This window comes from Amphiura filiformis, chromosome 7 (genome assembly GCF_039555335.1).
Source record: "Amphiura filiformis chromosome 7, Afil_fr2py, whole genome shotgun sequence".
Classification (NCBI taxonomy): domain Eukaryota; kingdom Metazoa; phylum Echinodermata; class Ophiuroidea; order Amphilepidida; family Amphiuridae; genus Amphiura; species Amphiura filiformis.
The window spans coordinates 33300249-33372337 of NC_092634.1; the positions used below are offsets into that span (position 1 = coordinate 33300249).

The 72089-nt window shown below is 36.4% G+C and overlaps 3 protein-coding genes across 3 annotated transcripts; all 3 read right to left on the reverse strand.

The window, feature by feature from the left end:
• Positions 1-14888: 14888 nt before the first annotated feature.
• LOC140157811 (neuromedin U receptor homolog nmur-2-like) lies at positions 14889-16022 on the reverse strand. Its single transcript, XM_072181057.1, has one exon. The coding sequence runs from the start codon at positions 16020-16022 to the stop codon at positions 14889-14891; it is 1134 nt and encodes a 377-aa protein (XP_072037158.1).
• Positions 16023-23769: 7747 nt separating this feature from the next.
• LOC140157812 (neuromedin-U receptor 2-like) lies at positions 23770-24927 on the reverse strand. Its single transcript, XM_072181058.1, has one exon. It carries the CDS (start codon positions 24925-24927, stop codon positions 23770-23772), a length of 1158 nt encoding a protein of 385 aa, XP_072037159.1.
• Positions 24928-53903: 28976 nt separating this feature from the next.
• On the reverse strand, positions 53904-55046 carry LOC140157813 (thyrotropin-releasing hormone receptor-like). The gene has a single exon (XM_072181059.1). It carries the CDS (start codon positions 55044-55046, stop codon positions 53904-53906), a length of 1143 nt encoding a protein of 380 aa, XP_072037160.1.
• Positions 55047-72089: the final 17043 nt, after the last annotated feature.

Consider the following 72089-nt stretch of genomic DNA (forward strand, 5'->3'; position numbering starts at 1 on the left):
CAATTATCATGCCATAGAGAAATTAGGGTTTTAAAACTTATTTCAAAATGTCAATTGTCATGAATACAGAAGAATAGTTTATCTTACAATTGCTATAGTGCCCATGTTCATAATCTTTAAAGATGTCCGGATCTATTTGTGTCTTTATTACAATTAAAAAAAATCAATTATCATGCCATAGATAAATTAGGGTTTTAAAACTTATTTTCGTGTTTCAAAATGTCAATTGTCATGAATACAGAAGAATAGTTTACTGGTTTGAATAAGTCGCACACACACAAAAAAAACAAAAACAAAAAAAGGTGAAACTGTTGGGGCTCGAACCACTAGCATTTCGTTTCACCGTCTGAAGTACTGCCCATTACACCATGCTGTCATGTTGAAATAATTACGGGATTCCGTGATATATGGGTGCGCATTGCATTCTCGTGATTATGAAAATGGTAAATCTCGACAGACGATTTACATTTGCTAATATCAGTAAAATGTAAATAATGTTAGAGCTAACAAAACGTAAAATAGTAAAATTAGATGTAGTTTTTAACAAGCTTTCAAACAAAACACTTTACAAATAAAAGTTGACACCAAATCGGCCTAAATTATGAATTTTGTCAACGGTTTACCATTTCTAAATTTAAAAAACTCCTTGTATTAATATTCAGTATTAGACTATGGTAAACCGTCAAATCACTATGTGATTCAATGGGACGATTTACAATCGCACTTTACCATTTCACGCAAATAAAATGATCAATTTTAAAGATATCTCTGCATGAGTAGGCCTACTTCATAAGCGTACTAATGCGATTTTTTTATTGGTTCGTTTTGTTTTGTTTTTTGCCTTGGGGGAGGGCGTTGGTCTGAAAAAGGTGAAAAAGGTCGTTTTTGACTATATTGCCCTGCACTGCAGCGTTCACGCGATACCTATGCATTGAACTATATCATGCTGATCACTCACATCTGTAAGATTAGTATGTTTGAAAAGAGCGATATTGTATTCAATCTATGATTGTAGACATACACAGGTGATGGGTGCAACCTGCTTGTAGTGCAGGGCGATATAGTCCAAATTGATACAGTTAGTTGTTTTATTTTATACCCACATCATAGCTTATGCACTAACTAATATTCATTGAAAATTTGGAGTGATTCTATCAAGTAGTTTTAAAGTTATAGCCAAAAGATTAAAATCAGATGTTAATTTTCGCGATTGCCTCAGACAATCCCCGAAATATGTCTTGAAACATAAAAGCGTCTTTAGGGGAAAATAAGTCCCCTCACTCCCCCGTGCAATGTTGAAACGTGCAAATGTGTTCAGCGTGTCTCCAAAGTGTCGCAACATTGAATGATGGGGGGTGGGGAAGGAAAAGTGTTAATTGATGGCCCAGCTTTCTTCTAATTCCAAATATTGAACATTTTTATCCACATTAAAAATACACTTTTGATTTCATTCAAGATGCCTAAAGCGTTTGAAGGACATTTTTTCGGGGATTGTGGTTTACTTGAAAAAAATAATAAAAGGTAATTGGGAGTGTCTTTGTGGGTCTATTCTAGTGATCAAAATGGGTTATTTTCATCTTCGAAAGGACATTTCGTCGCCATTATGGGCGATCGATTATGTTCGGTAACTATGTAGGGTTGGGCGGTATGAGAATTTTGAGTCAACAGTACCGCTATACTTTTGTGTGCTAATTGGTATCGGTAGTTTTGAATTATAACTCTTTGTATCGCCCTACACCACTTAAACGAAATGAGACTCCTTAAGTCGAAACTGAGGGCGTTCTAGATAAAAGTAGACATCACGCATAGGCGGCGAACGGCCGTGTGATCGCTGTAAACTGCAACTTTTAAATTCGGGTATTTTTCTGTAAAAGCACTACTGTGTTGTTAATATTGAACGACATTTGACGAATGGGGTATCAAAATGCGTGTAAATAAATCATCCTTCTCGCTATGTTGAAATATTGTGAAAACAATTATTAGTTCTGAATCTATAGGCGTATTTATAACAGCTGAGTTACTCTTTGTGCAGACTTTATGACCACATGGGGGTGACTGCCTCGGTACTAAGACGCACCTTCATAGTTTGTAACGGTGTATGTCTAAAATAGTTATACGCTATACTTTATTTCAGCATGCTTTTGATGTTGACAAAACGGAGCTGAAAATCATTTATATTTCAGGGCTTTCCGAATATTATGGCTGTAACAAAATATATATTGGCAGATAAAGGACTACTACGTCCATATACAGGATGTATATATGAAGTGTTTGGTCAAAAGAATTGAGTTGATATTTTTATCCCATTTTAAACGACGGGGCAAGACAGGACACATTTGGTTTATTGTAGTAAATTTTAATTAATGGCCACATAACAATTTTGGTTCATCTAGTAAGCGTTGTTTAAGTTCTGTGCCAATCTTTGCAGTTTGTTGGCCTTATTTTGTCTCGCAATTTCATTTGTAATGTTTGAAACAGCTCATATCCTTTTATCCTATTATAGAAATACTACACCTTCCAAAATTTGGAACACATTCTAAAATTGCCATGTTATTTACTGCAGCTGTTCCATCTTATCACATCAAAAGGGCAGATGGAGTAAGATGGAAAAGGCCAGTAAAAGAGCCGAGACAACTGGATAAGGCTTGCTTTAATTTATACAAAAAGTTACACTCTATATATTAATATATTTTTACTAGATCTGAATTTCCCCCCTTGATGTCCATATTTTTGGAAGTGTTAAATTTTAACCATACATTGTAATCTGCTTGGTAGCAATTATGAATCTGAAAATGTCATGCCTGCTCTTTTTTCTTTTCACAGAAGTGTAATTCTAGATCATGTGAAGGGTAGGATATTGGAATGATCTTGAGAAAACCTATGGAACAAACCATTATTACGTAGGAGACACAGTGTAATTAGTGATTTAAGTCAAAAACCCATCTGTAGTAGAGGTATCTCGTCCCTTCTTCCCCGCTGTACCTTACTGCCCGACGTGATAGATCTGTTACTACTGGTTACTGGTTATGGTAATTGGGTGACGAAGCACAATCCGCGTGTCCAATAAAATCTTATAGCTGACAATAATAAGGTTTATTAGTGCTACCATACTTACCATATCAACTATATCAATTTCATTTGCTAACAAGGAAAACGTATATACGCAACACCTACATGTATTTGTTCAAGTGATACCGATTATATAACTGTTAGCGGAGACTTGAATTAATTTGCAACAGGGACCATAACTATACACTCTGTCAGGTGCCTTTTCGCCATACATGTTATGAAGATTGCCTGTCAAATATATAACATTAGAATTAATAAAATACGAGCGTCATATTAAAATGCACAATAGCTATTGCTTCATGAATTGATTTCAATTATTAATAGTTTCAGCTAATGCGGTAGTTTGATGCTGCACTCTATGATCATTTCTTCAACATCCGCTTACCGTTGCCTTATTCAGACAAGCGAACATCTTATTCAGATTAAACTTTAGGACTCTGCTATATTTCACACATCTACCTTGACCTTGGAGCAAACCAGAGGATTCCATCATAATGAATACCACCTGTTCGCTAAATATAACCATTGATCTTACAAACACAACGACTTTTCCAATCGAATATCTGTATCTACCTAATGAATGGATTCTATATCAGATCGTCTGGCCATGTTTAATTATATTTGGATGTCTTAGTGACCTATCATTCATCTGGACATATGCAAGAACTCCTTCGTTACAAACTCCAACTTTCCTTTATCTAAACAGTTTGGCTGTTGCGGATTTGGTAACAGTCCTAACGTTTCTATTGCCAGTTAGCATGTACATAAAAACAACGCCTTCACGATATGTCGGTAACGTAGTACTTCAGAACATACTTAGCTTTGTAAGATTTTGTTGCTTCATGTTTTCAATTTTAATTGTTAATTTTGTATCATCAGAGCGTTTCCTTGTTATTTGCCATCCTATCAAACACCGGCTCTTGAAAGGTTCAAGAAAAACGATAAAAATTATTTGTGTTTCGTTTCTAATAAGTGTGCTATTTTCCTGCTCAGCGATACCATTTTATGGCAATTCTAGTTCTGCTAAGGCTTGTTTGTATTGGACTGATGACATTTATGCAGTTGAGAAACCGGACATGTATTTCAAGCAGATAAACATACTTTATTCTCAAATAGTTACCTTGCTCTACTGTTTTTCTTGGCTTTCGTTTTTAGTGGTTAATATCTACATGTATTCTCAAATAATGCGCACATTGAACCAGAGACAACAGAATAGAAATCTACCGATGTCACATGCACTTGAAGAACAGTTTCGTCAAGTTTCCTTAATGCTAATCGCAAATGGATTGGTATTTCTCCTCTGTATTACAGGCAATTTAATCGGGCAAATTTTGCAATCTCTACCTTTATTTGGCCATTCTCCGTTTTCAACATATCAACAAGGTGTAGTGGTTGCTACTCATGATGTTGTTATTGGTTTCAATGCCTCTGTTAATCCAATGGTGTATACATTGACAAACCAGCGTTATCGTAAAGCTTTTCTAGAATCTGTTGGTATATGCAATGTAAGACGGTCTAGGAACTTGCAAGGAAACATACCGACAATTCAAGGAATGGGTACATCAAAACTCTAAGAGTGTCATGCACCATGCAAAAGATGTGTATTGCTACTCATAAAACTGATGCAATTTCTGAAATATCAAAGTATATAGTATGACCATTAAAAGGTTTCGTAGAAATAAACATTAGCTTTAAGCCAATGGTATGGACTGAACTAAACCTGTTGAACATGTTGTAACTGCATATTTTGTTTTTCTGGTGAATGTACGACATAAGTGCCACATTCGATGGTCTGATACTCCCAAAAAGCCCGGCTGTGGAATGTAAGATTGTTGTAAATGCCACTTACGATGGTCTGGCACGCCCATAAAATACAGGACGGTCGTAAGTGCAGACAAGACGTTTGTGAGTGCATTTGTCATAGGTGTACAATGCTGTGTCTTTCTAAGTGGTATGATCAGTACATATAGATGATGGGGAAAGAGGCATTTTTGGTTTGTTTCTGTTAAAAGCTGATAATTCAAGAAAAATAAAGGAATTAAGATAACATAATACTGTATTGATTTCTGATAACTGCGAGATGGTCATGAGTGCCACTTACGATGGCATTGACCATTGTAATCGCCTTCTCTCCTGATCACCTTCTACTTATATTACTCGCCTACAACTGGGCAGCACGTCTTGTATTTGAAGTTGACCAAAAACACTCAACTAAACCATTTTGGAATAGTCCAATGCGCCAAATGATCATTTTAAAATTACTTTTGCTTGTATATAAATGTCTTCACAACCAAGGACCAACATTTTGTTAAATTGTTATCATTGTATTTTCCAAAGCGACTCCGATTAGCTTCGTCGTGACTATCCCACGACTAGAGCGGTGATCGGTGATAGAACTTTCACAGTTTCTGCATCAAAGGAGTGGAATAAGCTATAAATTTGACAATCTTCATCTACAAATATGTTCAAAAAATCTCTTAAAAGTTTTATGTTCCCTTATTCTGTTCTTATTGGTATTGTACTAAGATGCACCTTCAAATATAGTTTTAAGTGGTAGTATTAAGGTGTTTATTTTGTAAGAGCTATGAGCGCAAATGCTCTTTGTATTGTATCGTATTGTATTGTATTGCAATGCAATACTGTCGTAAAATGCCAATTACGATGACCTTGCACTCTCATAAAATTATACTAGGTTAGCTGTGGTGTAATAAAAGACTGTCGTAAGTTCACGCACGAATAGGATTTTAGTATTTGATAAAATTGGAAAATTAATCATTCAAATAACAAAATTGAATACTTTTATGGTCATTGCAAATTATTCTTAAAGTTAAGAGGGAGGAAAGGCAACACAAAAAGCAAATAGGCATGGCACTCACAAGTTCAGAATGAAAGACTTTTATTCTTAAAGTAAGCTTGTAAGCTTTTGTTTTAAAAGTAACCTTAAATATGAGTTATAAAACGAATTTGTGAATCGATCTATAAACTAATAACCTGACACTAATTCATATGCTTTATGAAAACTCCACCTCCACCATCAGTGTTTTACTGGTGTTTTTTGGTGAAGTAAAAACAGGGAAATAGACATAGGGTGTCCAAAAATTACTGATCTTGCACTCGTCATGCATTGTTTTAGAAATTTTATTGCAGAACTATCGCTCCCAAGATTAGCTCCCCGAATAAACCGAGACAATTAGGCATCTAGTTCCTTCAGAGGAATTATAAGTTAGCGCAAATATTTTCACGAGAAAATTTTCTAACTACACCAAGTCTGATACTAACTGAGCTAATTTTCTGATGATTCTGAATTATAAACCACCTAGAGTACCATAAAAATTGCGAATTGATCATTGTTTTCTGACAATTGTATAGACTGTTCCTAAAGCATTTCCAAGTCGTAAAGGTTTGTGAAATTTATACAAAAATCTGTCAAATCCCAGAAACTGCGGCAACAGGAGACGAGAACCAAACAACCAACTTTATCCCGCCTTAAAAAATGGGGATTAAGGGAATTACTACACACCCCTGCCCAATTTTGTGCCTATTTTTTGCATTTTTCTCAAAAATTATAGCGTATTGAGGACAAGTAAGATATGTGTATTATAGGGGCAAGGACTACAATTACTGTACTGGAAATGTTATTGTTACAGTCAAAAATGAGGAAAACCAATATTTGATCAATAAATCAATAACTACTTGCTTTGAGTTGCTGAATTTTCAGTACAGTAGTTGTAGTCCTTGCCCCTATAATATACATATCTCACCTGTCACCAATGTGCTATAATTTGTGAGAAAAATGCAAAAATAGGCACAAAATTGGCCAGGGGTGTAGTACCCCCTTAACAATAATTGGTATGGTATTTCATAGTGAAGAACAGAACAATTGTACAGAACGGACCGATGAGGGTGACATGATCATGTGCAGAAGTCGTTTGCCATTGCCGCTGCTCACTGACGTGAAATTACTGTATGAAAAACATTAATAAAAATATCATTATTGGCAATAAAACGGTTTACTTTTAATGATACCATAGTTACCACATCAACTATATTAATTTCGTTCGCTAAACAAGGAACACGTTTCTGACACAGCGATAGAAACACGTGTTGGTCATTTTGTTCAATGATAGCTTACCGGTTACCCGTTGTTGAGTTAAATCGTCACCAGCGCTAGATATTAAATAATAACTATTCACTCTGCCATTTAGTCTTTTTGCCTATTCCTTTTATGACGGTCTCCTATCAAATAGGAAATATCTAAACGACCAAATGTTCTTCTTACTAAGTGGTATGAATTGTCTCAATTGCCGTACTTGTTTATGATGTATCCTATGATTATTTCTAGAACATCAGTTAACCGTTACCTTATTCATAGCAGGATGAATGTAATCTGAGAATCTTGGATTTGGACCAAATCAGAGGACGTCAATTTTATCCGCTACGAATTTCACCTGTTCGTCAAATATCACCGTTGATCTTACAGATTCAACAGCTTTTCCAGTCGAATATCTGTATCTACCTAATGAATGGATTCTATATCAGATCATCTGGCCATGTTTAATCCTTTTTGGATGTCTTAGTGATCTTTCATTCATCTGGACATTTGCAAGAACTCCTTCGTTACATACTCCAACTTTCATTTATCTGGTTAATTTGGCTGGCGCAGATCTATTAACAATCTTAACGTATCTACTACCAGTTGGTATGTACATTAAAACGACGCCTTTACGATATCACGGCGACGAACTGCGTCAGAGTATACTTACTTTTATTTGATAAGTTTATTAGATACTTTTCCTTCTTCTTCTCAATTTCAATTCTTAACTTTGTAACATCGGAACGTTTCCTCGCTATCTGTTACCCTATCAAACATCGGCACTTGAAAGGTTCAAGGAAAACGATCAAACTTATCTGTATTTTGTTTATAGTAGGTTTGCTAGTTACCTGCACAGCTATACCATTTTATGGCAGTTCTGTCTATACTAAGGCCTGTTTGTATTGGATTAATGATGACATTTTTACAGTTGTGAAATCGGATTATAATATGAAACAGTTAAACATACTTTATTTTCAAATATTTACCTTAAGCTACTATTTTTTGTGGGTATTGTTTTTGGTGGTAAATATCTACATGTATTCGCGAATAATGTACACACTGATCATGCGACAACATAATAAAAACTTACCCATGTCAAATAGACGCGAGGAACAATATCGTCAGGTTACCATAATGCTATCCGCGAATGGGTCGGTCTATCTCCTCTGCATTACAGTGAATTTAATCACCCAAATTTTGCTATCTGAATCTTTATTTGGCTATTCACCGTTGTCAACACATCAACGTGTTTTAGTAGCAGCTATTCAAGATCTTGTTATCGGTTTCAATGCCTCTGTTAATCCATTGGTGTATACATTAACAAACCAGCGGTATCGTACAGCTTTTAGAGAAGCTTTTGGTATATGCAATGTAAGAAGGCCTAGGAACCTGCAAGGAAACATACCGACAATTCAAGGAATGGGTACATCAAAACTCTAAGAGTGTCATGCACCATGCAAAAGATGTATAATGCTGTTCATAAAACCGATGCAATTTCTGAAATATCTAAGTATATAGTATGACCATTAAAAGGTTTCGTAGAAATAAACATTTGCTTTAAGCAAATGGTATGGACTGAACTAAACCTGTTGAACATGTTGTAACTGCAATATTTGATTTTCTGGTTAATGTAAGACATACACGGTTGTTTGATGTATACAGAATTGGCTTCATTATTAACTAAATGCAAACTATAGATGGCGCTATTTATCCTAAATCATATTTCTTTATTTGCAAGAGGTCTGTGATTAATACTGCCATTAAAACAGCTGGAATAGGTGAAGTAAGCAACTATAATTAAAGACACAGATAAAAAGAATTTATCGCGTCTGATGTCACTGTCAATTACGATCCTTGATTGGTTTACACAGGTTAATCAGCGCGTAAAAGGAAGACCGATCTATCTGGTGCTGATCGGAGAAAAGGAATAGCAGCAAATGGCGAAAAAATTTCGTACTTTTACAAGGCAAAAAGCAGCTTTTCTAGGCATTGTGGACATGGTGCCTTCACCAAAGAAAGTTTCCTACTATAAAGACCTAACTTTTGAGATGGTTTGCATGTCGAAAGGTGCAAAATGAACAATAAGGCGCCCGGTTATAAATCCGCGTTCAGCAAGTCATCATCACGACACTTGTAAACAAACCGTACTCGAGTTTGATTGACAGGTGACGCGATAAATTATCTTTATCTTGTCTTTCACTATAGGAAATTGGATACTATCCGTTATCAACACATCAACGTGTTTTAGTAGCAGCTATTCAAGATCTTGTTATGGGTTTCAATGCCTCTGTTAATCCATTGGTGTATATATTTACAAACCAGCGTTATCGCAAAGCTTTTAGAGAAGCTTTTGGTATATGCAATGTAAGAAGGTCTAGGAACCTGCAAGGGAACATACCGACAATTCAAGGAATGGGTACATCAGAACTGTAAAAGCGTAATAAACCGGTCCAAAATATATCGCTACACACAGAAGGATGAAATTTCTGGGACAATTAGCACATAGTGCCATGAACATTAGAGGTTCTTTTAGTACATAAACTGGCCTCAAAAAGAAAAAAAATCCTCTCCATAAAAATGAACAAAAATTACACACAGGATTACTTCAATACTTTACTCTAAACACATGTCAGTAACCAAGCAGTTGTCCAACTGACACAACAGCAAAATGCACTGACATGGAACACCTTCCTGGACACAAAATTCACATCCCAACAGATTTCTTTTGTTGGGTTCCAATTATTCGCCTGTGAATGTGGTCTCGGCAGCTGTTACGTGTCAGTGCATTTTATTGTTGTGTCAGTTGGACAACTGCTTGGTTACTGACATATGTTTAGAGTAGAGTATTGAAGTTATCCTGTGTGTAATTTTTGTTCATGTATAGGCGTATAATTGGAACCCAACATAAAAAATCTGTTGGGATGTGAATTTTGGTCCAGGAAGGTGTTCCATATCCGTGCATTTTGCTATTGTGTCAGTTGGGTAACTGCTTAGTTACTGACATGTGTTTAGAGTAGAGTATTGAAGTAATCCTGTGTGCAATTTTTGTTCATTTTTATGGAGAGGATTTTAAGATATGACCTTGTGAAAAATTATAACATATATAAGTTTCTTTTTGAGGCTAGTTTATAAACATTCGTTTTAAGCGTTGTTTTCAATGTGATGAAATATATCTAAACAACTAAACGGCGTGTTGTTCTGCATGGACATTAATTCTATTGGAACGGTCTGTAGTAGGCTGGAATTAATCATTGTAAAAAACTCGATTATTATAAACGTAGTAAAAGATTTGAGATTGCTGTATTCCAATTCAAATAAGAAAGACGTGTTACACTTATTATACGCTCTTGACATATTATTAAGGTATTTTATGAGATCCGATCTAGAAGACCAACAAAATGCGATCATTTACAATATTTGTACATAAATTCTGTTTCCACATTGGCTGCTTTCATTACGTTTCCTAACAAGTTCTTGTATTACCGTTACCTCTACAACATTCCAATTGGGCAACCTGCACAGGTACAACGTTGTTAAGGTACTTGGTTGGTACTGTGCAGTACCAGGGACAACATTGGTACTATGTAGGTACTCTGTGTGTACCAGTCAGGTACCCTGCCGATGGTGTACCTGTGCAGACGGCACTAATAGGAATCGTGTAGTGTAATTAAAGGTGAATGTCGACTCTCAGTCAAACGTCTTTTTACAGCTAGCATCGCTAACAACATATGTTATAGCAAAGACTTTAAAGTTTAAGGTAACTTGTGCTGACGGAAAAAAAGATATTTAATCTAAATCCACATACGACAGCTTTGCATTCCAGTACACATGACACATGGAATATGGGAATGCAAGACTGTCAACACCGAATTCTTTCATTTCGGATGTAATTAAATCCACTTTTTTTTTAAACTTCAAAGAAATTCACTTTGTGTTGGAAATATGATTTTCAATTTCCAAATCATTATCTAAAACAAATTTGTTTTTAAATGGACTGTAAATAGTTCACTTTATTTTTATTTGAGCCTTATCTGGTAGTTGATATTTTTTGGTGGCAAACTAGGCTCGAAGTTTAAAAACGTGATTTAATAAATGTATTCCTTTGACAATGGTAGTGATGATGATGATTATGGTGATGGTGATGATAATGATGATGATGATGGTGATAATGTTAATGATGACGACGAATCACTGTCAATTTTTTTTATTTATTTTTAAAATGTCATTACCATCGGAAAGGAAATTGTAAACAAAACGCAAAGTACGGAAACTAGTCTTGGGACACTTGAGGACCACGCACCATATTCGACCCCTCCTCCCCGTAACAATGTTGATTTGGGTCTTATGAATAGCCTCCGTGTTCGGACTCTGCAATTTTGAATCCTAATTTGTTTGGTCACGGAGCCTAATAGAACCCAACATTGATTGGTGGGGAGGGGGGGGGGAGGATGGGGTGTTAGGAAAATGTTTAGGTTTGAGCACTTCATTTGCATTCTTTATAAACAAGTAGTAACCTTCAAATTAAATGACGTTTAGTCAAGTGTTTGCTTAAACATTGATATGGAGGGGGAAGGAATGTGAAACATTAATGTTACATTATTGTTTTGCCTGTCTTGCCCGCGTGTTATGTACAACCAGACGCACATTTTTCTCGCTTCATAATATTTTGCAATGGTAGCCTGTTTTAACACACAGATGCATAGCGAAGCATATATAACTGTCTCTCTCGAGGACAACATTAGAACTTTTACAATGAAACAATTCCCAGTTCATTTCATTAAGATCCACAACATTCTCATCTATCAGGGGAAGTTATTATACCCCAATACATGTGTACATTCATTGAATGACCTTTGAAGATTTGGGTACAAAACTCATACTCTGCAACTTGAGGTCAAATTTTGCACTATGATTATGTAATTGAGGTTATTGGACTGTGCCATTGGACGAGGCTCTTGTGGTCCATAGTGTTTGCTTTGAAAGGATACCTTACGTAACCAAATTAAATCGGCATACTCCCCTCAAACATGTTGAAGGACGAGCAAGGTCTGCTGACCTTTTATAACGAGAGGCTAATTATGTACTACGCATGTTTGTGCGTAAGCACACTTGTTTGTCATATACGCATACTGTGTTCGCACACGTATCGCATTTTGAATAGTATGCGTATAATGCGCAATGCGTTTTGGGCGTTTAAACATTACTAGTAAAATGTACTGGAGATGTTTGTGCGTATGTGTACGATTTGGAAATTCAAAATCATAATTGCCAAACAAAGTGAATTTCTTTGAAGTTTAAAAAAAAACTGGATAAAATTACATCCAAAATGAAAGAATTCAATGTTTGTCGTAGTTGACATATTTTAAGCTTACTTATCTTAAATACTACACAATTATTTTCAATTTTACTTTAATGTGTGCATAAGCAACTCTTTCATAATTTTTCTTTAAAAAGTAAAAATATATCGTCACAAATGCCGCTTACGACAGTTTAACCATTGGACATTTGAAATGAAATACAACAGTTTCTGGTAACTGAGTTAAAAATTATTAGGAAACATTACTGTCATCATTACATATTTGTATACTTTATTGACTATACAGACTGGTCATTTCTACGTAAAGCAAGACCAATATACAAAATAACATAGATTAAAGAGATACATACTATTCACTAACAGGCAACTGTTAGCTGAGAATTCTCGCGTATTCATGAGGGCCGATCGTTCGATCGTGCGTGTCTAAGAAATCACGGCAGCGTTGCGTGCGTTTACGTGAAAGACTCTAACAATACGCACGCGTTGGAACAATTTACTTTACCAGTTGGTCACAAAAGCAGATGGCATAAAGATTTTTAGAGCGAAATTGCTAAAATGGCCAAAACTTACATGAATAACTTTATAAAGGTAACCTACAAGAAACTGAGTTTTCATGTCAAATACAGAGGATGGCTTTAGTGATAAGCATGTTAAAGCTATCTTTGTTTTTTCAAATCATGGAAACAGTTTTAGTTATTCTGCTGATGGTGATAAAATAATGTTAATCATAAAATTAAGAAAATATGTTTATTGTACAGGTAAATATTCGCGTACTATTTCTGCCAAAAAGAGAAAGAATAATGGTCTCGTGTTGGCTAATATAAGTATTCGAAGTGTAAGATACAAAATATTTGATGTAAAACTTCTCTATGTTGATTCAAAATGTATGTTTTTACAATAAGTGAAACCTGGTTGTACTCAACTATTCAGTGTGTGATAATGAAGTGAATTGGTTATCAATAATACCGATGAGCTATATCTGTAGATGAACATATAAATTAAGATAGTAAAAATTGCTTCATTGCCCTATTGCTCTTTTTTACTGTAGCAGTAATGTAAATGTAACACTAATATAAGTATCGTTCGCAACTACTTCCATGTTGTTTGCAACGAACTTACGTGTCATGGTTGTAGGCAAATATGAAGAGATGAATGTATGGATATGAAAACGCAATCACGGAAAAGCCAATACGCTGCCTGATGGGAGCCAATGAAATGCAATGCCACATCACTGTTTCAGATTCAGAGGATCGTATATAAACTACCCTCTCATTTTCGAAGTAACATGATTTTCATGTTGCGTTACGAATGGTAGCGTATGTGGCAATACAAATAGCTATCATTATACAAATAACGATACCAAATTGTAGTCTATACATTCCGATAGACCGATCCATGAGTGGCCAAATGGTTCCTGGTAAGCCGTATACTTCTATTACAGTATATGCAGTCTACATGTTCTCTGTTGACAAGGGGCAGTCTTCATTGAACAGCTCTTTCTCAGAGCCAACAAACCTTTAATTTAGCAGATAGGCGAGGTCTGCTTGTTTTCTGTTGACAAGGGGGCAGTCTTCAGTGAACGGCTCTTTTCAGAGCCACCAAAACTTACAAATTCAGCAGATAGGCGAGATCTGCTTGTTTCTGTAGACAAGTGGTAGTCTTCAGCAAACGGGTCTTTTCAGAGCCACCAAAACCTTTATATTAGCAGATAGGCGAGATCTGCTATTTCTCTGTAGACAAGGGGCAGTCTTCAGTGAACGGCTCTTTTCAGAGCCACCAAAACCTTTATATTAGCAGATAGGCGAGATCTGTTTGTTCTCTGTTGACAAGGGGCAGTCTTCAGTGAACAACTCTTTTCAGAGGCATCAGTAGACACGGGGCGGTCTACATGTCTCATTCTTAGGTACTTTGTCCTGAAGAAGTCAGAGCTACTCCTGACGAAAGCTTGACAGTTCTAAACTTGTCCGACGGCGAACCCGCTAAAAACACACCAATTGATACAAGATAGCCCTTTCAGTGCAAGGCACTGCTATTATTGGGGACATAGATCAAGAAAATCGAGAAAAGTGATTATTTATAAAAAGTTAAAAATAAGTACACATAAAGGTAGTGTTCAAATAATCACGACTCTGGACATTAAAGTTGACATGTAACACCCAAATCTATATTTTCAATCTGTGGAATAACAACGACCAACGTAACTCACTATACGTATGAAGCATTCCAACTATGTGGAGTATAAATATACGTTATACATTTTACGAGTATTATGGCTTACGAACGTTTACATTAAAATGAAATAACATAACTATGGATATTCAAATAATATATTAACACACCATTTTAATTTATGCAATTGTATTTATGATGATCGTGCACGTGTTTGCTACTTCGTCAAAAATGATAAATCTACATTTTGGATGTTGACGTAGATCCTGTTCCTGTGCTACTTCTTTTCTGGCCTGTTGACGTGTAGCTCTTGCCAATTAACTCCAAGAACGCCTGTCGATATCGAGGATTGGTAACGCTATAGATGAGCGGATTGGTAGTCGCGTTTACTACTGTCAAGCCACGGACAAACCACAATGTGGTCCACAGCTGAGTGTCCGTCATCTTAATTCCAAGGCGATAGTCGCTGAGATATAATACAGCGACATTAATTTGAACGAAAAAATATGGAGTCAAACACAAGAAAAATATCACATTGGTAACAATAAGTAACCTTGCAACGTGATTACGTGATTTTATAGCGTTTTTATCAAACCCAGCATCTTCACCAACACCGGCGATTCGTTCGTGTAACTTCTTGACAATTCGACTGAACATTATGGTATTGAAGATTGTGGTAATAACGAATGGGAAAGCCTGAACTATGAGAGAGAATGCAGTGAAGAATGGATGAATAGCGAGGCAGATGAGACTTAATTTTGTGGGCATATCCGAAAAACGATCGCTATTTGGCCACAAGACGCATACTTTTATCACCTTGCTAAATCTAGGTACAACGAGCCCAGAGTAGAGGACACCCAATACCCAACACATGATGATCAATTTCAAAGTGCGTACTTTGGTAGCGATGAAGCGATGTTGAAGAGGTTTGCAGATTCCTAAGTATCTTTCTGTTGTCATGGTAAGAAGTAAACAAACCGATGTAAAGTGGGAGACATAGAGGCTTGAAGCAGTCATGATGCAACCCCAATTGGTTTTGTATGACTTCATATCTAATGGTGCATGTCGTATGTAAGAACCAAGAATATCATTCACCTGTGTGATTATGGACAACGTATCACATACTGCTAAATTGGCCAGATACGCGTTGGTCAATGTACGCATTGAAGGTATTTTAGCTACCACAGCTAAAAAAGCAAGATTCCCGATCAGTCCAAACGCCAACAAGATTGGAAAAAACACAACGATTATGTAGCGTTCACCAGAGGAAAAGAAATACTTCTCGATGACGTCTGCTTCTGAAAGGGTTCTCTCATCTCTAAAACTTCCTCCCTTACATACTGCATGGAGTGTTGAATTACTCTGTGATTCCATTGTATCAACGAAAGTTATCTCTCTCTCTAGGTGTATTATACCGAGCAAAATAATGAGGATCAGCTATTAAATTAAACCGTAATGTTCGAATATGAAGTTTCCGGCCCCTAAAAGGTGTTCTTGTTGGTTAACAGAAGCAACACTCAAATTCCTCTGGAAATAAAAACCTGTACAATCAAGTCTTTATATAGGCCCAGCACTGTTGTTTCGAAGATGTTTGTCTTACATAACTATAACAAGGTTTTGAACAGAAACAGAGTAAATATTCCGCTGTATTATATAAAGGGAGTGTCCTTGAAGGTATTAACATAATTCTCCTGTCGGGTTATTATCAGATTACAAGCGGTAAATATCAAGGAGGGAGCAAACTACGTGCAAAAAACTGTAAGGTATGTCAAGGCATTAGAAAAATTGAGTAAGACATACGTTCAAACCTGAAATGAAAGAGCAAGTTGATGTGGGGAAACCTCAGGAGTCTGGACAAGAAATAACAAATGTGGGTACAGAAAGTAAGCGATTATCAGAACAGGTGATGAAAATCAATGTGGACCTAGCACATCGTCATCATCCCTATATCTTCGTGTCAAAAATTGCCGTGATAGTACAGCGACTCCTCTCGTTTTTGTCGGAGTGTCGGTGTGTGTGTGTGTGTGGGGGGTGTTATGGGATAGTTGTGTGTGTGGGGGTGGGGGGGTGTGCGTACGTGTTTGCCGACAAACGAGGACACACACAAGATTTGTCACCCTAAACTGTGGGCCTACTTCCAACCGAGGACTGTCCTCGGTCTCAAACTGCTGCAAAAGACCTCAAATGCATGATAGATGCTTTAAACGCTATTTGCCTGAAACCGAGGACCACACGTGTAAAAACTTCCGTCCGCAGGGTGATGGCTAAAATTCCGTTTCGTATTATACACAAAAAAATCCGCCATTTTAGTCCACGGTTAGGCGATGAAAACATCATACACACGTCCTCGGTTAGATAGCAAAACACAATGTCCACGTTTGGAGGCAAACACAGACAGGGGGGTGTGAATGTTGGTACACATAATGATAATTATGCCCACTGCAAAATTTGAATTTAATCAGGTATCCTCATCCACATCCAGCACGACCCACACATGCCCATGAACACCCCTACACACGTACCCCACACATCCCGAACACAAATATACAAGCGCCCCAGCCACAAACACCCCCACAACCACCCACACCACACACCCCAACATACATCCACATTGGCACCCTACACCTCCAGACACACACCCCACCCAACACATACCCCAAGACAAAAGTACATCCATACACCAAACGACATAAACATACCCCTTCCACTGTGAATGAGTGGGCTTTTAAATGAAACACTCTGTTGGATGTACAACGAATGTTCGTAACACTCTCACTGAATACCACTATAGATGGCGAATAGCTTCAAAAGTCGCCTAAGAAAATACACCTAACCTTGGACGTCCAAGATGCAATCTTAGACATCCCAGGTGCAATCTTGGATGTTTAAGAATTTTGCGGTAAACTTAAAATCAACTAATCACAGGGCCAGAAATCCCTAACAGCCGACCATTCCCATTGACCAATGAAAGCTTAGACGCCTAAGATTCTTGACGCGTAAGATTTTCTTAGACGTCCAAGATTGACCAACATTGGTGGTGGACGGTATCGCAAATTAGACAGGTCACAAAACGACTATTAGCTGCATGTGAAGCTATGTGATATATGATAATAATAATAATAATAATAATAATAATATGCATTTGGTGATGTTCCTCCAAATAACACAGCAAATCTATAAAGTGTCCGTCGTTTATTTTGGACGAATCGCGATACAATCCACCCATCCACCACTATAGGTCAGTGTGAATCGTCCAAGAAATCTTAGGCGTGTAAAATCTTAGGCGTCTAAGATTTAATTGGCAAGTAATTCAATACGCTAAAAGATGATTGGCTGTTTGTGATTTATGGCCCTGTGGTTCGTCGATTTAAGTCTACCGTAAAATCTCATTTGCATCTTGGACATCTAAGATTGCATCTTTGACGTTTAATATTCATCTTGGACGTCCAAGATTCATCTTAGACGTCCAAGGTTAGGCGTATTATCTTAGGCGTCTTTTGAAGCTATCCGCCATCCATATATCACATATAAAAACGAGCATAAATTTTTCATGGAAATGCAGCAGCGAAGATCACATTAGTTTTGAGTGATATTAGATTAAATCAGAGCGTTATGCAGTCACGTAATTCAAATGGGTGAATAATAGTAATTGTAAAATAACTTGCGCTGCTGGTTATATAACGTCGATTAGTTTATAAAGCAATAATGATTGAATTCAACGATGACATAGGGCATAGCAATACTATTGAGTCTTCATAATGTAATGTGGTTTATTGAGTTCCATCATTGTGCATCAAGATAACATGCTTTGATAACTTTTCATTAACTTGGTCAGCAAATTATTTAATTTATTACTCATTTGTTAGCTTTCAAAATTGGTTCAATTGTGATCATTTGATAATGCTTCTAACAAAACATGACATAATTTTAAATTCTAGACCTTTACAATACCAACATCTATCACACTAATATACATAAATAATTTTAGTTAATTTAAATTCAGATCTTCTTTTCTTTATCAAATTTTTCATATTTTTCTGCCTTTTTGTAGTAATTTTTATTCTAGTAACTGTATATTTGTGTGCAGATAAATTGAGGGCGCTATTTATATATTTTTACATTTTAATTTAGCCCGATAATATGAGTTATTTCTTTCATTTCATGATAAAGTAGTTTGAAAATTTATTTGCTATATGTTACTCATTTTTATAATATTTTAATGTCATTAAACAAGTGTCTACTCCCTGGTAAAGATTCAAACACGATTTAAGATAAATAGCGCCATCAGTATTCAACTTTGCTTAAAAATTAATACAGTTACACATGCCATCAAACAACCGTGATTAACGTAAATAATACATATAAAGAATCAATATTATTGCTATATCCAATGAAATTGTTGAATTCAATCATCATTGCTTTATAAACTCATCGACATTGTGAAACAATGGTAAAACCATGTAGCACAATCTATTCTCATTATAATCACACCCCTAAACTTGAAAAAAATCCTAATCAATTATTGTTTTTACTGTATAAACAATCTTTCGAGGTTTTTGTATGCCTTACCTTGCATTTGACGCACGGGGCGATGTGGCTCTTCGCTCTTATACGAGTAATCCTACACTTCGGTCTGCCTGATGTAGTCTGCATCATGTAGTGGCATCTCTATGTCGTGTTGTACGTAGGTACTTGATCTATTTAATCTGAGAGGCAGGCGAACGGGTAGACAAGGGACAGTGAAGTAGTTCTGTGTAACTTGGAGATGGACACGGACATTGGGGATACCTATCTACATATTCGGCGGAAACGGTAGGAGATACTTTCCCCTAAATTTTTGAAAGGGTTGGTCACCCTAAAAATCATAATAGAAGAAAAAATAAAGCAATAAATGACCTGTGCATTTTCCTTTTTAGTACAAAAAAAACCAGTGTTCTGGGCCCAAATAGGTAAAAATTGTCGAAACAAAATATGCTCGTCCACCTGACCCCGGTGGGGGGGGGGCACTCAACTTTGGAAGTGACGGTATGTGCCTGTCAATAGGCCCCCTCTTTTGAAGTCGACTATACCCGATGACCCCCTTTTTTTAAAAGTCATACCCGATGACCCCCCTTTTTTTTCGTTGCGGCTACCCAATGACCCCCTTATTTTGGTTGCGGCTACCCAATGACCCCCTTTTTTTATAGGTTTTCTAGAAGAGCATCATCAAAATGCAACAAAATAATGCCGAAAATTTCAAATTTTCCTCAATTTTGTCAAAATTATGCCGAAACTTTCAAAATTTTGCTCCATTTTTTCTAAATTTTCTACCCGATGACCCTTTTTTGAAATCTTATACTCAATGACCCCCTTTTTCAAAATATTATACCCAATGACCCCTTTTTTATTTTGTTTGTACCCAATGACCCCTATTTTAAAATAACGCTTTGTTACCGATAGGCCCCTACTTCGCGACACCGGTAGGCACATACCCGTCACTTCTAAAGTTGAGTGCCCCCCCGGGACCTGACCCCTCCTTGATTGTATGGCTTCCGCCACCATTGCCTATCTGGTAGCGAGGTACCGAGAAAAAACGACTGGGCTGGGTTGGTTTGGTACATGCCACTCTCAGACTCTTCGGCGAACATTTTGTTTGGCATTGGCACTATAATCTCGTCTACCTCAAATCAGTGAAAAATAACATGCGAGTGAGGAGGTTTACAAATAACCTATAATCTACGCCCGTAATCACACCAATAGGCAATAACAGACAACTCAATATTATTATGTTACGTATATTTAATCTTGTGTTACAACACTTACAATGAACAATCAGTAATAACGATCTAATGTGGCCTCAATGTCGAACACGTTAGCTGGACATTATAATTTTTCCCTAAACCTAATATGGAAAGAGACATTGCTCTCACAGTCTACATTTTAATTCTGCAAATTCATAATGATAAATCACATACAGGAGTAGACGTGTGGAGAGAAAGAGACGAGAGACGGCACCCTCAACTGCGACATAATTCACAGGTGGTGGCGGATGCGATATCGCCATTTTTGACGTCGCCATTGGATTAGCACATAATCATGAAATCTTCACAAACAATTTGTTATATGGTGTCAAGAGGTGTGGCCTGCACGGAGAAAGAGACGAGAGACGGCACCCTCAACTACGACATAATTCACAGGTGGTGGCGGATGCGATATCGCCATTTTTGACGTCGCCATTGGATTAGCACATAATCATGAAATCTTCACAAACAATTTGTTATATGGTGTCAAGAGGTGTGGTGTGGAGAGAAAGAGACGAGAGACGGCACCCTCAACTGCGACATAATTCACAGGTGGTGGCGGATGCGATATCGCCATTTTTGACGGCGCCATTGGATTAACAATCATGAAATCTTCACAAACAATTCTAAATTTGTTATGTGTCTAAAACCGTTGGGGGTACGACAAAGTATGTTGTTTTTCAATTTATAACTGCTAACCGTATATTTTGAATGGGGCTGTTAGCCTTGTATTTTCGCCAGCCTCGAACGTCACGTGGCGCGTGTCCTATACCGCCTGGTAATTCACTTGTTCAATGGTATTTAACAGGCCAACAATAAACCAACTAAAACGTCACATTTCCAAGCAAAATCGATAGTAGTAACTCACTTAGGCATTGAAAATCACGCCTCACCTGTGGCGGCATCATAGTTTTTTTCACATTAATTAACACATTTTGCACAAAATTACCGCAAAAATGAACTTTTGTGTAACTTTGGGTTTTTTGCCTTATAAGTTGGGGTAGGGGCAAATTTGGGGACCAGATAAATATTTATGGCCCACTTATTTGCCCATCTTGCTCCCTCCTAGTGCCGCCACTGTTTCACTAGACTTTTGCTGCTCCATTTACGTAAAAGGAATGGATGAGGCACACCATAATTATTGTGTTTTCCAGTAAAATTCATTATTTATATTAAACAAAATCACAAATCTATAGCTTACCTCGACACTTTCGAGGTTCTTATCACAGTTTATCTTTTGTTTCCATGTATTGTAGATACAGTAGTACGCGTCATGACATCCAAATGCGGAACTTAACCTGGGAGAGGCGAGGCATATTACACACTCGAAAATATAGCTTTTGTAAGCCCTCGAAACTATAAGTTGGTTACTACCCTTTTTGGTACATAAATATTTTTGGATACAAATAACAATAGCTAATAGCAACCAAAAAAGAGACAATTTAGTGCGATTTCAAAACACGTGATTCTAAACTCGTTTTTGAACTCTATACAATGAATGCTATTATTAGAGACTAGTTTTGAAAATCTATATGTGACCGGACACGACGAATCAGCCGTAAAGTTGGTCCGGTCGTTTTATTCCGTGTTTAGAAAATATATATCATAAGCTTTAGAACGGCATATCATTTGACTTCAAACGATATCCAGAAGCGGGGTTATGGTGTGTTGAACTCTGCTCCTCCAAAAAATGGTATCTTTTTTTCGGTTCTATACATGCGTCTCTTTTAAAAACATTGCTGGAAATAAATATCAAACAGTCATAATAGGCGGTCATTTCAAATCATCCCCAATGTCCTCTCATTGGTAATTGTTGGTTATACATAACTAGACAAAATACAATGCTTTGACCCACCACTTGAACAGGATTTTGCTAAAGCAAACAAAGACTAGAGTTATTTAAGGATTCTAAGCAATAGGATTATTGATTGGTTTAAAAAGTGTTCAAACGAGATACTTGTCGAACCAAATTGAGGTACCTATGAATACGACATTCACGCACATATTACACTGTAACTCAGAATACAATTTGCCGACTTTACGGCTCATTCGTAGTGTACGGCCACATATATTAAATGAAATAAAATTGGCTCTAATCGCACAGAATTGAGTTACGTGGCACCGTTATCGTATGATAACTTTGATTATACTCATATTAGCAAAACACACAAATTTACATCTGTCAGTACATTGATGTTTAATTTAGTAAATTTCTATAAATCAATATCATGCTTGATACAACACTGGCGAAATATTCTAAATTCTAAGTTACATGAAGATTTATTGGTAAGTAAACTATTCTGGGGTAACGCATTTATCTCCGTATGTTTAGACTACTGTTCAAATAGAAAATCTTTGAAAACATTAGAAATTATCAATTTGATTATGCTCATTATTATTTTTCTTGTTTAAATGGTTTACACTTGTCTAACTTGTCAAAAGCTAGCACGCACGGTTTAGAATAACAACAAGAGTATATGAGTAAGTAGACCAGGCAAAATCAGTGTTAAGATGATAACAATCATTCGTAGGTATCTCGAAGTTAGCAATAGGATTAGGAAAGAACATTTAGGTAGTGGGAACATGTGAATGAACTGCAATTATTTTAAAACACATAATATATACATAGGTTGAATATGAGTTGATTTGAAATAAAACTATATACTTATGTACAATTTTAGGACAATTATCGTTTCTTTGGATTCGTTGACAACACCGGTGGAACCATACTACGTCCATTAACAGGCACTGGACAATATAAATTTTCATCGAGCTTATCAAAATTAATACGGTTATCGAGACGAACAAATGCTAATGCAATTTAATGATTGTATGTGTATGTAATTAAAAAAAACTTAAGTAGTATTCAGATTTCCTTTGACAGCATAACCATCGCGCATACGCGCGCGACGTCAAGCGCGTGCATTGGACCTTGTGCAAAATAATACGCGCTGGACGGCTAGCAGTACGCTTAATTTGTAAAAGGAAATCTGAATATTACTTTATATACTTATACAACTTTAGGTCAATCGTTTCTTTTGGATTCATGGACAACACCGGTGCAATACTACGTCCATTAACAGGCACTGGATAATTTAAATTTTCAACGAGCTTATCAAAATTAATACGGTTAAATTATCAAGATGAACAAAGGCAAAATTCATTTAACGATTGTATGCGTAGGTAACATTGAAATTTTGAAATATGGCTGTAATATCTAATCCTTAAGAATCCTGAACATAAGAATTACAATTTCAAGCTATATTTATGATGTTATTAGTGATAAAATATTTACCATACATTAATGCCAATTAACAAACATTAATTTAGGGTATAGGTCTCTACATTTTAGATACTGACATAGAGCCTGTTCCTGTTGTACTTTCTCTATTTTTCTTCTGTCCTGTTGACGTGTAGCTCCCGCCCCGGCAACTTCCGCTGAATAACTGTAAAAACGCCTGTCGGTATCTAGGATTGGTAACGCTGTAGACAAGCGGGTTGGTAGTCGCGTTTGCAACCGTCAAGCCACGGGAAATCCACAGCATGGTTACGAGCTGATTATATGTCAATTTGACTCCAATGCGGTTGTTGCTAAGTTCTAAGATGGCGTAATTACCAGTAGTGAAAAAATACGGAGCCAGACAAATAAAAAATATCACATTGGTAACAATAAGCAGCCTTGCAACGTGATTACGAGATTCCATAGCCTTTTTATCAAACCCAACAGCTACATCATCACCAGCTATTCTTTCATGTAATTTCTTGACAATTCGACTGAACATTATGGTGTTGAAGAGTGTTGCAATAACGAATGGAACCGCCTGAGCTATCAGTGAGAATTGAGCGAAGAAGGGGTGAATAGCGAGACAGGGTAAACTTAATTTGTTGGGCAGATCCTTAAAACGATCACTATTCGGCCACACGACGCATACCAAGATCACTTTGCTAAATCTAGGTACAATGATTCCAGAATAGAGGACACCCAATACCCAGCACATAATGATCAGTTTCACAGTGCGTTCTTTGGTAGCGATGAAGCGGTGTTGAAGAGGTCTGCAGATTCCGAGGTATCTTTCTGTTGTCATGGTGAGAAGTAAACAAATCGATGTAAAGAGGGTGAAATAGAGGCCTGAAGTAGTCACAATGCAATCCAAATTGGTCTTGTGTGACTTCATATCCAATGGGGTATATAATAGGTAATCTCCAAGAATGTCTTTACCCTGTGTGATAATGTACGCCGTATCACATATTGCCAAATTAGCAAGATAAGCATTCGTCAATGTACGCATTGAAGGTATCTTAGCTACCACAGCCAAAAAGGCTAAATTACCGAACAGTCCAAAAGTTAACATGATCGGATAAAACACAGTGATTATGTAACGGTCTCTAGTAGAAACGAAATACTTCGCAATGACATCTTCGTCTGAGAGGGTACTCTCATTCCTGAAACTTCCACCCTTGCATGAATCGTCGAGGGATGAATTACTCCCCGGTTCCATTGTATCACTGAAATGTCTCTCTAGTTATATGCTATCGAACAAAATAATGAGTACTCGATAATATAATCTTAACGTTCCAAAGTTCTCCTTATAATAAAACAATATATTCCTCTCGATGTAAAACAAGGTACAATTAAGTTGGACAGTGTGCAGTTTTGAATTGTTCGCTTTAGATATCTGCGGATTAAAGTATACTCTACTTGGTGTTGTTGATGTTACGATTATTAAAATGAGCTGGCTTCCTCTGGACACAAAACTGAATATGTCTACTGGATATTGTTGACTTTCTGTAAAGTGTGCGACCTTGTGGGTCTAGCAAAACACTATAAAGATTATCGCTGTGAGGTTAAGGCAGCAAAATCTGATTAATCGTATTACTTTAAAATAACATTAAATTTAACAAGTGCCAGGAGTAGTAATAAGAAGAAAATAATTAAATGATGAATAACAGGAAGTGTGCATATTGTAAAATAAATATGCAAAGATTCAAATTCCATAGGGTACCTCTGTTTATCGATCTCTGTACATAATCGAATTACTAGGTACACAACATCGATTGGTTAGGAGAAATAAACAGGTATGACCTTTATTGTTTCATCGTATGTAATATGATTATGCCATGCAATTCACATATGTAATATACTACAATTCCTTGGTATTTTTGCAGATTTAACAAAAGACAAAGAGGTTCACACCAAAAAATAAAAAAGCGATCAGCATAAACCATCAAAGAAATGGAGAAGACATAATGGAAATATGTAAGTATCTAGAAACGCTGTTGGCTATTACACACATACGACAACATCGCCAGATGGAAAAAATTACTAAACCTTGCATTCGTTCTACGAGGGTTGGTCAATAATATCCCGCAACCAATATTTATCTCCACTCATGCATGACTTAGATGTCTTTTACTTACGATCAATAAAGTTGGTACCTTTGTCTTTCAAAACACACAACAATTAGTATCAGAGTACCTTTAATTACGTAATCTCATTTGCACAAAGTCATTGCCACATGTACACTAGACTGCATTGCATTCCTTTTTAAACAATTCATACCATTCCATGCATAAAACACAACACATCCACATCCCCAGTGACTGCCCTGCCCAGAGAAAAAAGGACTGCACTAGTTGAATATGACCATATTTTAACACGTAGACTCAACCTCTTTCATCTCGAATCTGAGATGAATGTTAATGAACAATCAATGTGGGTGGTAATCTTAACCAATAACAGACAGACAAGCATACATGTTTATGCATGTCCCTATTAACCCAACCCACTACACACGTGGTCCAAGTAGGTAGCTCTATATCTGGGTCAAGTAACATAAACCAGTACAGGATCTGTGCATAAACAACAAAGGTTGCATTTTTAATGAGATAGCATCATACCCAGTATTAGAGTGCATAGTTCATTGTATAGTCTACGGTAGACCATTTTTCTCATGGATAGATAGCTGTTGGATCAGAACAGGATTGGTAGATTTTCCATGGTGGGATTAGAGGGATGATAAATTTAAATGGTCTACTATAGTAGACTACATGTACACTGACAATAGTCAACATTGGCGGGAAATTTGAATTGTAGTTGAGGAACGTGTAATAAACAGAGGCAGAAGTAAGGACCAAAGTAATTTACAAGCCTTATTTTTGGTATGAAGTAATCTGAGAATATGCAATTGATAATTGTGAAAGAAGAAATGTATCCGTCAACAGATCAGGAAAGGGACTGTCTTTGAACTTCACCAAAAATAGGCCAAAACGACATGGTCTGAAAATCGGGAGAAAAGAGCCCACACGATAGAAGAAAGAATCCAAATTATCTCCAAAATAAAACAAAAACAATTTGATTATTCGTATGGTATGAGAGATCATAGTCAGGACAATAGAATTTATTGCAATAAAAATAGAAATATGCGCATGCGTTGATGGTACGCATGATTGAAAGTGCCAAAAATGTATGAAAAAACAAATACAAATGCTACAAATATGACTAATACAAGGTTTGCGGAACAGTAGCTGTGTGAGTGAATTGCTATACCAAGTCTTATGCTAGAATTATACATATCTTTAGAAATTCAAATTTCTTATTCAATCCAGAGCCTCTCTATGGTGTGCTACTTTGATTACAAAAACAAGACCTTTTGAAAACAATGGTTCATTAAGAAAGAAATGTTTGTGATTTCACCATTGGGACCTCCCTTTTACCAGGTACCATTGGTTAAATTTTATCATAGATTATTCTTTCTATCTCTTATTATGTAAAAAACAATGGGTGATAAAGCCTGCTCAAAATTGGAGATATTCAACACGATCCCTTTTCTTTAATAAAAATGGTATAGATCTAAAAATGTACAGCATCATTTCTATGTTATCGGTCTACAAAGTTGCAAAAACTGCGCCAGATTCCATACTTTTATTCTCGATATATTTCGAATTATGTAACAATACCTCAATTTGGCGCGAGATTTTCTTGACTATTTTTCACTATAAATCAGGCAGTGTCCATACACTATTGGGTTTATGCTAATGTCATTACGTAATCAAAAATCCAGCATCGCTAATACATAGTTGTTTTGAAAGACAAAAGTACAAACTTGCATTTTAAGCGTACGTAACAGTCATCCAAGTCATGCGTGAGCGGAGATACACCATAGTTGCGGGAACTTATTGACCAGCCCTCGTATATAAGCACTTTCTTACTACCAAACATGAAAACCACAATCATGTCGAAATCACATGCACAAAAGCACAAGAAAACAAGAGGTATCTGTCATAGAAAACTGCTTTGAAAAGCTATCAACATGAAATTGCCATTATTCATATAACGCATCACATCAAACAAAGAAGACTCAAGTGGTCGGTCATCTTGCACACAGACTGCCAGAAAAAAATCAAGTACGTCAAAAGCCTTATCTGAGGCAAAAAGACTCGTCAAAAACCAATTAATATAATCATTTATATTACAATTTACCTGCCCAAAGTGGTTTCCATCTAAAATTATTGGCTTCCTTGACTCATTTACTACAAGATCAATGTAAGGGTTGAATAAGGGGAGACACATTCGTCCACATCCGAATTTGAGATTTCTTGATGCTAATGAACACTAAGATGTATTTTTTCACTTGAAACTTGTTGATATTTTCTCCTATTCATTCTTGTCTTAAAAATCATTATTTCACTCTTTTCTACTTTAAAAAGTCACATGGCTCAAGACAGCTTAGTAAATTGGCGGAAAATCATGAGTCAGGAATACGCGAATGCGAAATATCGTAATAAGGCGCGCGATTCGAGACGCGGCGCAAACCTGCGTATTATGTGCAACGCAGTCATTTCAACACCCAGCACATGATGATCAGTTTCACAGTGCGTTCTTTGGTGGCGATGAAGCGGTTTTGACGAGGTCTACAGATTCCTCGATATCTTTCCTTGCGTGTATATGCCTTGGCATCATGTGGGATGCAATGCGCAGTTGTATTCCTTGTTAGATTTTGTTAGATTTTTGGTCGCAGATAGCCAGTATGCGACGAAGAAGAAAAAGATGTGTAAGACACATCAAATAAAGGTGAGCAAGACACATCAATACATTTATATAACGCTCTTCAGTTTGAAGGAACTAGAGTGTGTGTTTTACACTTAACTTCAAATTACTAACTAAGCGAAGTATTAAACTAAGTATTAAAGATCACATTAGTTTAAAGTAATATTGGATTAAATCAGAGCGTTATTCAGTCAATTAACTCATTTGGATGAATGACAGTAGTTGTACATATTGTAAAGTACATTGTGCTACTGTTGTCATTGTGCATCATGATAACATATTTTGCCAAGTTAACATTATGGCCTCTCAAGAGTCTACATAATTATGTAAATGCCCTACATGTTAGATACATGTTAGAAACCTGTTTTTCTTCTGTCCTGTGGACCTGTTAGCTGGTAGACTACACATTCAAAATAGGCCTACCATTTAATAATATTATTGAAATACGGTATGTTAAGTTCTTTGTCATACGCACTATACATTTGTCTCTTAGCGATATACTGTACATTTATATATAATTAATGAACAACCGACAACAACAGATAATAAACATTATCCTTTAAACACTGGACTCTGCGACTATATATTATACAGATCATGTTATATTTTACTTTCAAGGCTTCGACTTTTTATCTTTTCATTACGGCATGTAATATTCTACATTTTAGATAATGACTGAGATTTTGTGCTTCTACTTTCCATCTTTTTCTTCTGACCTGACGACGTTTTACTCCTACTAAATAACTGCAAAAACGCCTGGCGATATCTAGGATTGGTAACACTGTAGATGAGCGGGTTGGTTGTCGCGTTTACAACCGTCAAGCCACGGGAAACCCACAGCAAGGTTAAAAACTGATTAAGAGTCCATTTGACTCCAATGCGGTTGTCGCTATGCGTTAATATGGCGTAATTAACAGAAGTGAAAAAATACGGAGCCGAACAAAGAAAATATACCACATTGGTAACAATAAGCAGCCTTGCAACGTGATTACGTGATTCCATAGCCTTTTTATCAAACCCAACAGCAACACCATCGCCAGTGATTCTTTTCTGTAACTTCGTGATAATTTGACTGAACATTATGGTATTGAAGATTGTTGCAATAAGGAATGGGACCGCCTGAGCTATCAATGAGAATTGATCAAAGAAGGGGTGAATAGAGACGCAGGGTAAACTTAATTTGTTGGGCAGATCCGAAAAACGATCACTATTCGGCCACACGACGCATACCAAAACAACTTTGCTAAATCTAGGTACAATGAGTCCAGAATAGAGGACACCCAATACCCAACACATGATGATCAGTTTCACAGTGCGTTCTTTGGTAGCGATGAAGCGGTGTTGAAGAGGTCTGCAGATTCCTAGGTATCTTTCTGTTGTCATTGTGAGCAGTAAACAAATCGATGTAAAGAGGGTGACATAGAGGCCTGAAGTAGTCAAAATACAATCCAAATTGGTCTTGTGTGACTTCAAATCCAAAGGGGCATATAGCAAGTAATCTCCAAGAATGTCCTTAATCTGTGTGATTATGTATGCCGTATCACATACTGCCAAATTAGCAAGATAAGCATTCGTCAATGTATGCATTGAAGGTATCTTAGCTACCACAGCCAAAAAGGCTAAATTACCGAACAGACCAAAAGTAAACATGATGGGATAAAACACAGTGATTATGTATTGGTCCCTTGTAGAAACAAAATACTTCTCAATGACATCTTCGTCTGAGAGGGTACTTTCATTGATTAAACTTCCACCCTTACATATATCGTCGAGGGATGAATTACTCTCCGATTCCATTGTGTCACTGAAAAAATGTCTCTCTAGTTATTATGATATCGAACGAAATAATACCAGATAATGTAATCTTTAACATTTCAAAGTTCTCAACAAATTAATAAAACTATACATTCATTGCTCTCGATGTAAAAACTAGGTATAATCAAGTTTGACAGTTTTGAATTGTTCGCTTTAGCTATCTGCGGATAAACGTAGATTCTCCTGTGGTGTTGTTGATGTTAGAATTATCAAAATGAGCCAGCCTGAATCTCCCATGGACACGAAACTTACTGCAATGGTCTACTGTACTGAAATCTGGGAGCTGATCCTGGATGTGATGTTGCATGTAGGTTGATTGGGGCTTGCGATGGTATCGAACTTCGAATCCCTAGATTGGTTTATAGAATGATTTGGTCCTCCGTGATTAGCAACTTTGTGTAAAGTGTGGGGCCTTGTGGGTCGGCAGAACACTATAAAGATCATCGCCGCGAGGTTAGGACAGCAAGAGCTAATTAAAAATAACTTTGGATTTAATCAGTGCCAGGTATAGTGATAATAAGAAAGTAATTCAATGGTGAATAACAGGAAGTGTGTATATTGTAAAATAAATATGCAAAGATTCAAATTCCATAGGTACCTCTTGTTATTGTAGTCTGTACACAATCGGATTACTAGGTACACAACATCGATTGGTTGATAAACCATAATTGTTATGCTGATTAAATTCGGAGGTAAAAGCAAGCATAACCTTATTGTTCCACCTTGTGTAATATGATTATGCAACACAGGTCACGTTATGTAATATGCAACAGTTCTTTGTATTCTTACAAATTTAACAAGGAATAAAGTATAAAACTGGCCAAAAATGAGGAGCATAATAAGAGAAACGGAGGAGAGGAATATCTAGTAAGGCTGTTCGCTGTTACATACAGAAGACGACATCGCCAGGAGAAAATAATTGTAGTGTGTCTCTCCTCATAATGAGAGTAACGCCATGTTGGATTTGAGATAGGACGCAATAGTTAACTTTGAATTTGCTCAATATAAACACATCCTTACTACCAAAACAGAGGACATGGAAACCAAAATCATGTAAAAATTACAAGCATCTTCTTATACAACAGCAAACTTTGGACTCTCACAAAAAGACAAGATAGAATAACTATCATGGACGCCTGCTCAGCAAAATTATCAACACAAAATGGCCATTATTCACAGTCACAAGTCTGAAATTATTATAAAGGGAATCACAGAAAAACCATAGCCCTTTTAGACTACAAACATAAAACAAAGAAGACTCAAGTGGGTTGGTCATCTTACACATATACTATCAGAATATGGTCAAGCACGTCGGGGCCTATCTGAGAAACTAAGGCTTAAAAGTTTTTTCTTTGAATAAACTGAACTTCTGGAAGCACGCAGTGAATTTCTTTTGCCAAGATCAAGTTGGTTTTAGAAAAGGTTATCGCACACCAGATTTTGTTTTTAATAAAGTCATAATAGAATATAATTCCAGTGTTACATATTTCAATACAACAAAGCCGAACGTGGTCAGAAATGTTGGGCACTGACTGTCAAAAATATTTTGTTCTGTAGAGGATTTGGTCACGTTTGCATTGCACAAGGTGTTGTCAATAAAAACGTTTTTATTTCTTTATTTAAGCAATGTTGCGTTGTACAGACGTATAACTACAACGTTGCACTGAGTCTATGAGTTAAGATATCATTCAATCTCTAAGACTGATATCATATGTGAAAAATATCTTTTTGTGATCGGAAACTATATCTTGAGGATTTTGTTGACTAAACCCCGACTGGGTATTTAGAAGTTGGAAGTAGTTTTTGGAAGATATGAGGGTATAGTATGCGATGAACGTCTCTGTAAATTATGTGGTTCTGGATTGATCGAAGATGAACTGCATTTTGTTCTAGTGTGTAATTATTTTAGGAATGAGGGTCAACGTTTTATTCCTAGATACTGTCGTGAAAATAAATCTGATCTGAAACATTGCCAATTCAGATCAGATAGACTTCTGATAGAAGGGGTTTGAAAAAACAATTGTGAAATATTGTAAATATTTATTTAATGCATGTAGGAATTTTATTTTCGTCTGTAGATGTATATATATACGTTAGTATTTTTAAGTAATTTACAGTGTATTTTATGGCTGGAGCCGGAGGCCTTTATATACTCACTGAATAAATTTCCCTCATTTAAGGGATAGAGTTGAATATTGAATTGAATTGAATTGAATTGAATTACCAATTAACATATTATGAATTATGTTAAGATGGGGAGTATGACCTAGGGGTTTTTGCACTCAAATAATAAGACAAATAAAGCTGACACACAAAAAGTACGGTATGTGTTGTATGAAGGAGATCAAAAGACTTCTTATAAGGGATGTCATTTTCGCCCTATATTATGTATAATTTGCGACGGAGGGAGGAAAATGCCCCAAACTTTCGTTTGGATATATCGGCCTTAACTCAAAAACCGCAAGACCTATGGAAATAATTGAAATAGATATGATTATGATTATTGGCTTCCATGTATATAAAAATAAAAAATATAATACGATTTACTGTATTTAAATTCTAGCACTGATAGTTTATAATATTAATTTTAAGATAACATTGGATTAATCGGTGCGTTGAATAAGAAAGTAGTTTAATGGTGAATAACATGAAATGTGAAAATTATATCTACTTCTAGGAGTGTCCAGTTTGCAATACAGATGCAAAGCTGATCAAAATAATAAATCTAGCTCTGGACCTTAAGCTCCCATGTGTCCAGCGTGAATCTACCTGGATTTCTAAAATGTCTATTACTAAAGAATGTGAAAATATCCAATAATACCATATGGGGCAAAATCAAACCTCAGGTTTAAAAATTCTGAAGGTTGAAACGGATAACTATTGGAAATCTGTTGTTGAGCCCCTCTTGAGCCACATTGTTGGAAAATTGCGAAACCGATTTAACCTGGAAATCTTTGCTATATTCTTTACCAAAAGGCGTGTTAAAATTTGCTATGAACAATAATATGCTGGACATATACTTTATGGAGACATAATAATGTTGTTTCTATATTCATATCCACATTGAAAGAGACTGAATCGTTTAAGTGTGGCAATCTACAAGTCTATGCTAACATCGAAATAAAACCATTGGTGGCGTTACAATAGCTCCAGACATTATTGCCACATTTTATATTGCAGACATTTATATTTGTTTGATATTGGCCTACAGAAAAGCGAATCATTCTCTTCGCTTGTTTCCGACATTACCGATGCCTGGTATGATTGCTCGTTATTTGCGAAGTCAGCACCAGAGGTTTGATTGACTCGTTGTCAAAACAACTAAACATCCCAACCAAATTCAAGAAATTGAAGATCAAATATCCAAGTCTATTCTTATTCTATCATGTTCAATATATACATGCATTTGCCGTATGTATATACTTGTGTTTTCTGTACGGATCTCAATTGTTTTTGGGTATTTTGTCTTTTGGTTAATAAATATGGCAAAAAATGTTTATGTTAAGCAAACTTAAAGAAGCAGGTCTCACGCACGGTTAAGCGATGCGGATATTTATTAAATTCGAGACATGAACATTACCAACAGATATCGCACATATACACATAATTTTTAGCTATTTTTATCATAGATCTTTGTGGTAATTTTAATTCTATAAACTGTACGTTTGTGTACAAATCGAGGGCGCTATCTACATATGAAGACCTGAGCACAAGAAGACTGTAAGTCCACTTTTGACGACATGATTAGAAGGTTCAAGTAAAAGCTGGATTCCTGCTTACAGGCTTGATGATACGCCATCCCTGAAAGCCTCCAAGGTTGGTGCAGATTGGACGGCGACCGAGACGGAGTTCCAGAGTTGGACTGTTCTGGGAAACTTCCGTAGAGCTGGGTGCGACTGGTGATAGTGCAAAGTTTGGATGGGTTGTAGGGTCTGGTGACAGTTGGAGTCATTGGAGACGGATAGATGGTAGGGTTGATAGCGACAATGTTGTGTTGGACCTTGTAGATCATAACCAGGCTTGCAGCATCTCTTCTCCACTCAATGGGATTTCCAGCTCAGATCTTGCTGCAGGGGAAGTCCTTTCTGTCTTCAAAGGTTATATGAGTCCAGTGTTAGAGTACACAGCCCCATTATTATGCAGGTCTCGCTTAGAGTCAGGTGGACCGGTTTGGAGAGAATTCAAAAGCGTGTATTTAAGCTACTCCTTGGAAAAAAATATAGAACTTACTCTCTTGCAACTTTGGATCTTGAGCCTCTACACACCCGTAGACGGCAGATGTGAAAGGAGTTAGCCTCCAAAGCACCAATATGCACCTGAAAAATTCTTCAGGTGGTTCCCTGCCACTGATTAATCATCCTCAATGACCTCCTAAAGTCAAGAGTTACTGGTGGAAAACCAAAAGATTCAAAGAAAGCCCATACTGAATCAGGCTTAGTGCTCCCCTGTCCATCTAGTTGCCTGGGTGTGATTTGATAGTTCAAGTCCTTATTGTGATTCCCGCTCCTGTCATATTTGTTTTTATTATGTTGCCACATAGATATTTTAATATGATGAGTGTTTGTGCAGTGATATATGTGGGTGTGGGTATGCATCAGCGTATATGGGGTGTGTGGGGGTGGGTGTGTGAGAAAGATATTGTATTGGGTTGAGAGCTACAGCCATACAAAATTTGAATTTCATTTTTTGATTGTAATTTTAATATTATTTCATTTCACTTTTGAATTTGAATGTAAATCACTTTGTAATTCAGCCATTTTGCGTTTTTAATAAATATACTTGAAATAAAATAATATGATTGAATAAAAATAAGAAAGTAATTTAATGGTGAATAACATGAAATGTTCATATTGTATTTATATACATATATTCTATTGGGTACTTATTTAGTCTATACGTAATTACTGGGAGCATGACATCGATTGGTTCATAAACCGTATGCTGATTACGTAATGTGTAATGTGATTATGCTACACCAGTGAAATAAGTAATTTAATGGTCAATAACATGAAATGTTCATATAAGTTTGTATTTATATAAATATATTCTATTTGATACTTCCCCGTCTATACATACCGTAATCGAATTACAAGGAACGCCACATAGACTGGTTCATAAACCATTTTCTCATTACAATCATTACAATCATTGAAGAATGTGTAATATATGATTATGCTACAGTCGCATGCAATGCAGCTTTAATGTTCGTCTGTATTTTTAAAGATTTAATAAAAATATTTATGCAGTGCATAATAACATAGGTCCACTCCTTTTATTCTTTCATGAGAGGCGCAGACCCGATATTGCTTGCCTTGAAACCACTGGCTCATAGAGTCAGTCAATTAATACAAAAAACCGGCAGCAAAATATGCGGATAAAAAGTGCAATCACAGGCACATCAAATCCTCCTTAGCTACTTCAGTTGAAACGTGCGTCATTGCAACAAATTAACATACAGGACAGAGGGTTGTTAAAAAGATTAAGCGTATTAAGTGCAAGTCTGTCGGTTGATTTTTTTGTTTGGTAATGTCAGAGAACGAAGACAAAAATCTGTATTATAATATGTACTCTTTTAAGAGTTTATAAAGTACAAACTATGTATATATTATAAAACTTCGTCCGTCCTGAATTATACTTGCTACTACATGTCTCTAAGGTTGTTTTAACAAGCAGTATCCATAGCTTATTCTGCGATTACATTAATTCTATTGCTTCTAAGATTCTATTTTGTCGAATTGAATGTCTGAAATGTTTGTATCATTAAAGGCTTTTTTTAAAGCATAAAGCATAAAGTGGTTTTCTTAAAGCATATTACATTGAATGAAATGTCAACTGCATATAGTCGCATTATACGACTCCATGGCTTCCTAAAACAACAAAAGAATTAAATTGAATGTTGATTATAAAAGCGGAATTAGATAGAGTGGTCTGATAAGAATATTTGGGTTTCGCATTTAAAATTATACATCAAATGAGGAAGCTGTATGATCATAAATGCGTATTTCTATTGTCTTAAGGGAAGGGGTATGAACGTTTGGACAGTATTTATTGTGGGACATTAGAGCACATCAGACATATCGAATTGCATTCTGAATACGAAGAATGTCCTTCTGATATCAAATAATTTAGATTTTTTGAAATTTGCAATGTAATACACATTTTATGGCAAATCATTAAAAATTGATTTTTTAAAAATATTTAACAGTACTCGAAGTAAACTTTATAAATCTGATGATTTATATTCGTCTACCATTTCTACACTACCATTACTTAGACGATACACGTTGCTACTTTCCGATATCGGCCATGATTGCCAACATGAGTGAATAACTTTGTTCTAGGTTTTGTTCTCCATCACTTCGTTTTCTACAGCGGAATAATTTTAGCCGCGGCGGACGACCCTGTCGGAAAATTAGTCGCTGCGTTTGCCTAAAAGGAAAGTAGCCAGTAAGATCTCCGACTGTAACATGACCTTTTAAGAGTTTAAACTTTTTTTTTCTACAAACAAATACTAAGGAAATACGTTGATTTATTCATTTGAAGATATTCTCCGAGATTTTAAGAAAAAAAACACAGCTTTCGTTTATTACCTATTACATTACTCTTATCTGTTTAATGAACATAACGACTGATTAATACGACTAAGGGGCGCTCTAAAACTCGACTACCGATTGACTGCCGGTTGATGGCGGGTGAACCGCGTTCCATTATTTAGAACAATAGAAACTGCTCCAACTGGACGGAACCGGGTGTAACCGGCGGGCAACCGGCAGTTAGGTTTTGAAACAGTCCCTAACATAATTATAGCAAATTTGTTCTAAGTAAATTTATTTTAAGGTAAATTCAGTAAGTGTATGACGAAGCTTCCCCAGCAAAATGGGATACTTTATTAGCAACAAGGTGTACACATATCTAAATTACATACTTTACTTTATTTAATTTTTTATTGATATTTACACTGCTGATAATACCCCTCAGTATTCAACCAGTACCTTTGAAGTATTTAAGTATTATTTCTTTATAAATATTTTAATAAAGACGCTTTGCTATTGACCACTGTATTGTCAAATTCTCGTTAACAGAACGTGAAGTTACGTTCGATACCATCATCATCAGATTACTGAATCAGCTCGATCAATCATGATCAAACCTGATTGCACGCATGCATGAATTGAAAGCGTAATCATCCTTTAATGTTCATCGGCGGACTTTCGACTATCTTTGGCGTCACGCACACTTCTTAAAAGCGTTCCTACATGTCATGAATGACGACATCTTTAAATTATCTACCGTGGCATGATTTCGAGTAAAAACGGCCGAGTTCCTGAGATTGCTAAGCGATTGTTAAGAGTTTGGTTTTCAGTATTGTATGTACACGAAATTACTGCAGCATTTGTCCTTAATTAATTTGTCATTGACGGTGTTAGTGGGCTTGAAAGAAGAGTTAATGAACTTCAGAGTCGTACTAGCCCACTCTAACAGGGCAGGAAAGTTAAGCATTGTACGAGTAACATACGCCGAGTTGGTGGGTTGTTAGGTATCATTTGCGGTTTTTTGGCAAGGTATGATCTTTCTTTCTGGAAGACCCAGGTCAGGTTGAGCAATTTTTGGATGTGATTGAGATCCGCAGGTTTGGACTCCGCGTTACTAACGAGGTCGGCTGCACTGCACCGGTATAACTACTGTAAAGGTCATATATTTCCAAACCAATTTTAAGGCAATGGTTCGTGTAAACCTTTATTGTAGAGGTTAGAATACCATTGATATTGCGCTGAACCAAACAGTCCTAAAATAACAACTAACAACTCTTCCTCTGTTAGTAACGTTAGTATCGATGTCTTTGATATATTTAAAAAAACTGTACAGACTAACTTTTGTTTATAACCACAAATGTATCATCCACGTATCTCAACCACAACTTTGGCAATACCGTTTGTTTTCACTGTATCTTGTCCAGGAAAGAAGGATTATGCGTTCTCCTCACACACGTGTGGGACCAGGCATTTAAAGAAAATGATCGATGGCTCTTCCTTGACCATTCGGCTTGAATCAGTCACCTGATGATGTCCGATGGTATCGGACGCAGCGTCGTTGTTACGAAATTTTTTGCCAGTATTTGATTGTATGTATGTTATATACATTTTACCAACTAGATGATTAATTTACACCAAGGCATGTTGAGGAGAACTTTCCTTTGGCTGTAAATTACTAACTATTTTAGCGAAGCCGAAAACGCGTGTCTATTATTATTATTATTTATTATTATTTGCCTATTTATATAGCGTCTCTTCAATAGATCGAGATAAATACTAAAACACACAAATTAAAAACATAAAAGAATATATACCATATACAGAATGATATAAAATACAATGCAAATATGACATACTAAATTTACACATAAATGAATACATCAATTCATTACTACAGAATCAAGCATTAATTACAACCATTATTACACCAATGCAAATTTTTTTTTTAAAGCAAAGAAAGGTACTATTTAGTTAAAAGATGAGTTTTTAATAACTTTTTGAACGCTTTTACGCTGGGAGCCTGACGGATCTTTAAAATGGCAAGCTTATTCCAAAGCTTGGGGCCGAGAACACAGAAAGCGCTATCGCTAATGACGCGTTTTGTTGATGGAATCTGGGCAAAATATCTTTAGATGATCTAAGGCCAGCTCGTCCAGGCTTACAACTACGAAAAAAGTTTTGGAGGTACATACGTGCTAATTTATACGCATAGTTTTACACATGCATTATGAGCTTGAAGTCTATTCTCTGCTGGCAATCAGTAAAGCTCGCGCAATAACGACGAAGTGCTTTAGCGCCTATCAACACAGTAAATCATACGTGCCGCACGATTTTGAAGCCTTCGCAGCCGCTGTGCATTGAAACCTGAAATGCCACCTAACAGAGAGTTGCCATAATCCAGCCGAGAGAGAACAAGAGATCGTACTGCATGTGCACATGTATTTTGATGTATGAAACGACGAATACGTGAGATATTGGGCAAATGGAAATTTACAATACGACAAAGTAAAGACACATGTAAATCCATTTTGAGACAAGGATCAAATGTGACACTTAAGTCCTAAATAGAAGGCACAGGAGCTATCGCAGATTCACGTCAACGCGCTGAATGACATTTCTTTGTTTTTGAGACGAAATAATAAAGAACTCTGTTTTAGAATCGTTCAGTGTAAGTTTTTTTCAACATCCATACTTCAACCTCAGCAATGCAATTTGTTAAGCGAGCTTGAGCAGCTTCCCTATCACCGGACACCTTAGGATCATGACTCACATACAGCTGAGTGTCGTCAGCATCTCAGCATAGATATGATATGCAACACTGAAGCGCTTAAAATTGCTGGTAACAAATAATACAATTCTACCACTACCGAGTTTAGACTTAAATACAAACAGACTTTATTACCGGGTATATTGATTAAAGTCACCACAGGTTTGTATATAAAACGCGGGAGAGCGAGAGCCTTGCACCACGGAGGTCCCGGGTTGAAGCCTCGGTCATGCCCACGGACTGTCTGTGATCGGTTGAAAAAATCCGTGAAAAATCTGTGATCTAACAAAGATTTTTTACGGATTTTGCACGGAAAAAGCTCTAATAACAACAAACAAATAGACAAATTGGCGGAACTTCAGCAAACCTAATTCTAAATTTAACTCTTCTATTATATCCTGCATACTCGTATAACTATTATACTAACAAAGCTTCAACTTGTTACCATTATCGTTTCCATTACAGCATACTATATATGTTCTACTTTTTAGATACTGACATAGATTTTGTGCCTGTTGTACTTTCCCTGTTTTTCTTCTGACCTGTCGACGTGTAGCTCCTGCTAAATAACTGCAAAAACGCCTGACGATATCTAGGGTTGGTAATGCTGTAAATAATTGGATTGGTAGTCGCGTTTGTAACCGTCAAACCACGGGAAAACCACACCAAGGTTTTGCGCTGCGGAAATGTCATCTTGATTCCAAAGCGGTAGCCGCTAAGTACTGATATGACGTGATTAAGAGCAGTGAAAAAATACGGAGCCAAACACAAGAAAAATACCACATTGGTAACAATAAGCAACCTTGCCACGTGATTGCGTGATTTCATAGCACTTTTATCAAACCCAACAGCTATATCATCGCCGGAGATTCTTTCATGTAACTTCTTGATAATTTTACTGAACATAATGGTATTGAAGATTGTAGCAATAATGAACGGGACGGCCTGAGCTGCGAGTGAAAATTCACTAAAGAAGGGATGGATAGAGGAACAGAACAAACTTAATTTTGAGGGCAGATCCGAAAAGCGCTCAATATTTGGCCATAAGACGCATACCAAATTCGCTTTGCTAAATCTAGGTACAACGAGTCCAGAGTAGAGGACACCCAATACCCAGCACATGATGATCAGTTTCACAGTGCGTTCTTTGGTAGCAACGAAGCGGTGTTGAAGAGGTCTGCAGATTCCGAGGTATCTTTCTGTTGTCATGGTGATAAGTAAAAACATTGATGTAAAGAGGCTGACATAGATGCATACATGAGTCATGATGCAACCCAAGTTGGTATTAAATGACTTCGTATTCACTGGGGCATATAGTAAGTAATCTACAACAACGTCGTTACCCTGTGTGATAATGTATACCGTATCGCAAACTGCCAAATTAGCAAGATAGGCGTTGGTCAATGTACGCATCGAAGGTATTTTAGCTACCACGGCCAAAAAGGCTAAATTACCGATTAGTCCAAAAGTTAACATGATCGGATAAAACACAGTGATTATATAATGGTCAGCTCTGGAAAAGAAGTAATTCTTAACGACCTCTTCTTCTGAAAGGGTACTTGCATCCCTGAAACTTACTCCCTTGCATAAGGCGTCTAGAGTTGAATTACTGTGTGATTCCATGGTATCACTGGAAGTTATATCTCTCCTGAAATATTGAGTGCCAACTATTGTAACCTTTTGTTCCAAAGTTGATAGAAGTAGCTGGTTCCCAAAAAAAGCAATTCATTCAATTCTCCTGATGTAGAATCTGGTACAATCAAACTTGAGTGAAGCGTTTGAAGAAAGGTTTGAAATAAAAGTAAAATATTCCTTTGTAGGAATTGTTTATATATAAAGTGAGTGCACTAGAGGGTATGAACCTCTTCTTCTGCCCATTTTGCATTAATAGAATTCAATGTCAATGACGAAGCACACAAGTGCGTTAAAAATAAAAATACACTGAAACGAATGTCACGCCTATAAAGAAATTTAGTCAAACATACATTCAAACCTAACCATCCACGCCCATTTTAACTATAGGTGATGAGTTGTGAAGGAAACACTCTGTAGAAGGAACACAAAATTAATTTCCGCATTGTGAATATCACGTTTTAAAAAACATTTTCCTTGGAGAGCAAATCATATTAGCTTTCAAATAATATTGGATCAAACAAGTGCGTTATTCAGTTAAGTACATTTGATATTTAACCTTAAATAAACAACAGGAAGTTTATATGATTGTAAAATAAATTGTGTCACTGGTTTCCTTCAGTCTGTTTATTCAGTAAAGTAATCCAACTTACATAACAGGAAGTGTTCACATTGTTCTATAAATCGTGTTACTGGCTTTACAACGTCGATTGGTTTGTTGTTGATATTGGTAAATCTTTTGAATATTTTAAGTGCTACTTCACGTAATTTTTTTTTCTGATTGATGTTTTGACTTTTGATTCGCAAACTACATGTAGTAATGTCTAATCTTTGTCAACTTTTTTTAGCTAAGAAAAGTTAGACAACTTATTACTACAGTTATTTTAAGTTTTTCTTTGACATGGTGGAACGTACAAAGTCATGCTGCGTATATGAATCAAAAAGGGATTAAATCTACTTTTTGTCGAAATTGAGTTGTGTGCAGAACATGAAAGAGAATTACAAAATACACATTTTGACCTTTGTGGCTCTACATCTGCTAATATAGTGAGTTTGGGTCAAATATTGCGACGGTCGTTACACGGATGGTAAAATTGTCAAGATTTCTATGACCCTACAGATTAAAAAATATGTGTTTCCAAAATTATGGACCTGGTTTCATACTTTGAAGATGATTTTGCTTCACTGCGCAGTTTCACCAGAAACGCTAGCGGTGACCAGCGGCAAGCCGATATATCGATCACTCCACCGCTTTGCCGCGGCGGCAGCACCGCTGGTAGCTGAATTCGAGTCAACTCAGAGCGGTACCGCTTTGATGTATGAGAACAAAATACGAGGGGCTTCCAGAGTCATGCCGCTGCCGCTCAACGGTGTGCCGCTCCGCTTGCAGACAAGTGCAAGCGGCATGATGAAGCGTCACGCCGCCGCTCAGTGGCAAGCGGCAGAAAGTATGAAATCAGCATTGTTTGGCCAGTTTTGGGTTAAAAACCAAAACTTTGCTCAAAATACAATTTTGTTAATTCTAATGCTTGTAATTTATATTTTAAGTCCTTTCATTTGATAGAAGTTTGGAGTCGATACGATGATTCCTCAAAATATTCCTATTATATAGTGAAAATGTACAGAAAGTAAATGAGATTTACGGCATAAACCCCATTTTTCTGATTGCGTTTTGACATTATGTAACTTGACTAATGATGCATGCGAAGTTTTTTGGGCAGTATGAGATGCATGTGACATATCTATGTTGTATTAATATGAATAATATTATCCAAATAATATTGCATGTCTTTTTAGTATTTTGTTTAAGGGATCTAAAATGAGCGTTTATTGCGTTTCGACAGTATTTTTTGTGGGACATGCGAGCACCTCAGACCTATCGAATTTCATTCTGAATACGAAGCATGGTTTTCTGATATCAAATAATTTTCATTTTTGAAAATCACAATATAATACAAATTTTATGACAAATTATAAAAATTTGATATTTTTCAAATTTTTGATATATAACAGTCCTCGAAGTAAATTATATAAATCTAATGACATATTCTTAAAGTGTATGTAGCAGGAGGAAAAGCCGACGGTCAATTGAAAATTTTGACCTTTCATATTGAAGATATGGATTTTTTCCCAAAAGACCTAATTTTTTGGTGTTTTGGGAAAAAAATCCATATCTTCAATACGAAAGTTCAAAATTTTCGATTGATCGTCGGCTTTTCATCCCACCTACACACACTTTAAGTATAAATCATCAGATTTATAAAGTTTACTTCAAGTACTGTTAAATATCAAAAATATCAATTTTAATGATTTGCCATAAAATGTGTATTAAATTGCGAATTTCAAAAATCAAAATTATTTGATATCAGAATGACATTCTTCGTATTCAGAATGCAATTCGATATGTCTGATGTGCTCTAATGTCCCACAATAAATACTGTCCAAACGTTCATACCCCAGCCCTTAAGAGAAGATGGGCCTAGAAACTAGAAGCTGCAACTCACATACTCCATTATAGAGCACGAGGGACTGCTGCTTTATGCAACATAAAGAAAAAATGTTTGAAACAAATATGCAGCATGTAACAGGGCTAAGTTCTAGTCATATTAGCTTTTTGGCATTTTTCGCTAGAGGCCAAAATCCAAAATGGCCGCCGCCACCATTTTGAAAATTTAAGTTTTGAACCAGAGCACCTATATAAATCATGCACAAAGACACTTTTTCGGATCTTGGATTTCTGGGTAAAAATGAGGTCGTAATGTCAAAGTAATGTCAAATTTGAAATCCTTGTGAAGATGTTACTAGAAACTGCAACTCACATACTCCTTTATAGAGCACGAGGGACTGCTGCTTTGTGCAACATAAAGAAAAAATGTTTGAAACAAATATACAGCATGTTCTAGTCATATTAGCTTGCTAGACACATGTTTCTGGACTATAGTTAGGTCAAAAACTTCAATTTGGTGACCACTCTCTGGCTAGTAAGGTTTAACGATTGATTCGACTTCTACGGACCATTTAGAAAACATTTAACCCACATGTCCCTCGCGAAAATCCCGGCATTTTTCGCTAGAGACCAAAATCCAAAATGGCCGCCGCCACCATTTTGAAAATTTAATTTTTGAGCCAGAGCACCTTTATAAATCATGCACAAAGACACTTTTTCGGATCTTGGATTTCTGGGTAAAAATGAGGTCATAATGTCAAAGTAATGTCAAATTTGAAATCCTTGTGGTCGACTTATCCCAAAAAAGTGTCTTTGTGCACGATTTTAGGTCCTCTGGTTCAAAACTAAATTTTTCAAGATGGTGCTGGCCACCATCTTGGATTTCTGGGTGAAAATGATACCGTAATGTCAAACTAACGTCAGAATCGGAATCCTTGTACTCGACATATCCGAAAAAGTGTCTTTGTGTATGATTATAGGTGCTCTGGTTCAAAACTTAAATTTTCAAAATGGTGGCGGCGGCCATTTTGGATTTTGGCCTTTAGCGAAAAATGCCAGGATTTTCGCGAGGGACATGTTTTTTTTTCTAAATGGGTCATAGAAGTCGAATCAATCGTCAAACCTTACTAGCCAGAGAGTGGTCACCAAATTGAAGTTTTTGACCTAACTACTATGTAAACAGTATATGATAGACTTCATCAGTAGTTTGCTGGAGATCCTTTGTACTCCTGTTAAGGTTGTTTAGTTTCCTTACAGACACATCTTACTTTCTTTTGATACAAATTTTTGATATAATTGGAGCCGTCATGCTTTTGCTAAAAGAAAGAAAAAAAACCTACCTGCTATCCTTAGCAAAGTTAAGATGTGTCCATCCCCTGTAGGAATTCGAGATCTTTGCTGGGGCGTAGGCTTACATAATAGGCTTGCGTGGTTTTCCTTAAGGTTGAAATGTTTCGGTCTACTGGTATATTTCCTGTGCCATATGTCTATATGGCATCGTGCATATTGTTGGGATATTTAAGATTAGGAAAGTAGCTCTTGTGTGCTCGAACTTTGCGAATCTGGGAGATCTCTTTTGGTCACCCTCTGATTCACAAAAGAATGCAAACTTATTGAAATCTCTACTCTCAGTTTCTAGTTTCTGTAGGTGTTGTAGGATAAGTGAGTTACGGATTCTCATTCTTCACAAAATCTTCATAAGTGTAGTCGAGGGGAAATATTGGCCTTTACCAGCGAGGTCAGCTGTAGGCGCTCACGTGTGCTTTTGGGAATATCAACTTAGCTTTTGATTGATTCTGATTAGGATAACTTGTTTTTTGTCTCCTCGTGGCATTTCACAGGGAGGTAAATACAACAAGTGGAATAGGCCTATTTGGTTTTGAAGACTAACTGTATGGAAAGATACTTCATTTTCTCTTGAATGAAATGATGACGGTCTTCGAAATTGATCGAGCAACTTTACTTTGACAGTTAAGCTTCCTTGTAGCCTCTGGTAGAGTTTCTTTGTGAATAAATATATCTTTTCAAGAAAGGTTTTAAAATGTGTTGTTTTTATGCAAAGCGGATGATTACAGTCTGCAGCAACCCCAATCCAAAACTGGTTGTGGTTGTCAGGAAGATATGTGTATAAGAACTACTTTTTTTTTTTATCTTCGTATGACTTTCGGAGTCTATGATATCATAATTCTACAGGATTGTGTGAGGTTCTCTGAAGCTTCATAGGCAAATTGGGTACGCCTGATATTTGTAAATAGTATTCATTGAATTCAAAATAATTACTGCAATACTAACCGTGTGACGCTCAGCAATGTAGTTTATGTCTGCAAAATGACCCAGTTTTGTCTTGCGGGACTGATGTGAAAATCAAGATCACACGGGAAGTTAAAAATTGTGTATCATCTGCATATATGATATGTATATGTATATCTGCATAATATGAGACATTATGTTTACGAATTATGTCACCCACTGGCAAGGTATAAATAACAAACAGCATTGGCCCAATCACAGAACCCTGTGGAACACCAAATACAAGAAGGCTTGAATTAGAAACACAACCATCGATAAATACACAACTATTAAGATAATGTATGAACCCATTGCAATACATTACCAGACAAACCAATTATATCCTGTACATGTTTGAGTATGATACCGTAGTCGTTGGTATCGAATGTCGCAGATGTCATTCAACACATCAATTTTCACCGTTAAGAGAGCAGTTTTAGTACTCGTGTTGGCTTTGTAAGCCAATTGATAGATTTTACCTAAGTTAGAGTCATTGATAGGATTTGTTATTTGCTGAGTTTTTAATAAGAGGATATAAAAGACACATTGGATACAGGCCTGTAATGTTTGAGTTCATCATGATTAAGAGAATATATCTTAATGATAGGAGATATAACAGCTTTGCCCAGAGGTTTCACTATAGACCCTGGAAGATTTGATTACTTTAAACTACCGAATGAATGGATCTTTTATCTAATTACCTAACTCGTAACCATTTACAACCACCTACGTTATTTACGTAATTCATTTCATTTCACATAAGTTTCAAAAGGCATTTAATTTAGCATGTGCCAAATTGTTAAACCGACTGACTTACATAGTGCTGGTTGTGCTACACATCAAAAGTTGTCCCGTCCCAGTAACACGTACGGTAAAACGGTGATTTAGTGTCCTATCACATAATCGGTGTATATATACATTTACATATACATTCAATAGCTTTCAAAGCTTCAAGGTTTAACTTTTTTCTTTTACATATAATGCTTTACATGCTAGATACTGGCATAAATACGGAGCCCAAAATAGGAAAAATACCACATTGGTAACAATAAGCAACCGAAAGTTATGTTTCTAGATATAATGTAATCTTACGGTTTGCAGGCTCTCAACAAATGAAACACAATATAAGTTCCCGGCCCATTTTAAGAACGTCTTTGTAAACTTGTTGGTAAGTAATAAAAACAATTATAAATAAACAAAATGGTATAGCGTCAGTGGATAATTTAGAATATGTTCGCCTTAGATGTATATTATAACAAGGTGTAGAACAGAACTAGAGGAAATTTTAACTTTTTTCTTTTACATTATAATGTTTTACATTCTAGATACTGGCATAGATCCTGTGCCTGTTGTACTTCCCTTGTTTTTCGTCTGACCTGTAGGCGTGTTACTCCTGCTAAATAACTGCACGAACGCCTGACGGTATCTAGGATTGGTAACGCTGTAGATGACTGGATTGGTAGTCGCGTTTGCAACCGTCAAGCAACGTGCAAGCCAAAAGAAAGTAACGCGCCGTTTGTATGGCATATTGATTCCAATTCGGTAGTTGCTAAGTTCCAATATCCCGATATTAAGAGAGAGGAAAAAATACGGAGCCAAACATAGGAAGAATACCACATTGGTAACAATAAGCAGCCTTGCAACGTGATTACGCGATTTCATAGCGTTTTTATCAAACCCACCAGCTACATCATCGCCAGATATTCTTTCGTGCAACTTTTTGATAATTCGACTAAACATTACGGTATTGAAGATCGTTGTAATAATGAACGGACCGGCCTGAGCAGTCATTGAACATTTACCGAAGAAGGTATGGGCAGAGGCGCAAAAGAAGCTTAATTTGGAGGGAAGATCCGAAAAACGATCACTATTTGGCCACACGACGCATACAAATGCCACCTTGCTAAATCTAGGTACAATGAGTCCAGAATAGAGGACACCCAATACCCAGCACATAATGATCAGTTTCACAGTGCGTTCTTTGGTAGCGATGAAGCGGTGTTGAAGAGGTCTGCAGATTCCTAGGTATCTTTCTGTTGTCATGGTGAGAAGTAAACAAATCGATGTAAAGAGTGTGACATAGAGGCCTGAAGTAGTCAGGATGCAATCCATATTGGTCTTATATGACTTCATATCCAAAGGGGCATATAGTAAGTAATCTCCAAGAATGTCCTTACCCTGTGTGATTATATACAACGTATCACATATTGCCAAATTAGCAAGATAAGCATTGGTCAATGTACGCATTGAAGGTATCTTAGCTACCACGGCCAAAAAGGCTAGATTACCGAACAGTCCGAACGTTAACAGGATGGGATAAAATACAGTGATAATGTAACGGTCCGCAGTGGAAAAGAAATACTTCGCAATGACCTCTTCTTCTGAGAGAGTACTCTCATTCCTGAAACTTTCTCCCTTACATAAGACGTCGAGGGATGAATTTTTATGCGATTCCATTGTATCACCGAAAGCTATGTCTCTAGATATAATATAATCTTACGGTTCGCAGGCTCTTAACAAATGAAAAACAATATAAGTTCCCGGCCTCTTTACAGAACGTGTTTGTAAACTTGTTGGTAGGAAATAAAAACAATTATAAATTTAATCCTCTCAAAATTTGGAAGATGTTCGCCTTAGATGTAATATATTATAACAAGGTTTAGAACAGAACTAGAGGAAACATTCCGTTGTGCATTTATATATACATTCTCTAGTCTCTAAGTGACCTTGTGGGTACAAACATAGCTTTTCTCGAGTTATTATCAAATTACAAGTAACCAATGGCAAAGACGAAGCAAAGTGCGTTCAAAAAAATAAATAAATAAAGGTGACTTATAAACATATAACATACCATGTAGCAGGGCATACTTTATATTCCACACCGACACTGAAACCAAATAAGCTAGTGTCATGTACTTAGTTGCAATTATGCCAATTTATTTTTTATTTGGTTTTACAGAGTTATTAATCGTCGAGATACTTGATAAAAAAAACCCGGGAAAAAACATGAAATTTGTGTTTTTGAAACACGAGGCCATAATTCTTCGAAAATAAACCTCAATTCATTGTTCATTTTAGAAACACCTCCATATAAATGAGTGTGTGTTTTGTTCTAAGCCAAATTGTGATTTGATTTTTTTTCAAAGTTCCACGTTGATAATTTCGGCTGTCAATACGTGATTTTTCGAGGCATTCAGATTCTCAAATTCGGAATACTTTTGCTATGGAAAACCATTAATGTGTACACTTACCACTCCACAATAGTTTCCAGTACCACTTCGCATCTGCATCGGCGTCTCTCTCTATCATTTTTGAACTAAATATGTCTCAGAATTACGTTCGATGTGAACCTATACTGACATAGCGTGGTTATATGCAGAACGTTCATCTCATACACATCCAACCTGACCCATCCCTGAACACCCGGTCCCACACTTCTCTAACACAGACAAACATGTACCTACATTTTAGGTTTGAATCTTTAAACCTTAATCACGAAATCATGTACCCTTATCCACATCTTACGCACTCCAATAACCCCCTTACCCCCTCATATACCCAAACCTACATCCACACCCATCCCATACACCACATGAATGATTCTGTCATTAAGGTATCAGCTTCAATGACTGATTTTGAATGAAACACTCTGTAGAAAGTTTGTAAAATTAATTTCCGTATTGCGAATATCACATTTTAAAATGTGACTGACACAAGTTTAAAAAATTGGAAGAGCAAATCATATTAGCTTTAAAATCATATTGGCTTGATGTAATTGAACGTTGAATATTAAACAGGAAGTTTATATAATTGTAAAATAAATTGTGTTACTGTTTGGTACCAAGTATGCAAAGTAATGTTATGGTAGGAAAAGGTGCACCTGGCATTAAAAAGGTGTTATGAATATACAGACCTCAAAACAAGGTACCAGCTAATGTAGTTTATACCACTGTATATCCTAACAAAGACATATATATGCTATAATTAGATCCAGCAGCCAATATTTGTCTATTTTAGCTCGGATTTAAGACCTCATTTGTTAAAACGTTCAAGAAATAAAGACACGATGAACCAACAGGCAGAGGAAGATGCAGATTCAAAAGGTGCAGTTGGCTCCACTGCATGCCTTAATGATTTCAATGCTCCATTGCATGCCATAACACAAAGTGTTCTAGAACAAGAGAACTAGCGCCGTGCTATCCATTTATTAGCACATTAAAACTAGCACCGTGCTTTCCATTGATTAGATTTCTTTTGACTTTTTATTTGTCTCTTTTTTTGTTTCATGGTTGAACTTCTGGATTCTAAGTGATAAAAATAAAGGAAGAGGAAGGTGGTCATTAGAGAGGAACACCTTCTGCAAAAAAAATATATCTGCACGTTGTTTTTCCTGTATCAACAAAATAAAATTAATAACATTTTGCATTTGAAGACCTGAGCGCAAGAAGACCGGCCTGAGCAGTCATTGAAAATTTAAGGAAGAAGGTATGGGCAGAGGCGCAAAAGAAGCGGTAAGTCCATATTTGGCATTTTGAGATATGATCGCTTAAACTTTGTAAAATAAGATAATTTGGAAACCAAAAAAGCCATAATATTGATACTTCTCAGGTACACGGGTTTAGGAAAGAATAATAATTTTTTATATTAACCAAGTAAATATATATAATATTGATCGATATTGATCAATTTATCGTTTATGGACTTACGGTCTTCTTGCGCTCGGATTGAAACAAAAGCTTATAACTCAAAACTGAATGTAGATGTTGAAAATATTTAACCATATTGGTAATCTATGTGCAAAGACGAGCAATTTGACACCTTGTTTGGTGAATTTGAAGGTTGTTTGAAAATTTAACCTCAGTTGACCTTTAACCGGAAGTGACCCTCTAACTCATTAACCGAACTCAAAATGTATGATAAATCATATATTTTCGTAATCGTTGCGATGAGACGAGTAATTTGACATGTCTCTTGACATTTTTCATTTTTGGGGAGGGGGCCAAATGTCAAAAAGAATTGTCAAAATTTGTGTCTTCATCCAATAACTTCAAAACCACCTGTAACTCAATTTCGTCAAAAGTGGACTTATTTTGAATTCGTTTGGATTTTATTGGAAATCGCGGCTGTGTTATATACTGTAAGAATATTGTCCATTTTCTGACTGAACTCTCGAAATAAAACTGAATAATTTCAACCGAATAAAATACTGCGTCTGTCGTACTATGACTGTACCTACTCAAATGACCCGCCAAATGCATTATACGGGCAGTGAACCTCGTGTTGTGTTATGTCACGTAAACATGGTAAACATAATGCTCAGGATTGTGTGGAATGCGGGCTAAATACGCACGTTGCGAACTTGACCATCACAGAGGTACTTGTAGATGGTGCATAGATTATGTCATGAAAAGGACATTTATATTTGTCAATTTTAACTTAGATTATGTTCAAAAATCTACATGTAATTTTTTGGGACACCCGGTATTTACTTTAATAAAAAAATAATTATTATAGTTGGAAAATAGGTCAACATAACTTCCAAACATCCCTTACATGTGCGTTATCTGATCTGTTAAGGGCTGGGGTATGAACGTTTGGACAGTATTTATTTTGGGACATCAGAGCACATCAGACATATCGAATTGCATTCTGAATACGAAGAATGTCATTCTGATATCAAATAATTTTGATTTTTGAAATTCGCAATTTATAACACATTTTATGGCAAATCATTAAAATTGATATTTTTGATATTTAACAGTACTTGAAGTAAACTTTATAAATCTGATGATTTATACTTAAAAGTGTATGTAGGTGGGATGAAAAGCCGACGATCAATTGAAAATTTTGACCTTTCGTATTGAAGATATGGATTTTTTCCCAAAACACCAAAAAAAATAGGTCTTTTGGGAAAAAAATCCATATCTTCAATATGAAAGGTCAAAATTTTCAATTGACCGTCGGCTTTTCCTCCTGCTACATACACTTTAAGAATATATCATTAGATTTATATAATTTACTTCGAGGACTGTTATATATCAAAAATTGAAAAATATCAAATTTTTATAATTTGTCATAAAATTTGTATTATATTGTGATTTTCAAAAATGAAAATTATTTGATATCAGAAAGACATGCTTCGTATTCAGAATGCAATTCGATAGGTCCGAGGTGCTCTCATGTCCCACAAAAATACTGTCGAAACGCAATAAACGCTCATTTTAGATCCCTTAATATTTTTCTACTTTTAATCAAAATCCACGCAGGAGGCTATGTAATAACTTTTAAGTATCGAAGTAGATACAAGTTGTTTTGATACAGAGTTACCATATATAGTTACTAATTCACATTTATCATGTTTATTGTGACAGTTTCAGATAGAAACATTATTCTCTTAGAATAAGAAGCTGTTTTGATCTTTATGCCACAATTTCGTTTCACTTTATTTGTTCGAGGTTTTATGTGACATATCGATTTATACGATCTAGGCACTTAGCAAGCATAATATACGACAATCTTGCAGATACAACTAATACAAATATCAGAGTCGGAAAAATATGATGATAACAAATAACAGATCTAGAATAAACAATAATTACGTGGAATAACAGATCTATCGTGACGATGGTTCTTAGTCATGTTACTTATTTTGTACCAGTAAAGTATGAAAAAAGATGAATCATGAACATATGATGAAGTAATTTATGTTATGATATGAAATAAGAAACATTCATATCGTATTTTAGCTTCTATTGGATACATAATACGTAATTTGTATGCACATAAGGTTCTTCATTAAGCTCAAAGTCTTTTAAATGAATGACTATTATCTAGGAGTATAGAATTTGTATTATGTACAATAAATCCATTTTCTCTGTTGACACTGCACTTTCAAGATCATGATTATGTTCACTTTCATTCATAATTCTAAGAAACTATTTAATCATTCAACAAGTTCTATATATATGTATTGATGAAAATAATTATTATTAAAGTCTATAAAATTAAGCTTATACTTTAGGGTTTGATCACTTTCATGATGTTCATTCAAAATAATCTTCAATCAATACGTGCAATTAATGTACCTCTTCTGCTTTTGTCCCTTTTCTCTTATCTTTTCTCCTCTTTCCCAATTTCTCCTCTTAGTTAATGTTTTCCTTCCCCCCTTTTTTCTTTTATTTAGAGGTATGGGGTGACCCCTAGTGTCTGTGCCTGCTCTAAGGTAGCGGTTCATATTCATCGGGGCATATAAAATTAAGGTTTCCCCTTTTTGCCCCATTTGCGAGCGTAAAAAATTGCTTTTTACGCCTTTTTGTTCAAAAAAGGTCCATTTTTTAAAAAATCTGTCCCCTCCAAAATAAATCCTGGTTACGGGCCTGCTGTAAACTTATTGTATAGTTTTGTGTGTCACAATAATTGCACGACTTTACTCTGTGAATCTTTGTTGTTGGTTGCGGTATACGTTATGAACGTTTAAAATGGTATCGAGACTTTTGGGACTCCCTGAATTATCTTCATAATAATTTATCCCGTGAATTTGTCGGAATTTCATCTCTTATACCGCCATGGATATTCATCCAATATTTCATATGATTCAGTAAAATTATCTGCAATGCAATTTACTTTTATTACTACCGCATGAATGTATCTTATACAACATTGTTTTGTTATGTCGTATACTTTTTAGTATCCTAAGCAATGTATATTTCATAATGTACATTTATACGAAATCCTACTTTACAGACGTATACTTTTATCTAATTATTTCAACATGCTCTTATTTGTAAAAGCTACTGACTTACATATTTGCGGTTGTGCTACACATAAAAACTAGTCCCGTACGCTATAACGGCGAATTAGTGTCATAATACATTCTTGGTATAATTTCATTGGTGTGCTATCATAGTTTCAACTGTGCCCCTTTTCCATTACAGAATATAAATGTTCTACATTTTTGATACTGACATAGATGCTGTACCTATTGTACTTTCCCTGCTTTTCCTCTGACCTGTTGACTTGTAGCTTTTGCCAAATAACTGTAAAAACGCCTGGCGGTATCTAGGATTGGTAAGGCTGTAGATGACAGGATTGGTAGTCGCGTTTAAAACCGTCAAGCCACGGGCAAACCAAAACAAAGTTAAGAGCTGACTGTATGGCATAGAGATTCCAATGCGATAGTCGCTAAGTTCTAAGACGGAGATATTAATACAAAGGAAAAAATACGGAGACAAGCACAGGAAGAATACCACATTGGTAACAATAAGCAACCTTGCAACGTTATTACGCGACTTCATAGCGTTTTGGTCAAAGCCACCAGCTGCATCATCGCCGGAGATTCTTTCGTGTAACTTCTTGATAATTCGACTGAACATTATGGTATTGAAGATTGTTGCAATAACGAAGGGACATGCCTGAGCTATGAGTGAGACTTTGGCGAAGAAGGGGTGTATAGGGGAGCAGAAAAAACTTAATTTGGAGGGTAGATCCGAAAAGCGATCTGTATTTGGCCACAAAACGCAAACAATTGTCACTTTGCCCCATCTGGGTACAACAAGCCCAGAGTAGAGGACCCCCATAATCCAGCACAGGATGATCAGCTTCACTGTGCGTTCTTTGGTAGCGATGAAGCGGTGTTGAAGAGGTCTGCAGATTCCTAGGAACCTTTCTGTCGTCATGGTAAGAAGTAAACAAACCGATGTAAAAAGGGATACATAAAGGCCTGCAGTTCTCATTATGCAAGACAAATTGGTGTCATGTGACTTATTATCTAATGGGGCATATCGAAGGTAATCTCCAAGAACATCATTACCCTGTGAGATTATGTACACCGTATCACATATTGCTAAATTGGCAAGATACGCGTTGGTCAATGTACGCATTGAAGGTATCTTAGCTACCACAGCTAAAAAGGCTAGATTACCGAACAGTCCGAACGTTAACAGGATGGGGTAAAACACGGTGATAATGTAACGGTCCCTAGTAGAAACGAAATATTTCTCAATGGCCTCTTCTTCTGAAAGAGTACTCTCATTCCTGAAAATTCCTTCCTTGCATAAGGCGTCGACGGATGAATTACTGTATGATTCCATTTTATCGCTGAGAGTTATGTCTATCTAGAAATACGGTATCGAATGAAATTATGAGCACGAACTAATTTAATCGTAATTTTCCAACGTTCTTAACAAAGTACGGAAGTTGTTGATCCCCTTAAAAATCGAGACGTTCAATTCTTTTGATGTAAATTTAGGCGACGTACATGCAAGTTTCAGTGGAGCAGCTATGAAAGGTTCGCTTTAGAAATCGACACGTAGAACAAAAGTAAACATCTCGCTGCGGATTTGTGCATTAAATATAAACCAAATGTCCTTGAGGGTATTAAACACAACTATAAACTTTCTCGCTGCTGTCCTATGTGGTACTTTATCAATTTCAAAGAAGGAGAGTAACCGGAAATGAACATGTATAAAGCATATCACCACAAATATAGTAGTCCTCAACTAATACAATGATACCTAAGAAACTGTGATCCTTAGGGATGAGAATGATTGCGGGGAAACCGATGGATCATTTTATTACCGAGGAAGTTACCCCACCTGTGTGACGAAAACGTCTGAAAATTGAGTAGAATTATAGATTTGTCTACTTAATTATTGAAATTAAACATCAATAAATATCAAGGAAAAACGTAAATGCGTACAACATATATACAATTGTGTTTAATCGGTGTCAAGCATTGTCAAAATTGTGCCCTAGGAGTAAGTTGTATTTTCATGTAACGAGATAGTTTGCGATTTCTGTCGAATAGAGCAGACGACTGACACATACATCTAAGTAGTAGTTCCAATTAAATGCCAACATTTCAGGCCTTTAATGACTTTATAGTCCTCGTACCCGGCCGGCTGTAATACCTCTACCGAAGTGTGGTTGCAGCCTCTGGAATTGCTATGTTGAACGCATCAGGCCCTTATATTTCATAAAGTCAAGTATTTGTCTCTGGCCAATTGTATACCAACATTACGATTGTGAAGATTATCATTCATCCAGGTAGTAACAGCTATGGAATTTAGGATTGTAATCTGATCTACTGGACTTACTTTTTATGACTGGCAATGTTATCAAGTACCAACATTGTTCATATTTATTTTTATTATAAAAATCATCATTTATCTTTTTTCAGAATTAGTAAATATTGGATGAAAATTGAAGTCTGAACAAATTCATCAGGATCGTTCATAAAAGTCACTGGTAAATAATGTTCTCAAGACAGATCCAAATAAGTAAAATTAGGTACTCACTAGAAATATTTCGATTCCTATCAGGAATCTTGTTCACTCTGGTAGTGGTGAGTGGTAGTGTTTCTAGATCTTATCGGCAAACTTTGTGACTGGTCTTGATGACGTCACATGGGTTGCTTGCCGATTGATGATCTGATCGTAGATCCGATCGAGTCTGTTCGCTCCCTCGTCCTTGTTCATGGTGGTGTTGCCTCTGCTTCGTATCCAAATTGCCTCTTTGAGCCAGCGAGTTGTTTTGTTGGCTTCTTGGTCGATGACTTTGGCCTCCTCCCACCCAATTACGTGATTGTTTGTGGCTGTATTCAGATTCGGTCTTGTGTTCTTTCAACCTGGTTGACAATAAGCGGCCAGTTTCCCCTATGTAAGTTTTTGGACAGCTCTTGCATGGTATTTCGTAGACTGCTTCGGCTGTCTGGAGGGGGTCTCGTTTATCTTTAGGGTGCACGAGTGCTTTGCGGATGGTGGCATGTGGTTTCAGGGATGTTGCAAAACCATGCTTCTTAAAAGTCATCTTTAAAGTCATCGACCAAGAAGCCAACAAAACAACTCGCTGGCTCAAAGAGGCAATTTGGATACGAAGCAGAGGCAACACCACCATGAACAAGGACGAGGGGGCGTACAGACTCGATCGGATCTACGATCAGATCATCAATCGGCAAGCAACCCATGTGACGTCATCAAGACCAGTCACAAAGTTTGCCGATAAGATCTAGAAACACTACCACTCACCACTACCAGAGTGAACAAGATTCCTGATAGGAATCGAAATATTTCTAGTGAGTACCTAATTTTACTTATTTGGATCTGTCTTGAGAACATTATTTACCAGTGAAAATTGAAGGTTTATGAATTTTTTTAACCCAGCATCAATGTTTGACCTATATTTTACAAATACCGACAGTGACGTCATATGGAAAATGTTGATACTTATATTGGTATCACTGGATCAAAGCGATTCATGGCTATCCATTGTATACAACGGTTCAGCCGGGCCTTATAGTATTAAGTATAGATAATATATATCCGAAATCTACATATATATATATATATATATATATATATATAGGGGGGGGGGGAGAACCCCGTCGCAAAAAGCATGCAATCTATAGACGAATCCAACGAGCCAAGTCATGGTCAGGATTTGGTCGGCCATATTTGGGTACCCGCATGCACCAAACAGGTGTTGTTAGTACCCAATTGGATGGATTAAACCCGCTTAAAATTCGATGTTAGATTCTTTTGTGTCTACGTGTTACACGGGTGATATATTGCAGTATATAATACCCTTCAAGGCCGCATCATCCCACGTTTTAGGTGGGATAGTTGGGTACCCGTCACGGCTAATGGCTGCCATTGAGGAGCAGGAATGCGTGAAATTGGATTCGTCTATATGTGAGTTCAAGGGTTCAGGTTTCATGTAAATGAAGGCCTTTTAATCAAATACTCTGTAGAATAAAAAAAATGATGCCAGCATAATTGTGACTATAACATTGTAGAACGAACATAATTTAATATGCTTAACTTTCATTGAAGGACAGCTAGAACTAATCACGTTAGTTAAAAATAATATAGGATTTATTCAGTGCCTTCAATGGTAATAAGAGAGTAATTCAATACTGAATAACAGAAAATAAATGGTGAATAACAGGAAGTGTACATATTGTAAAAAATATGCGAAGATTAAAATTCCATAGGGTACCTCTCCGCTTCTCGGTCAAAAATAATCGGATTACTAGGTACACAACATCGATTGGTTCATAAACCATATGCTGTTTAGAATCAGAGATGCAGGCCGATATTGTTTATCCATCTAATATGATTATACTACACAGGTCACATATGTAATATGCAACAGCTGCTCTGTAATTCAACAGATTTAAATTATGTAGTGCATAATAATATACAAATAAAATTATATCACCGACAGCCCGAATTAAAATATTGATTGATGTTACTGAGTGTCAGTTGCTTTAAGGGGTACTTCACCCCTGGCAAATGTTGTGCCCATTTTTTCACTTTTTTCAAATATTATAGCGCATTGCTGACAAGTAAGATATAAGTGTATATTATAGGGGCAAGGACTACAACTACTGCACTGGACATTTTATTTCAGCACAGACAGCAGTTGTGCAGTAACAGTCAAAAATGAGGGATTGCTGAATTTTCAGTGCAGTAGTTGTAGTCCTTGGCCCTAAATATACATATCTTACTTATCACCAATGCGCTATAATTTTAAGGAAAATACAAAAATAGGCACAAAATTGGCCAGGGGTGTAGTACCCCCTTAATATGTAGTTTAAGATTAAAGTTTAAGCGGTACTACAGGATTTTGAATGTTTGCATGTAATGTCGATGGAAAATTGCTTTTGCGTTTGGCAAATTACTGAAATTTGAACCATATTTTCAAAAACTAGAAGGAATAGAAGGAATAGTATAAATATCAATCCCACCCTCTCTGCATAGACCACTATGCGTTATACCAATTCTAGATATCGCCAGGCGTTTATGGCAAGCTAAGCGGCTCATTACGTGGAGCCTGCTACGCGTAGCTTCTTTCTCGTTACGTGCAGCTTATTAACCAATCAGATTCGCGGTTTTAAACACGTGGAGCTGATGTAAACATCCTCGTACAAGAATATTACATACGAGCTGAAAATCATCATTATTTCGTAATGTCCCTCTCTCACAAATATTACGTTATTAATTTTTGTAAATGAAAATATCTGTAGTATATCAGCAAGTAATATCTGAACAGAATGATGATTGTTCTATATTTAGGGGGCTATCATTTTCTTCGGAAGGGGGTCCCAAATATACGGGGGTCATACTTTTTTGGAAAGAAAAATAAGGGGGAGGGGGTCATAAATTGGCGATGACAAAATGTAGGGAGTCACAAGATGACCACAGATAGTGTGTTTATTGTATTCAAAAAGACTGATTTCAATACAATTTTAGCCTGTTTAGGGGTATCGGTGGTGGGAGCCGGGGTCATAACATTTTTGATGCCGAAATAGTGAGGGTCGCAATTTTATTGACGCCGACTTTTTGTAAATTTAGGAAATCCCCCCCACCCCACCTTCCGCAGGAAATGATAGCCCATTACTCTCTCCATATTACACTAGCTACAGTGGCATGTGACCTCGCTTTCCCTGCAATATCTTTACACAGCGCTTTACATCAGTAGTAGTAGTTGTTGTTTGACCTTCATATCCCCTGTATAAAGTTACTTATTAAACCATGCTATTAAACACGGTGTAAACTTGGAAACACTAAATAAATATGCTTTGTGTCATTTTAGCCAGGCATTAGCAACATGTTCTCTTGACACGTGCTGTGATTTGACCTCCTTACCCGTTCGTTATCTATGCTAATTCCGTAAATTAATTACAAGATAATAATTGTGAAAGAGGATAGCTAGCACTATACCACGCGCAGCTAACGACCCCACCACGTGATTGAATTGACTATTTTGATTGGTCAAACAGCTGCACGTAGCTTTAAATAAGCTGCGCGTAGCCATCTGCACGTTATGACCCCAATGGCTTGCCGTAGGCGTTCGTGTGGTTATTTAACAGGAGCTACACGTCAACAGGAGAGAGGAAAAACAGGAAAAGTATGCCTATAACAGGCACAAAATCAAAGTCAGTATCAAAGTATCTATTGAATTCGTGGGTTCAAGTTTAAAAAGCAAATTTGCGGCATCTATGCAGAAAGGGTGGGATAAAGGGTACTAGTATTTCATAAAATGAGATAATCTATTCTTAAAATTAGCATTGGTAAGATCTTATACTACTGATTTGATCTTTTTGAGAACAGATAGTGGGGTCACCGGCGCTATTGGACATTCCTCGTTCAATGCGGCAACAACCAATATATTGTATTTTCTGGCACTTATTCAGTACCTATTCAGTACCATTTCACACAGGAAACAGCTGCCTATATTTCTCTCTGGCATATTCTAATATCCTTCATGCTCATGAACTTTTGTTTCAGAAGAACTTTATTTATTACAATGAATGGGATCTGTATCGGTAATCCATATAGAGATATTTTAACTCTTGATCTCAATACAAAAATATTTTGTGATAACACCTGAAATGTTTTTGCATATAGCTAAAGTTTGTTTATTGTGTATCTTTGTCTAGCACGTTCGTGTAGTTTAGTTGTTGATTGGATTGGGAGCTGGTGGCTGTGTATGTATTTGTCTCTTTTACCTACGGTGGTGGCTTACTTTTTGTGTAATTACATGTTGTTGCTTTTTCCGATTCGCACTTTGTGTCGTGGCAACTCAGTTGCAAATAGCTCTCAGATACCTGACTGTTTTATACAATTATCGATGTTTGATACACTGCATCAAAATCGCTTACTGTATTGTTTTACTCTAAATATTTAACACATGACCTACTTGTAAACATTTACGTATTATGTGCTCTACCTGGCTATATATACTGCGCCAATAAAGTATCCTTACACTTGGAACACTAATCACAATCTAATTCTGCACATTATGACACCACCTTGAATCCAATGTGACAAGAAGCAAAGTTACAAGCATTAATTTGATTAGACGAAGGTCCAGTTTTAAAAGTGACAAACTGGCCAATTCAAAACTCCACAGACTAGACATCTGGTTTGAGAGTGGTGAGTGGCTAATTTATGCATTTGGCTTTAATTTAAAACAAAAGGAACTAAAGAAAACTGAAACAAAATAACTGACAAATAAAATGAAAGTTATGAAAAGTACGGAGAAGCAAAAAATGAAATGAAACTGCTTTAAATAACACTTCATTGGAAAAACTGTGTTGTCTCTTTGTTTCGCTTGTTGGAATCTTTTTGGGCCTTGTATAGGCAAGTTTGTCCCTTTTAAAACTGGACCTTCGTCTATTCAATTGATTGTAACTTTACTTCTTGAGGTCACATTGGATTCAATGTGGTGTCATAATGTGCAAATAGTGCATCTATTAAAAACAAATTTACCCCAATATTGTCCAGTTTGGAAATTGTGATTATTTTTCCAAGTGTAAGGATATTTTATTGGCGCAGTTTAGTTATCTGCGAGGTCAGATTTGGGCAAAAATCTGGATGAGTTAATCAGATCACAAGGATGTCATTGTAGCTAAAGGCAGTATATAACACAAATGGGTCAATGAGTTACATAAAAATTACCTTGTGTGGTATTTGGTTCCCAGGAAAGAGTTGCCTGAAGGAATTTGTGGTTAAATGTTGATCCCTGACTAGAGTTATTACCGTCGATTTGGTTGAAAAAGGAGGTGAGACATGATCAAATCTCTCCAGGTAACAAAACGTAATGTACACCAAATAGCGATCAAGCGTAAACTATAAGTTATCCCCCCGATAGAGGGTAGGATCTGAAAAAGGAGGGAAATTACGACGGACTGTCTCTAAGTTTGAAGGACGGGCTGAATATAATTATAAGGTTACGCATTCATCCTGATTTCTTGCCCTGTGGGGTTATTATATATTTGGAACTCCATTAGCTGCAAGTCATCACTATGGAAGTCTGTAGCCTGTTTTTTCTTGATACTGTGCCTCTAGCACGTCAATGCGTAAAATACCAAGACCGCAAGCCCTATAGGGCGGAACCAAGGAACTTTTATATGGAGGACTTGCAACTAATTGAGTTCTAACACATAATAGCCCCGCAAGGCAGTGTAAGATAGCAATGCATAACCAACGCTTTGACCAACAGAGGGCGTCAATTAAGTCATTTTAAACTGCTCAATATAGTCAGTTTAAAGCCATTTGTAAACTGACTATATACGGCAGTTTAGTTAGGCGATCAGGTTCATGTGCTAGAATACTTGATTTTTATACAGATATTTAGATTATATTTTGTGTGCCCTCGCTGATTGATTGTTTTTGATATTTGTTTTTTTTGGTTACAAGAGCTTAGAAGCAAGCACAATCTCGTGAATATGCATTATTGTTGACCGTATTATTTTGGAAAATTATTTTACGGTATTTCTTAAAGTTTTTACTCGTTAATTTGCATAAGTAATAAAAGCTTAAGGTCTTTGTCTTTGTCTTTTTTAAGAAATAAATATGCATGCTCATTTTCGGTGACATTTTCCTTTGCCTGAATATTACTTTTCGTGGCCGACTGGCCCGGACTACTGTTCTATTTTTGTTATATCGCCAGAAAATTCCAGGGGGAATAAGTTTGAATGAAAATTGCTTCAAATGGCCACTGAATAATCAAGAAATAAGTGAAAGAACTGGTATTACAGTGATAATTAAGAAACAGAGATTATTAAGAAACAGAGAGGAGAGTAATATACAGACTTGACATTTAATATGGAATACTTTTTTGCAAAATTCCAAGAATGGTCTGGAGGTCTGCATAAACGGCACGTGCTAAATATTATTTGGGGGTGTGTCAGAAGATGGTGCACACTAATTGTTTGACAGAAAATGTGCTTTCCATTAGTTTACATATGGTGCTCATAATGTAGTGAATTAGCCTAAAATGACGGATTTAGGGAGACTGAATTTGATATTTGTGGATGTAAATTTTCTGAATTTGAGCAATATTATTCTGATATTATCAAATTTATTGAGGTTTGAGGCGATTTTATTCGTCAGAACTGAAATGCACCAGTGATCTACCAGTTTTGAAAGTGGGAGGAGCTTTAAAAAATATGGCTCTTAAAAGTGGTACGCACTCAGAAAGTTTGAATGATCCCCTGGAGCCAAATGTTTTAAACTTACTGTACACATAGAAGGAGTGTGAGTTCACCCAGGACAACCAGGAATCCGCACAGTAGTTTTTGTACCGTTAGTTTATTGGACAACCAGGAATCCGCACAGTTGTTTTTGTACCGTTAGTTTATAACATTTGACCCCAGGGGCCATTCAAACTTTCTGAGTGCGTACAGCTTTTAAGAGCCCTATTTTAAGCTCCTCCACTGTTCAAAAACTTGGTACATTGTATATGGATTTCAGCTGTGATGAATGCCAGTTGGTGACGAAGTTTAAGAAATATCACTTCAAACCCCTATAAATTTCATAATAACAGAACCGTGTTGCATAAAGTCCAAAATTGTGTCCCCCCACAAAGCTAAAATTCAGCCTCCCTAAATCCGCCATTTTAGGCAAATTCGCTACATTATGAGCACCATAATGTAAACATAGGGAAAGTACATTTTCTATCAAACAATTGTTTTACACCATCTCCCGACATATCCCAATTAATATTTAGCCCGTGCGGTCTATACAGACTCCGTACAGACCAGTTTTGGAATTTTGCGAAAAATATTCCATATTAAATGTCAAGTCTGTAAGTAAACACGAATAAGAGTCACTTTTATGGGGCTGTCATTGAGTATTTTGGAAGTATTTAAACGGCTGGCCTTGGACCTCGCTCTCACAGATACAGGACTTACTTAAGAATACCTTTGTCAATGATGTCAGTGTTGCATCTGAACCCGGCTCTGCGTGAGTCTGCACACGGTAATAGTACCATACGAGTAGACATTGTAATGTCAATAGGAGAAATATTTTCAATTTACCTTTGAATAACTTCAGTAACCGGAGTTATTTTACTCCTGCAGCAGTAGCAAATCACCTCACGAAATGTAAACTGACAATTCCGAGGGCTTTAAAATTTCAGCTTAAATTTCGTACATAAAAACCTATATTGATTGCTTCACTCTTCAAAGGGTTATTGGTAGTTTTTTTTTCAAACACGTACAAATTGTTTTAATAGAGAGATTGCGATACGGGAACGCCAACCGCATGCTACATTAGTCCAAAATTAGTTAGTATGCTTTCTAGATGGTGAAATTCGTTGTGAATTGGTCAGCCGTGGAATACGTTGCGGTTGGTAGCAAAAATGACGTTCCAAAATGGCAAAAAAAAAAAAACGCATTACAAAATGCAGAAAAATGCTATGTTTGTCGTGTTATGAAGCGAATCAAAGTATCCAAATAGAACAAGTAGAGTCCAACATGTAATAAAATCCATTTTGGGGTTACAATTTGACCTGTAGACAAGAAAAAAGTGAATAAATTTCGAATTTTTTCGACGCGAATTCGAACGGGCAGATTGCCTATTCATTTGTGTGTGAAGAATGCCGTCCAAAATCATCTTGCGAAGAGGCGTTTTAGGCAAGATCGTGTCGTCTTACGACATGATGCGGTATAAACTTGGACGGTCTGTTTTGGACGGGGGACTGCAGTTCTTGCAACGTCATTTATCGCTATTGCTATTTCGTTGCATTAAACAGCTGTCAAATTGTTTTGCTTATAGATACTATTCAGCAATAATAATATATGATAATGCATATGTTTTTGATTTTAGTTAAAACATTTTGATAACATATTAATGTCGGTTTATATAAAAATCATTAAAACTCTTTTATAAAACGTGTAATGCTGAAAAAATAATAAAACATTTAAAACCAAAATGCTATAGTAAAATATCATTTGCCAAACATTGCGTGTACTATCTACAGTCTATTATGGTAGAATGTTTTGCAGGTAGTTTTGAACAAAATGTTTTTGAATGTTATTAAAACTTTTTATACCTTACTTGACCCTCACATACATTCCCAGCAAACACAAAAATGTTTTGAAAACGTTTTAAACAAGTTATATTTTGGGTTTTGGTTTAGGTTAAAAAGGTTTTAGTAACATTAAATGTCGGGTTATATAAAGGTCATTTAAACGTTTTGTATGACAACACACTGCAACAATATTTTTAATATGTTTTCAAAATGTTATTGTAAACTCTTTTTTTGCAAACATTTTTTGCCAAATATTTTGTCAACACTAAAATAACATTATGTTAAAAATGTTTGCAGTAGGTTATCAAGTAATGTGTGTTAATGTTATGAAAACGTTTTATACCCTTTACATAACCTTTACATAACCCGACATTAAAACGTTTTCTGACAACCTTTTATAACCTTTTGCGAATAATGTCGAAAACGTTTTGTGTTTGCTGGGCTTTAACCCGACATTTCCAGTTTTCTGTAATACATTTGCATTTGCTGGGTAGTAATCTATGGTTCAATGCATGGGTACCGCGTGAACGTTGTAGTGCTGGGCGGTATAGTCAAAATTGTATTCATCTATTGCTATGGAAGTTAATCCGATTAACTACGCCATTTCTACGGTGTATAGATACAGCCAGTCGTATTTGCATATCAATACCGAGGAAAGTGGGTTCTCTGGTTCGATACACCCAAGGTGAATCAATGGGTGCTTCCTATATCTAGATATATTTGTCTCAGCATAGCGCCACCATAAGCTTATAGCAATTGCGTTTAGATATAGACGAATCCAATTTCACGTATTCCTGCTCCTCAATGACAGCCATTAGCCGCGACGGGTACCCAACTATCCCACCTAAAAAGGGTATTATAAACTGCATTCTAGCACCCGTGTTAGACGTAGACAAAAGAATGATGACAGTTTACAACACAAAAGAATCTAAAATCGAATTTTAAGCAGGTTTAATCCACCCAATTGGGTACTCACAACACCTGTTTGGTGTATGCGGGTACCCAAATATGGCCGACCAAATCCTGACCATGACTAGGCTCGTTGGATTTGTCTATAGTCTACGGTCAGACTGTATGAGGCTATCACCGCACACCGCACATTCTACCGCACAATGTAGTAATACCTAACCCGTATAGCGTAAGCAGTGAACGCCTCTTCGCAATCTCAATATGCATTCAGAAACAGGTTCAGAAACTAAAAGATACTCAATGTAAAGCACCACATAAAGTAATCAATAGATGAATCATTTTATGTTGCGTATTTTGATACCTCATTTGGCACGACATAATTTCCCCAAGATATACCGAATTGAATTAAAATTCGAGCATTTCAAAAGTGACAAATTTTGACAATTTTTACCTTAATTGTGAGTCGAACCCGCTATACTAACGGGCTCATGATAGCGTGACAGATAAGCACTCACTTGCTGTGCTCATAATAAGCGTGTTTAAAATGACTGTGTACGTACAGTTTGTCATTGCTGAAATACTTGACGACCTCATCTTGTAAATTAGGTTTAGTATTTTAAAGATATTGCTTTTGATTTTTAAGCGGACACTTTTGTGCCCAGTATACCCCCTCTGCCAGTGCGCAGGATATTCATGCGTGTTTACTCGGGGGGTTAGATTTCGAATGGTGGAAAATGCTTCCCAAGTTTTTGGGATCCCAATTTGGAAACCTTATTAATGGTCTAGGCATAATTTGCATATTTTGCATACTGTTTTTTAAGCCTTTTAGAGCTTTTTATTTTAAAGGCGACTCAAGAATATGTGCCAAAAATGTCTTGCCCCTCCTTTAGACAGGCCAACACCCTAATTATACCTGAGTAAACAATATAGACCCATACATAGGTGAAGTATAGGCAAACGAAGGCGATTGTCGCTGATATGCTCGAAGTCCTTATACAACTTGAAATATACTCCTGAATGAATGGAAGCACAACACGAGGATAATCTATTCAAAATTCATCATTTATTATTTTATTTACTGCTTCAATACTTACTACATCAATTGCGATTATTCTCTTTGTTAAGGACAATGTTTCAGTATTATATAATATTCATATTGGGAAATATATTACATACAAATAGTATAATTTTGTTTAATACACTGCACTAGGTTACAAGTACTATAATAAAAGAATATGGCATACATGTATAACACCATCTTTATATTTTATGCCACATCAATATCGATAGGGCAACGAAAAGGGAAGTGGAACACATTTTTTAAGTCATTATTAACACTCGTCGCTCGCACTAAGGAAGCCGGGGAGGCATTCTCACCTTGAAGGTGATGCGTACGTATATACCCATAACACATGCTTCGACTTTTTACCTCTTCCTTTACGGCATGTAATGTTTTATATTTTAGATAATGACTCAGATCGTCTGTCTGTTGTACTTTTCTTCTTTTTCTTTTGTCCTGTTGACGTGTAGCTCCTGCTAAATAACTGGAAGAACGCCTGGCGATATCTAGGGTTAGTAACGCTGTAGATGACTGGATTTGTTGTTGCGTTTGCAACTGTCAGGCCACGGGCAAACCAGATATAGGTTAAAATCTGAGTCCATGTCATATTAATGCCAATGCGGTAGTCGCTAAGATCTAATATGGCCAAATTAAGAGAAAGGAAAAAATACGGAGCCATACATAGGAAAAATACTGCATTAGTAACAATAAGTAACCTTGCAACCTGATTACGCGATTTCATAGCATTTTTGTCAAAACCCAACAGCTACATCATCACCGGAGATTCTTGCGTGTAACTTCTTGATAATTTGACTGAATATGATGGTGTTGAAGATTGTTGCAATAATGAACGGGACTGGCTGAGCAATAAATGCGAGTGGAGTGTAAAGGGGATGGACAGGGGAGCAGAACAAACTTAATTTGGAGGGCAGATCCGAAAAAATATAAATATTTGGCCACAAGACGCATACCATGTTCACCTTGCCCCAATTAGGTATAATTATTCCACAGTAGAGAACACCCATTACCCAGCACATGATGATCAGTTTCACTGTGCGTTCTTTGGTAGCGATGAAGCAGTGTTGAAGAGGTCTGCAGATTCCTAGGTATCGTTCTGTTGTCATAGTGAGAAGTAAACACATCAACGTGAAGAGGGTGACGTAGATGCTGTTTTCTGGGACTTAATATTTAATGGGCCATATCGTAGGTAATCGCCAAGAATGTCATTCCCCTGTGTGATTATGAATATCGTATCACATATTGCTAAATTGGCAAGATACGCGTTGGTCAATGTACGCATTGAAGGTATCTTAGCTACCACAGCTAAAAAGGCAAGATTACCGAACAGTCCGAGCGTTAACATAATGGGGTAATACACAGTGATTATATAACGGTCCGCAGTGGAAAAGAAATACTTCTTAATAATTTGTTCTTCCGAAAGGGTACTCTCATCCCTGATACTTCCTTCCTTACACAAAGCATCGAGGGATGAATTACTGTGTGATTCCATTATATCACTGATCGAACGGTCTCTTTAGATAACGAATAAGGAGAGTACCTGCTAATGTAATCTCAATCTTCCAAATTTTAGCAACAAATTAATGATAGTTGCCGGTCGATGTAAGGTACAACAAAGTTTCAGTGGGCAGTTTAAAATATGTGTGCCTTTAGTATCCTTACAAAAGCATAATTCACTTGTGGGTTGATGATGTGATAATGTGATTATTAGCAATCCATTTACCTCCATTGGTAAGGCGCTCGGATCCGGATACTTGACGTAACGAGATGTAGTCCCCGTAATGTAAATGTATGTTCTCGTGGAAAGAATGAGCAGGCTTGGAATTACTTTGCTGCAAACTACCCGTATTAAACTCTTGGAGCTGACCCTGTCTACGATGGTTCTAAGATGGTTCTGTGACATTATGTAAAGTGTGCACGCTTATAAGTTTGGGTAACGGCGTACGGCGATCAATGAATCCAATGATTAATTTTTATTTATTATTATTATTATTAATTTAAACAGTAAAAATTCTCAATTAAATTTTCTATTAAATTTCAATTTTATTAAATAATAATTAATTTTTTTTGAATAACCTCGTGGCCAAAAGGTCTAATTTTTATTTTTAAATGTCATAAAACATATAATCAAATTAAATACAAATAGAAAACACTCATTAATAAAATAAATAAAACAAATATAATACACTGCACAAATTATTTGCCACAACTCATCAAACCCATCCAAATTAAATATTAACAATTTAGATTCTTTTGATCCCCAAACGGAATTTAGAGGAAAACAACTCTGCCAGATCTGGTTCAGATGCAAGGAAACTAACTGGGTGAATAATGTATAGGCCTATAGTTTTGCACAATGACGAGCCAAATATTGCCATGAGCCATCACTTGGTGATGACGACGTGATCGAATGTTTTCACAGTGTTGTTGAGACGATCGGTGCTTCGTCACTTAAGCTAAGACTTTTATCATTCATAGTTACCATTGTTACCACAACAGCGGTATATCTTATTTTGTTTGTTCACAAGGAGAATTGGCTGGTATTACATACTTTATGTATATTATGTGTATTATATTGTATTGTTTTACAGTTACCTCTACGCCATATAAGGTTCTACATTTTAGATACTTACATAGATCCTGTGCCCGTTGTACTTTCCCCGCTTTTCTTCGGTCCTGTTGACGTCTGTAGATCATTCCATAAACTATTAAACAACAATACATGGACTTTCAACTGAGAAGCGCACACCCTAGACATTCCACAATAGACCTTTGCAGCCAAGATCAGCTCCCCGAGTTTTGTACGGGTAATACAAAGAGACAATTAGCAGTAAGCTCTTTGTCCAGGGGAATTTCAAGCTAACTCAATGTTTTACAGGAGATCATACTTACCACCGGCTAACCGGATTGAGTTTTATTTATTAATTTAAGATATTAGAACGACCAGACCTGAAAGGTAACCATTAATTTAGTAGGTTATAGTAGGATAGTTTGATTTGATGTAGTCACTTTTTTATTTTTTCCTAATACTCTTTTAACAATTGAAAACAGGTGGTTTTCTTTCAGTTTTCTGTTTATTTTTTATTTTATTTTATTTATATATTTATTTTTCTTTTGATTTTGGGCATCCCAAAATAAAAAAAAAGTTGAGGCCTTCTGCGTAGGCCAATCTGACCTAGTGGCAAATCCGACCCTTCAGGCCACAAACATTTACTCTCATATACATCACCACTACAAACCCTTACAAAACACAATTAAACATCAAAAAGGTTTCAAACGTTAATGATGTGATGTTACGGGACACATTATCTTACTCTTCAAATAAGTAAATTATCAATGTAATCAACTTAAACCCTTCATTATTCTAAGGATTTGCACACTTTTAGACACACAATATGTAAATGCCTAATTATACAACAGGAAATCATAGAGATTTTATCTGTTATCATGCAACCTTTTTCTCTTTCAAAGGAAATGCGGCTAACTTATTAACCCTAACCCGCCTGAATACTACAAAATACTACTTGATATATGCGCTGTTCGTGCATGCATCCCACGTGGTGTGATGACGCAATCGCCCTAAGTGATATATAGGCACGGTTTCGCTGGCCAGCGAAGCCCAAGAACCGTGGCAATGTGTCGCCGACCGAGTGCTTGCCATGCGAGGGGTCTCGGGTTCGACTCCCCCCCAGACCACACAACTTCTTTCCTTCTCTTCTCTCTTTATTCTTTCCCTTCCCGTCGCCAACAAGCCCTTAGGCGGTTAGGGTTAGGTTACCACTATCGAATCTCAGTATAGGCTTCCTTAACCCTAACCCGCCTGAATACTTCAAAATACTACTTGATATATGCGCTGTTTGTGCATGCATCCCACGTGGTGTGATGACGCCCTCGCCCTAAGTGATATATAGGCACGGTTTCGCTGGCCAGCGAAGCCCAAGACCGTGGCAATGTGTCGCCGACCGAGTGCTTGGCATGCGAGGGGTCTCGGGTTTGAATCCCATCCAGACCCAACAACTTCTTTCCTTCTTTTCTCTCTTTATTCTTTCCTTCTTTCCTTCCTGTCGCCGAAAAGCCCCTCCCCCGTGGCAATGTGTCGCCGACCGAGTGCTTGGCATGCGAGGGGTCTCGGGTTCGAATCCCACCCAGAGCAAACAACTTCTTTCCTTCTTTTCTCTCTTTATTCTTTCCTTCTTTTCCTTCCTGTCGCCGAAAAGCCCTTAGGGGTTAGGGTTAAGCAAGTAATACTTTTTTTTTAAATTGCTTGTTTTAGATGTAGATACCATATTTTACGGTTCGTAACGTACAGCGTTTTGATCTTGGCAATTTCCCTTTTGCCTTTTGTGATTCGTTGTTGACGGATGATAATTGACTACTGGTCAATGACTCGCGATATTGTACATATGACATTTAAAACTAAAATAATTTAATATACTTAACTTTCCATGAAGGGCAGGCTAATTAATCATATTACTTGATTTCATTTAGCCCGTTGAATAGTACTAAGTAATTCAAGGGCGAACAAGATGAAGCGTTATTACTTACCCAACAAACACCAAAATGTTATAAAAACATTTAATTTAAAACGTTTCAATAACATTTAAATGTCGGGTTATGTAAAAAGTCATGAATACTTTTACAAACGATTTGTAAAACATTTTGAGCAACTATTTTTGAAAGAGTTTGTCAACAGTTAAATAACATTTTGTTAGAATATTTTTCATCACGTTTTCAAAAATGCTTTATCAAAGTTATTAAAACGTTTTTATACCAATTTTATATAGCCCTAGATTTAAATATTTTCTTTAGAACGTTGTGTGTTTGCTGGGTATTTGTACAATATGAAAAGATTCAATTTCGTTTGGCTACCATAACAAATTACTGTTTTCCGTGCGTAATACGATTGTATTGCATATGTAATATGCAACAGTTCCTTTGTATTTTACAGATTTAAATAAGTTGATGCAGTACGGGTTTTTGAAACATTCCTTAATTAATTTAATTTCGTGACCCCTACACGGATGTCAAAATCCATACTACTGTTGAATTTTACACAATAAAATAACTCAATTTTGCCCAAAAAAATTAAATTTCTTAAGCTCAAATCTTCGCTTTTCGTAACTACTGATATGTACCGATCTAAACTCAACATTATATACTGCGCCAAAAAAGTATCCTTACACTCGGGAAAATAATCACAATTTCAAAGCTGAGCCACATTGGGGTAAATGTGTTTTTTAATAGATGTATTATCTAAGAATACACATTATGACGCCACATTGAATGCAATGTGATCTCAAGAAGTAAAGCTACAAGCAATTGAATA

Bases quoted from the DNA above. Each gene is read 5' to 3' on its own strand.
- LOC140157811 (XM_072181057.1), bottom strand. From the start codon at position 16,022: ATGGAATCACAGAGTAATTCAACACTCCATGCAGTATGTAAGGGAGGA.
- LOC140157812 (XM_072181058.1), bottom strand. From the start codon at position 24,927: ATGGAACCGGGGAGTAATTCATCCCTCGACGATTCATGCAAGGGTGGA.
- LOC140157813 (XM_072181059.1), bottom strand. From the start codon at position 55,046: ATGGAATCATACAGTAATTCATCCGTCGACGCCTTATGCAAGGAAGGA.